The following is a 72,089-nucleotide window of genomic DNA, read 5'->3' as shown; positions in this document are numbered from 1 at the left end:
GATACCACAGAGTCTGACACATCTGTTTCATATTTGGATATTTTACTTGAAAAAGATGTTAATGGTAATCTAACAACCAAGCTTTATGATATACGTGATGACTTTCACTTTTCAATCGTCAACTTCCCTTACTTATGCAGCAATATACCTTCATCACCTGCATACGGGGTTTTTATCTCTCAGTTGATTCGATACGCAAGAGCATGCTCTACGTCTGAACAATTTCTAAAACGAGGTAAGTTATTGACAAACAAGTTGATGAAACAAGAATATCAGCAGTCTCGTTTAAAGTAGTTATTTCGTAAGTTCTATGGTCGATACAATGACCTTGTCAGCAAATACAATTTATCATTAGGTCAAATGCTGACTAACTTTTTTCATACTAATTGTTAGGCCATTATTCACACACTGAATTGTCGACGGATATTTCCGCTATTTCCCGATCAATATATTCCATTAAGTTAATTTTTTTTAAATGTCTTCACAATGCTCTCAGAGTATAAAAAGAATTAATTTACTCACGACTTGGTAGAATACATATAGCACCAGCATCTTCAGAGTGACTGCAGCTGTGTGTTTCTGAATATGAACAGCCAGACAAACCAGTTTCTTTGCCACTACATTGTACATTATTTAAATGAATCGTGCCACTTCCTCCTCTAAATACTGTTTTAGCGACAACTAGTCCTTGTCTAACAAAAAGAGATTCCTTAAAGATAATGGTATTAAATGAAAAATCTTAATTTTGTGAAGAATTGCGTATTAATAATTAATGATGACATAAAATTCTGTTTTAAAAAACGAGAATTTGTACAGCATTCGAAGCCTAGTAAGTAAAATAAGATAGAAGTTTCCGTTTTGCATAGCATAACATATATTGATTTCTTGCATTAAAAAACCCTTAGCACAATTTTGTAAAATTTAAAGCCTAATTTGAATAAGGAAATTAAGAAAGAAGTCCCATACTAGTACCCAAACAAATATTACTCTAGATAATCACCGTTTACTTAAAATAACAACAATTTACAATAGCTAACTAAAGTTTCCTATTCTACATTTTCTAACATAATTGATGATGATGTTTTATAAAATTCAATTAATACTTCGATTTATCATCTTACAAAATGATCTTAGCAAAGCATTTGATACGGTTAATCATAATGTACTTCTCCACAAATTATTGTCTCTTGGAATATGCAAAGACTCTTTTAATTGGTTCAAATCGTATTTATCGAATAGAACACAGTGTGTTGGATGGAATGGTATTCAGTCAGAAAAATTAGATATTACTATAGGCGTTCCTCAAGGATCAATACTTGGGTCATTGTTTTTATTCTGTATGTCAGTGACTACCCAGACTGCTTAAAACTCTCAACAGCTCACATGTATGCTGATGATACAACTCAGGATGTCTTAGATAATTGTATAAATGTTATTGAAAATAAATTACATAGCGATCTTATCAATACGTTAGAATGGATGGAGAAAAACAAGTTAACAATCAATCTTTAAAAAAAAAAACTTAGAGTATGTTGATACAATAAGAAAATGTACGAATCTATCTATTCAAGTGGGCAGTATTGTTATTGAAAATGTATCTTGTGCGAAATTACTTGGTGTTTACATTGACAGGTGTCTTACGTGGTCTGAACATGTTGAAATTTTAACAAAAAATCTTGCAGGCAAAATAGGTGTTTTATCTAGATTAAGATCATTCATGTCCTCGGAGTTATTGCTGAAAATTTACAATACAATTGTTTTTCCTCATTTTAATTACTGCTGTACTGTTTGGGGCAATATGAAGAACAAAGACGGTCTTAACAAACTGTGTAAACTCCAAAAGCGAGCCGCTAGAGTGATTTTAAATAAAACCTTTTATATACCTACATCAGAAATGTTTCTGCAACTCAAATGGATGCCTCTAAATGACTTTTTATATATATATAGAACTGTCATTCTTGTTTTTAAAGTTCTGCATGGATTAGCTCCAAATTATTTAGATGTTTTCAAATATGTATATGAAATAAAACAGCAGATCTACTAGATTAAACCAAAGCAACGCACTGTACATTCCGAGGGCAAAAACAGAATATTATAGAAGATCTTTTACAATTTACGGCTCGCAAATATGGAATGAATTGCCAGAATTTTTAAAGTGTAATCCCTCAATACAAAGTTTTAAATCAGCATATATCAGAAATTATTTTCAGTCTACAAACTAACTTAAATGTACCAAACACCTCAATATGTTCAGTTTTATTGAAATTTCACATTATATCATGTGTAAATATTATTTTTATTATAGACCACGCTTTTTTTTCATATTCTTTAATATTTATTTGTTTCTGTACATACTCTTGCTGTCTGTATAAACGTTTTCAGGACCACAATGTAAACTAGTTTTCTAAACTAATTGTGCTATCCTGTATAAATAAAGGACATTATTATTATATTATTATTACTAACTTTGATATTTCATAACAATTTGATTAGAATTTAATATGAAACATTAACCTTAAATGTCTTGGAGGATAAATATCTCTTAAAGTCCATATATTTGATAATAGCTTATGAAGTACTTGCATATTAAAATGATTTTTGTTGTAATTTTTGAAAAATCCAGATAGTAAATGAAATATATAATAAATATTTGTTTCACAATATAAATATTTTGTTTAGGTATTGCAAAATCTGTCATACTTTGACCTAATTTGATATGACAAAAACCCTACATTTTAAAACAATTAATTTCTAAGGAAGCTATCATGAACTATAACTTATTTTTGTAAATTAAAGCATTTTTGCTAGGTGATTATGGTTTCTTTTCATTTGTGGAGAGAATGTTTGTGGGCAATCACAATTTTTATACGTCTTCATGCAGTGATAAAGTTCTTGTTCATGGAAATCCGTAGGCAAGGGTGACCTACGAACACGAAGATTATTTCACAGTATATCTTATCTGTTGATTCAATCCCTTACCGTACATGTTTGACAAATCTTGACTTACTCTTTGGTGAATACTTCCTTTTTACTTGCCTATTATAGAGGAAAGAGCTTCAGATTGTTATTGTATGTTAGTTGTGCAGAAAATCTAATCTTTTACTTTATATCATAAGAGAGTGAGAGAAAGAAAGAGAAAGAGACTTGTGCATTAGAATTTTCAATAGTTTGTTAGTTTTAATAAGAAAAAAATAGCTATTCTTTGATCAGCAAAAATCAACTTTGATATTTTCTTCCATTGAAAACCAGAGTTTTCCGGTTATCTAGACAAAATTTCCTCCGTTATACTTGATGATCTGCTTTGAAATTGAAATAATTTAAACTTACTCGCTGTATCCCAGAGATCTACAAATGACGCTAGCGTCCTTGTAATCCCAGTTTCTGTCACATATTGTCCCCCATCTATTGTTCTTATAAACTTCCACTCTTCCTTGAAAGTCTTTTTGTTTCGAAAGTCGAACAGGGGGTGCTGCAAATTTGAAATGAACCAAAGGAGTAAATAATTAAAAAAAAAAACATATATGTTAATTTTTTTAAGTCCAACATTGATAATTCTATGTTTGAGGAAATTGGAAATGTTTCCATTTGTTTTACTTGTTCACATTTCCATTTATTGACCCATAAAAAACGTATTCAATTCCCAAATGAAATTTAAATGACCATAATGATGTAATCTGGCCTATACTCACTAGCACAGATGTTAATTTATTTAAGCCGTAGATCCATTATTATAACTAACTTAATCCGAAGAGTCGTATCACGTCTCGTTGACAGGCGCAGATCACCAGATCAAACAAGACGCGAAGCGTCGAGTTTGATCTGATGATCTGCGCCTGTCAACGAGACGTGATACGGCTCTTCGGATCAAGTTACTGTTATAATGGTAAATTTATTATATATCCCCCTACAACTAGCAAAATATAGGTCTTAAAAAACTTTTGAGATCAATTTTATAGGATTTTCCCATTAAACAAAGCATTTTGTCAAGGAACGTTTTGATGTGCATGAAAAATTGCGTCATGTTTCTGTGTACTACGTCATCAATTTCAGAGAGGGGTGATATGGATTCAGAAAACCACAGTGTGGTGATCCGGAAAGTCGGATCACACCGTCACGTGATTATACGAAATCTACAGTAAAATTGAGTGATACACACTTGGGTATATAATAAAAGTAGTTCTTTGAGAGGTCTGCAAGGACACAAAGATGCATGTGTATAGCCATTTATATTAATTTATGTAAATATTTACAAATCAATTATGATTCTTGTAATCAGTAATAGTATACAATAACTTTTACCCTAAACATACGCCAAATTTTGTAAACATTTCTTATACATACCACCTTCATATCACAGGGAGATCCCCCTGCCATTGTTGTGGACTAGTTTGTATATACATGTATATGTTACCTGGTGATCTCCCATCTTATAAATGTGATAATCATGTCTTACTTAGACTTTCGGGAGATCCCTCTGCCTGTGTGATATCAGCTGCTCAATAAGTCCTTTTACGTTTATCTGGGATCTCCCTAGTAGTTAAGGTAGTTTATTTTTAATTAGTTGTTTATCTTCGTCATTAATAAATGACATTATTCATCAAAGCATGTCTTGGTGTTTTATGGAAGTAAAAAATTAACGAAGCTGCGGGACCAAGATGGAACTGGTTTCCACTCATTCTTTACTGTACAGGCATTTGTCTGGCATAAGATAAATGGAGGGCATAAATGATTTTATGACGATACCTTTCATACAAATAACACCTGCATCTTGGCTGTGACCACAGTTCTGATTTAAATTATTTGTATGTCTGCAATCCAGTAGGGAATTCTCTGTTCCGCTACATCTGACATCATCCATCAGTATCAAACCAGTCCCACGTCCAAAGTATGCACTGCTATACGGGATTCTGTTTATAAAACATATTTGTTACTATATGTATTAAAATTATCAAGATTAGTAAATAATAAACAGATTTTTTGGCATGAATTTTATAATTTATCGGCTATAATCTATAAATTTATGTATATACTCTCATATAATTATCCATAGCACATGTATGATAATGTGAAAATTTCTTCCATTACTTATAAACCGGTCGCAGTAGCATATTGATAGAGTTATCATGTTTTAAATTTTGAATTTACTAGGGGGAGGAAAATGCAAAATTTACATCATGTTGTAAATTTTGCATTTACCTCTCCCTAGTAAATTCAATTCAAAATTTACAACATGATAGAGTGCTTACATTGTGATTGGCAGGCCCGCGTTCGATTCTCGTTACCTTGTCTGCATCAAATCTAAGACGTTCCTACGCAAAGTGCACAGTATTAGAAATGAAAATCATATAGGGATACATCGTCGGTAACCCACGGTCGGTCTCGCTTCTCTTACCTCCCGTGGGACACAAGGCCGAAAATTTCGCTAGACTCATTGATATGCGTAACCTAATGTGACCTTTCGAGGGCCAATGAAAATTGACGTTATCAAATTAGGCATACAGTAATGGCGGCGCCCATGAGAATAATGTCGTGTTGCTGTTTGAAAGTGTTTTGTAAACTATGGCAGCCTCGGGACACGTAAAAGAATGCTCTTTTTGCTTATGTGTTATAAAGGACAGGGGATATAGAGCATTAAGCTCTAAAACATCAACTGAACAGTATAATTATGCATTTACAAGGTTAAATTTTTTCCCGACCAGCAATTCATATGCGTGTAATCTATGCACCAATAAACTAAATAGAATATCCAAGATCGAGGAAAATGTGCGAGCAAAGGTGGAACAGTTGAAAACTGAGAGGGAAAAGTTGTTAGGTATGTGATATTTGGATTTAGACAAATGTGGAAACTTTTTGACCTACTTCTCATGAAGAGGTGTCTATAACAGTATAAATATTTATCAAAGAATGAGGGCTTGAAAGTTGATTGTTGATATCAGTTCTGTGTATTGAATATTCTATTTACTAATAACTATTATTAAATAAAAAAGTCCTGCCAGCTATTTTAAAATTTAATCTAGAAATTGTTGCCTTATTTATAAAAGCATTGCATACATAAATTTACACAGGGATTTATAATTTGTTTCAAGATGTTCTAAGACAACATCAACAGACAAGTGGGCATGTTAAGCCCAGTACCCCCAGGGTGAGTGCAGTGAAGAGGTCCCTAGATAAGACACCAACACCAAAAGGAAAAAGTAAAAAAGCTCTCTTTAAAACACCTGACAAACTACTTCTGCATCAGAACCCAAATCATAGTCTCCAGTCAAAGTTACCATGCAGGGAGGATAAATCAACACAAACACATGTGTCAGAAAATTTTGATGTAAAGGTAATTTTTGATAAATTTGTCAATGGGCTAGGGTCATGCAGCCTTTGTCTTTTACTGTCCAACATCTGGTCACTACTGTAAATTCATAAATGACTATCCCATATTTTCTTGATTAAAAGAATGGCAAATGAAATTAAACTACTCACTTTGACACTTTCAATCTTTATGTTGCTAATATTGAAGATATAAGAATCTACATTATTGCAAGAGTTCTAACTGTTACATGTGTATGTGAACTATACATCATTTCATGTCATCTTTGATGATGCTTTTGTTTCATAGAATATGTACATATATACAAAATACATAAACTTTTCAGTGTTCCATTATAGATTGTCACCAAGATTGCTGGAGCTGATGTAAGTAGAGTAGTAAAAGATGAAAATTCTAAAGCAGCCTTAAAATCACTGTTTAACAGAAGATCACCTCATGCTGTACTGAAGAATTTTTGCAAAGATACCAGCTATATGGATGCGTTATTTCAGTTGTGTGTAAAGAAGCTGAAAAAAGAAATTGACTGTGTAGTTAGTAAAAAAAGTGACCTATTAAAATGCAAAAAGAGTGAAAGTATGATGAATCTTGACTGGTCTTTTGTGGAATCAAAACTCAAGGAAGGGATTCCTTATCTGTTTACCATTATGAGCAGTTTGATAGATGTAAAAAAGAAGCAGAACCTTCCAGTGCTAATAATGTCAATAGGTGTACTTCTTTATGGCAGATCAAGATCAGTAAATCAGTTACAGTATATCCTTGGTCTAACACTAGACAAGTGTGGAGTGTCAAAAGAGGTATTTAAAACTAGTTTTAAAAATTATTAAAATTGATTGAAATTTAAAAAAAAAAAAGTCACATTAATCCTGATGTAGTCGAATATCTATTGAAAAAAGGTGTGAATCAAAAATGATACTGTTCATTGGTTTTAGGGTTTGAAAATTCTTCATGATCTTGGAATTTCTGTGGCAAGCAGCACTGTCATCAAAGAAAAGAAACAGCTGATCAAAGAGCAGGAGAAGAAGGTGTCGGCCACAATGACAAGGTATTTACATTCTTATTACCCTTCACCTGAAAATCCAGGACTCTTAGATGTTAAACATGGCATAGAAATCATAGGGGATAATTTAGATGTCACAATTACTCCTGCTAAGATGACAATGATGTCTCAGAGAAAGAGCTTGCATTGGTTTCTGACAATGGTGAAAGAGAAGAGGATCATGTCAGATGATAATCACCCTAGATCAACAGAAGAGAATGAAGAAAGCAGGGATATTTTGAAGTTGCCAACAAGTGCATGGTTACCATCTTCAGGTGACCTGCACACATTGATTGAAAATATGAAATTTCATATTATTAAAGTCCTTATTACCTTTGTCGAATTTCTGAAACCCTTACAAAAGTGTGTGCCAGGTTGCATAACCCATGACTTTATGGACAAAACTCGACAGAAATCAGTCATTCTGAATTGTGACTTAGTAGAGGCTAGTGAAAATTCATCAGAGGGAATGATAACAATTTTGCAAAATGTGAATAAACTAGTTTTCCAAGCTGTTGAAAAAGATCAGAAAATAACGGACAGGGTTGTTTTTGGTGGAGATGTTCTCACCAATGAGCGAGCATTTACAGCTCAAGAAGCCATGCAAAATGCAAAATCAGACTATGATATGCTTGGGGGGCTTGTTCACAGGCCAGAAGGTTTTCACAGGAAGATGAACTTCTTATTGGTAACACACCCTGTTCAGGAATGTTTTAGTTCCAGTTGTTTTTGGCTTTTATGAATTAGAGTAAGTATTTTGCAGAGATAATATAGTACTCATAATTTTACTTATACATGAAGTGCCATCCATATTTTCATCTTTAACTTTGCAATGACAAATAGGTGGAAATATTGTGAAACTCTGCAGACTTGCTCATGTTCTTTGCATCCAGATTATCAATTTGGCTTTGAAATTTTACTAGGTCATAAACTGCATTTTCCATTTTTTCAGCATGAATTTCATTAGTATTATTCATTTATCACTTGTTGCCCTCCAAATATTGGTATATATTATCAATTCCTTAATTTATCTTAGTACATCATGTACATGTAGATAGTATACATATGTTTCAGAAACTGGGAGTTGTAGCCCATCATAGGCCATTCCAATGTTTTCTATGTTTAGCATGACTTGATTTTATTGCTTTATAGTTTTAGTTTTTACTAACAAATAAATCCTTTTGTACATGGTGCAAGTTGCAAATTTATTGATAAATTACATGTAATTACATAATCTGCATAATTATGTAGATTTCAGACAATTCTGAATTTTTCGATTAAGTTTTAATTTTATACCCCTAAAAGATGTCTCAAGTCTAAACCTATTCCATTTCTTCAGTTTTCACAATAATATTTTTTCAGGGAATATTTCAACTATTTTACACTGAGAGCAGTGCATCAGACCAGGGTTCCCTATACAAACTGAGGAATGCTATCAACCGTCGGTCAGTGACTGGGCCTAAGGAAGTAACAAATAACTTCAGGTAAGTTGAACTATCCAAGTCAAGTATTTTGCAATATGAATTTGAAAATAACAACAGATAAAAAAGAATGTTAATAATGTGTGCCTTGTTATATTTTCTTTTAGATCCCATCATCAATTCATCCAGGATGTGACAGATTCCTACATTGTGTCAACATTTTTGGACATCATGGACATGGAGGAAGTTACATCACAACCCTCACATGCTCCTGTTTTTTCATTAATGAACAATGACAACAAAATGGAATGGATTACCAATGTTGCCACAGATGTTCTTAATGCACTTGGCCTAAATTCCTGGAAAAGTTTCTTAGACATAAGGTTAAAAACCCTTTTCTTGTATGAACCAAATATTGTATTTTTATGAGTGCTATTCCTTGGATAGATGCAATTGTAAGCTCACCCAAGCAAAAAGATCATGATCAAATAGAGTCAAGTTTTCACCAGTCTTTAATATTTTTGCCACAAGTCTTCATTTTTCATACTTATGAATCTAAAATTATTAGTACTAAAAAATCATTTATTTTGATATTTTAGATCACACTTGGTAGATCTAAGTACTGATGATGTACAGATAGATGCCATGAAACAAGACCTTTCTTTCTTTTGTGCAATGTGTGGGAAAACATATATTAGGAAGTCTTGGCTAAAGAAACATCTACTGAAAAAGCACAACTGGATCTTTCATGAAATTACAGAGTTATCAGATCCCGATCAACCACTTACATCCTTTCTAAGGATGTCCCTTCTCTACCGTGATACCTGTGATGCATACAAAATGGGTGATGGGGACCGCATCATGCGTAATGCCAAGTTTGAGTGGTTGTATGCCTCTGCTTTAAGTCACTCAAAATATAAGCTCTGGTTGTGGAGAATGCTCACATATGTTAATTCTATTCTTCCACCTGACCAGGCATTTGAGTATATGTGGAATATGACTGTAAATCTGAAGGGCGGCATTTACAACAATATCCCTAATGACAACTGTGTAGAACTGCAAGTGCGCAACATCAAGAGAGAACTCAACACACAAGGAGCAAATAAATCCTTTCAATCAGCAAAAACAATTTGCATGACTACACAAGTCATTGACAGCATTAAAGATCAGCTTTTGAGGACTACCAAAATAGTGAAGTCGTCGAGACACAGGCCGGATGTTGATAAAACAGTTGATATCATTACTATGGTTAAATCTTTGAGAAGCAAAGGACCAGTGTCAGATCTTTGCTGGGAGAGTTTCTCCAAATTTAAAGATCCAATTCACCAAATTGACATTCTTAAATTACATGAATGGATAAATGAACAAAAGAACATTGCTGACTTGTACATGTAAACTTATTAGGGCCAAGCATGAAATGGGAATTACAATGTCCATCTGTTTATCTAACTCTGTCAGTTTTGTTCTGACATAGTAACTCATTGTGTTTTATTTTTTAAAAAAACAAAATCAGATTTAAGTTCAAGCATTTATTGTAAAAATGGCAATAGTATAGCTTGATCAGTACACCATTATAAAAGTAATGGTGTAGATGTTATAAACTGATAACAATTTACCATGTTGAACATATACATGTATGTATAGACCTCATATCTAAAACAAATAAAATATGTACAAGCTTTTAACATGTTTAAGGAGTACAAACTGATTCATAAATTTGAAGTATAAGCAAAAACTTGTTTCAGTGCTTTCAATTAAGGGTTTAAATTAAACTTCATCCTTCCTCTCTCAGAAAAAGTTTGTTTATAATACTAATGAATTTTGACAATAAATCTTTTTTTTAGGTCACCTGAGTCACTCGAGTGACGTATTGCTATCTGCTTTCGTCAGTTGTGCATCGTGTGTTAACATTTGCACATTTTCAGCTTCTTCTCTGAAACCGCTTAACCAATTTCAACCAATTTTGGGTGAAGGGAAACAAAATTTGTGAATTTCATGGTCCCTGCCCCCCTGGGCCAAAACAACTAAAATTAGTGTTGGCATGATTGTAATGAGCAATGAGCACTCTATCAAAATTGTGAAATTCATGGCCCCAGGGTCAGGGGTTCTGGTGCCAAGGCAGGGCTCTGTTGTATATATAGTGAAAATGTATTATTTCTTAAAAAATCTTCTCCTCTGCTCCTGGGTATAATGCCAATGATCTAATTACATAGTTATGATGAGCAATGGTGCTTCGTCAAGAATTTTGAATTTCAAGGCCCCTGGATCAGGGGTTCTGGTGTGAGGTGGGGTTCTAATGATTATATTGTGAAAATGCATTAATTCTTTGAAAATCTCTGCTCCTGGGTATTATGCTGAGGATCTAAGTACATAGTTATAATGAGGAATGGTGTCTCTTCCCAAGTTTCTGTATCCCACTGAAAATGTATCTTATCACAGATTTAAATGAACCCTAACATATTTTTAAAAAGTAGGTCTATCACCAAAGGCTGACAATATATATTTGCAAAATTATACAATACTGACTGATTTATGAAATGCAGCAATGTATGCGTGCATATTTTTTAAGGATACTTTGAATTACATGTATTACATCTTAATGCTTACTCCCAATCTGAATCTGTAAACAAGTCATGATCATCCTGGCTACTTGAATCTGAAGAAAAAGCTGGAAATTGAGTTTTATAATAAGGATGTTGTGCTAAACTACATTTTTCACAATCTTTCACATGACACTTCTTATCACAAATATCACAACACATATGCATGTCCCTATCCATAGCAGGTTTACTCTTATAGGAAGACAATATATTCTCACGGAGACAAATGGTTTCATTTTTAACATATAATTTCATGTCATCATCTATACATTTAATATCATGTTTTGTGTAAATCAATAAAGACATTGCTGAGCCACCGTCTCTACCTGCTCTGCCATACTGCTGAACAAAAGTATCCATATCTCGGGGGCAACCATAATTAATTGTATATTTCACTCCTTTAAAATTTACACCCATACCAGCTGCACTGGTAGCAATAAGAATTCTAATTTTGCCATTTTCTTTAGACATATCCTCTTTAACTAATTGTTTAACATCATCTGTGGTTTTTGAATGATACATTTCAATATGGTCAATCAATTTAACATTTTCTTTAAACATAATTCTAAACATAGTGTACAATTTACTACAAGTTCTGATAGAAGGGCAAAAAATCAGATACCTATCACAGAGCTCTTTTTTCTCTTTCAACATCAGAATTAGAAAGAAGAATGTATTCTCTAATGGAGTGTTGTATTTAACACACTGTAAAAATAATTTAATATTGTTCCTGTCTGGGTTCTCTATAATTTCTAAACAGTCTGTCATACAAAATTTTCTCTGTAAGGCTTTTCTGGCAGCTGAATTTGCTGTGGCAGTCATCATAATTACAGGACATTCCACAAGGCTTTGCAGTTCCCCTAGTCGACCATACCAACGTCTGAAAGGATCTTCCTCGCTCGCAGACTCTCCCCTAAAAAATAAGGGGAATAATTTAAACCCTGTTTGAATTGCTCAAATTTTGATGGTTTGTAACAATGCATCATTTTTCCCCGGGTTTTTCCCCTTCATAAATAAACTTACCAATGTAACACTGTGTGGGCTTCATCTACAGCTATTAATCTAATGGTTGAATTGTTTGTCACCCAATCTCTCCACTTTCCATTTAGCACACATTCAGGTGAGGTGAAAATGAATTGCATTTCATTTCTTAAAATGGAATCGTCGTTTTCACCACCTATATCACGAAGGAATAGTTAAATTAACAATATACTAATACATGTACCTGGGAAAATGTATGTTTTGATATAATTTTTAATAAATAAAAATGTCAGAAAAAAAATCAACATTTACATGTTTCCTGTCGAATAAAAACCAGTATTGAGTGCTACAACGCACACAGATACAGAAACATGAACGTTAGAGAGGTTCTGAATCATCACATAACATAGCAGAGGGGAAAAGGTGAGCGAGATCGACATAGCTAATGCCCATGCATGCCAATACAATTACATTATAGAACAGAACAGGACATTTATTTTCTAATTTAGAGCCCGAAACAGACAAGTATGAAATTATTACAATAATAAGGAAAAAATTATGCCAATGGATAGTATAACAATTTGTAAATGACATTGCTCATTTCAACAATAATATTGTACTATTTCAGTTAAAAGGAATACTATATATAAAAGTGTACGACTACTACAACATTTTATCATTTATGAATTTGCCCACAAAATTAAGAGTGTCTTTGTCTTTAATATTGAGTAACCAAAAAGAGTTTCATCATCTACACTGTATATATAGTTTATGTCGATAAAAAGTGTAAAAGTAATCTGCTTACCAATAAATGCTGAAAGAAATCCTAAACTATTCAATGAATTGCACTGTTCATGCATAATGGAAAGTAGAGGTGAGACGACCAAAACTGAGATCGGATTGTTGTCGTCAAAACTAGCGTTATATGCCGTGTGAAAGCCCTGGTAGCAAATACTTTTCCCACCTCCGGTTTTGATAGACAGAAAAACATCTCTTCTCTTCAAGAGCGCTGCCAAAGACTCTCTTTGAAAGTCTTTTAGCTCGTTTATTTGAAAAACTTCTTTCACTTTCGCCTCGAACGTCTCCATATTGTTTGCAAAATCCTTCCCGACATACGGGTTGCAACGATGATTTTTATTGGATAATTAATAGTTACACATCGCAATACCGTATCGTATTGCGACCAATGAAAATGCGGTATTGAGACACACCTCCAAGCGAAATTTTCGGCCTTGTGTCCCACGGGAGGTAAGAGAAGCGAGACCGACCGTGGGTTTCCGACGATGATAGGGATATAGCCTAAGAAACTTAGGTCCGGGTGCCGGGGTAAGATTGATTGATTGATTGTATGTTGTTTTACGTCCCATTCGAGAATTTTTCACTCATATAGAGACGTCACCTATACCGGTGAAGGGCTTCAAATTTAGACCTATACTCGGCACTCAGAGCCATTGAGCAGTGAGGGATCTTTATCGTACCATCGCCTGCCATGACATGGGGTCTCGGTTTTTAAGGTCTCATCCGAAGGACCCACGAATTTCATTTCAAAGTGCCGAGCGCCTGGCGAAGGAACAGTTGCTACCTATTTTTTATCGACTTAGGTCAGTTGCGGCCGAGATTCGAACTCACGGTCCTCCGATCACGGAGCGAGAGCTCTACCGACTGAACTACCATGACAGCTATGCCGGGGTAAGAGTCAGGGTTTTGTCATCACCCTTATGAATCTATATGATTTTTATCACTATTAAGGACTACATGTACATGTTTATTGAAAAACTGAAACTTCATGCAACTAAGCTTATACATTTCTTTTACATAATCATACGATAAGATGTTATTTTTAGATTCTTTTCAAAAGAATCGTTTGTAGTATCTGTTCTCAGAAATATTTGAAAAATATTGAAATATTTATGCACAATCATCAAATTATAAGTAATTAAAAAATAATAAAACTGCTTACCCCACTAATCCGAATAGTTGTTTACAGACTACATTGGCTTCATTAAAGTCCCAGTTATCATCACACACTGTTCCCCACACTCCATCCTTGTAGACCTCAACCCTTCCTTCTCTTGAAGAATTTCCATTCACAAGTCGAATTTCTATGAATTAATAAATAAATAACTTAGATTTCCAAGCTTCAGAAAGCTTCAGAAATCTGGACGCTTCACAATCCAGACTTGGGGAGGGGGGCAGGATTACAATTGTTTACATCTACCAGTTTCAAAGATACGACGATTTTTTTATTTTTCGGGAACACAAGGCGCGGGATTAACCAGGCAAGACTCTAATATGACAAACGTTAAAAACGACATAGTATTTGCAATTATTCAAATATTACAGTTGGACTTTTGTTCATTCTCTTGTAATATGCGATTAATGAAGAAAAGAAAAAAATGTTAGAATTTGATATATATTTTAATATTGATCATAATCACAAAATTAAACCTCTCCTTGAACACGGATAAGAATTCTTTTGTAAAACTTTGATTCCCTATTGTGGACACACACTACCCATGGGGACATGATACGAAATATGTGGAGATAACGAACAGTATTCGAGCTCAAAAGCCCATTAAACATTACAAAATAGGAGCAGAGCAAACACGGACCTCTAAGACATCAGAGGTGGGATAAGGTGCCATGGAGGAGTGAACATCCCCTGCTGACCGGTCACACCAGCCGTGTGCTCCTTGTCATGATCGGGAAATAAGGAAAAGTCTGTCGACAATTCAGTGTGTAAATAATGGCCTAACAATTAGTATGAAAAAAGTTAGTCATCATTTGACTTAATGAAAGATTGTATTTGTTGACAAGGTCATTGTATCGACCATAGAACTTACCAAAATAATGACTTTAAACGAGACTTCTGATATTCTTGTTTCATCAACTTGTTAGTCAATAACTTACCTCGTTTTAGAAATTGCCCATACGTAGAGCATGCTCTGGCGTATCGAATCAACTGAGAGATACAGACCCCGTATGCAGGTGATAAGGGTATATTGCTGCATAAGTAAGGGAATTTGACGATTGAAAAGTTAAAGTTAACCCCTCCTTCATGACAGTAAATATTTTAGTGAGGAGTAAAGAAAGAGGCTTAGTAGAACATTTACTGGAACCTGCTATGTATCTTTGTTTGTGAGGTTTTTTAATGAAGTTTCGGAATCCAATATAGATATGGTTATTTCAATGGTTCCCCCATATTTTTGCCTTTTCTTGATTGTTAAACTTGGATAGAGAGCAGTTCCTTAGTCTGTATAATTTAGAATTCCCTTTACCCAAGGATGCTTTGTGTCAACTTTAGTTAAAATTGGCCGGATGGTATTTACGAAAAAGTTAAAACTGTTAAAAGTATACTAACGGATGTACAGACATACATTGTATTTAGTTCAACAACATATCACAATCTGAAATACTTTTGTAAACACACATTTGAAAATATGCTTATTGCACATTCTCAGCGAAATTAGTCTACAAGCAAGCTAGGGGATCAAAATCCTTTGACATAATACCAATTACCTTATCTTACTTTATACTAGAGAGAAAAATCCTATAACGCCATGAAATCTTCCAAAACTATAAACACATGAGACCTTAGAGATTCGGCTTGTATAACTGCAACTCATCTATATTTCCTATGCATATTTGGAAGAGGATCTTTTCAATATGTAGAGACATCTAATTTAAAAAAAACCTGTCTGAATCAGAAAGATTTTCCAGCAAAATGGCAGAGTAATGGTTCCCTTCTGTTTTATGGTCATTAGTCTCCTGTTAGATTTCCCTATGTAATCATATAGTTATGTACATCAGGTACATGTAGTTTAATTACTGATTTATTTTTGCGGCTAAAGATGAATTTCTCTAGTACATGTAGTAGCTGTGACTTATTTCATTCCTCATAAGCAGGCAGTTATAGATCAAATTTTAATAACGAAGCATTATATGTGGTTGTGTTTATGTTTCATTAATGCTACTGCTATGATTAATTTAAAAATAACAATTAACAACTAGTAGGATTTAACATGCATTAATTACAGAGCAGAAACTAAACAGAGCAGAAACAGAGCAGAAACTAAATTCCCTTTTAAATACAAACATTCTCAAAATGTTGAAAATCTAGAAACTTTTGTATATCTATAAGTCGATGTATACAGCCTGGCGAAAGCACTTCAGACAAACAAACAGGTAGGTTTTTGGGTCTTTAAGTGTCACTTAAAGAGTCAAATACTTACTCGGTTTTGCACTCCCTGCTTCAACTTGTTTCTGCAAACTCTCAATTAATTGCTGTTGGTTTAGAATTTGTTGTTTCATCAACTTGATTTCTGTATTGTGGGCTCTAACCACCTCACTCAGTTCTCTTACTGAGAGAGTACTTATAGAGATAGTACTCTGATTTTCAACTGCAACAATTGAGAGTGCAAACACCAGTAGTTTACAAATATCCATGATACTGAAAACACAAAGGAAAATTAAGATATTTTTTTTGCTCTCACTGTTGGCGAGGATAAGTACAAAAATTAGATACTGTATACTCTCCAGTGACTTAATTCATGCATTCTCTGTTCCACAGAACTGTAGATATTTAAAAAAAAAAAAAAAAAAAAAGACTGATTCGATAAAAGAACTTCAGATTACATGACTCATTTTTGTCCTGGAAAATCCACTACTTTCTTAACGAGGTTGGATCCTGATATTTAAAGTCTTAAACTTTTTTGGTCAGGTATATTTTTAGTTTCTACACACATAGCTTAATTCAAAACAAAAAATGGGGGTTAATGTGTTTCTTTTGACGCTACAGTACATTTAATATGACCTTTTTGAACTGAAATTTGTGTCTTAATCAAAAATCACATCTTTGACGTTTTCCCTTCAATGTTTTTATCCATATAAATCATGGGACAAAATAAACAATTAGTCTATTTAAAAAAAGACACATTAAAATTGTGACTAAGAAAAAGTTTCAAACTGCTTCGCATAATCAATTATTTGACCTTTCTGCGCTCAAAAATACGATTTTTCTGGCATTAAAAATTTAACAAGCAAGAAAATTATTTAAAAGTCTTAAACTTTTGCTGAATTTAAGCAGATTGATCAAAGTTATCTTATATATTCAGAAAAGAAAATTAAAAGTGGGGGTCTATGATGTAATTTTTTAGATATTTCTAAAAAAAAAGTGTTAATTTTATGTAAAAATTGGCTCAATTTTTTCCAGGAATTTCAGATTATATTTACTATATTTGTCACAATATAATGAAAGAATTCATAAGAAATAATTTAATAGATATTTCAGATCCAGCATTAAACATTTCACTGCAAAAAACAGCTCTTTGTCCAACCAGCCAGCATGGAAAAATAGGAATCTAAACTTAACAGTACTGTATATATTTCAAAAGGGAAAAAATGATTATTTTCTTTTAAAATACCTTCCGCCACAAAATATAGTTCCTGACTTAATCCTATTTGGATGGAATTTAATCGCTGGTTTTTTTTTTTTTTTTTTTTTTTTTTTTTTTTTTTTTTTTTTCATTGGGTATAGTTTAATTTGCATTGTAGAATCCAGATTTAATGTTAGAACTTAAAAATGATGCAGAATTTTAGAAATAAAGGTCCAGACCAAAATCTACTCAAAAGCTCAGGATCGAACCTCCTTAAGAAACTTTTTTGGGTTTCAATGATGTTTGCTTTGTGGTTCTCTCTAATTTTTTTTTTTATCAACTAATCTTGATAATACAGACTCTAAAATTTTTTCTGTGTCTTTTTTGTCATGAACAAAACATTTTAAAAATGTTATTAGACGTATCATATCAATGCCAGACATTCTTATTGTGGATTTGTTTCACAAACATTGAAAGACCATGGAAAGCTCAGATGAGCATGTATCCTATGGACATATCAAAATAATATCTTATATTATTATCAGTCTGAAATTAAAGAATTTATTGAAGTAACATTTCTGTTTAAAAAGATTTTGGAAGGGAGTTTTTGTCAAAAAAATAGTTTTTGAGCAAAAATTGGCCTGAAAAGTAAAATATGTTTTACTACTGCATAAATTGGTGTTCTGGATTATATTTTTGTTATAGAAAAATTCTTTTTAGCCCTCAGATGGTCTTCTTATGAAAATTAAAAGTATATAACTTAAAATTAAGTATAATTTACTGCACACCTACATGACACCATTAATCAAAATAAAATGCCTAAAATAAGAGAAGTTCTGGGGTAAATTTTCACAGATTGGCTCCTAAATGTACGAATTTGAAAGTTTCAAGACCTTATTACACAACTTCAAGACATAACCATTCATATTCCAAAATATGATATATCTCCTACCGGGTATGTCAAATATCAGAAGACTTTGTCAAACACAGTACTTGGTAGAAAAACCATGTTTTTCGACCCCAATTGACCCCTTTGGTGATTATGAAAATTCTGAAATCTTACCACACGTCTTAAGAACAACACTGATTATATATTTCAAAAGGATGATTGGACTACTGTGTAAAATAAAGAAGCATTTCAGGAAACCAGGAATTTATTTTTCAAAAATGTTGTTTTCGACCCTCAAAAGCCCCCTAAGGTGAAACTGAAAATTCCAAATCCTTTAGCTTATTACACATTTTCAGGATCTTTTTTGTTTTAGTTTATAGCAATTATTTTGATACATAAAAAGTAAATTAAGAATATGTCAGAAACACAAAAATGGTCACTAAATTATCGACATTTTAAAGCAAACTTTTCGGTATGATTCAAGATGGTAAAAAAAGAGGCACACTCACTGTTACCCGAGTTTTATGACATCTTAAATTGTCACTGACCGACTCAAAAGGATCCTTCTACTTGAACGAGGAAGTTTTTGTTTTATAATTGCAAAAGAAACCTCGTTAAGATTGGAAAGTCCTATGATTCTATGAAGAGGCCTCTACGAAAGAAGACTCTTGAGGATACTTAACATGCACGTGTTTTTAAGATATCAAACGTATACTTTTATTATACTTTATTAGGATCAGGAAGATGAAAAAATACCGGTTTTTGGTTCATTTATTTGGCTCTAAGCACGATAAGTTTTTAAACCGAGGCTGGCCATGACAGATAAGTTGATATTACTGGGATTTCAACAACCTCGGTTAAAATCAGCATTTTGTAAATTTTTGTGGTCGTCGTAATGACCTTGTTAGCAAATATAACCTTTCATTGCTTCTTTTATTTGGTTGACGTGTTTCATACTAATATATTTTTGCATTGTTAGGCCTTTGTTTTGATACTTTATTTTGGCTACGGAATGTTCTGTCTACCTGATTATTACATAAGGCTCAGGGCGGGTGTGAACTCTTAACAGGGGATGCTTACTCCTCCTAGGCACCTGATCCCACCTCTGGATTTTCCAGGGGTTCGTGTTTTCGTCCTGATCACAAATCTGTATGGTTTGTAGATTTTTTTTTGAGTTCGATCAGTACTCGTTATCTTCATATTCTCATTATATGAGATTTAAACAAGATTATGTTTCATTGAAAGACAAAGGGTAAATTACAAGAGAATATTGGATAATTCTTCATTTTTTCACACTAATCTTTAGTTTCGAGGTTCTCTAAAAGAGTATTTTTTATCCCCCTCTCACCCCCCTTTTTGCATTTCATCTAAAACGTTATGAGACCAGAATTAAAGTGCTTGTATACATATAAATATACTTTATTCTGGAAAGATATAACCAGGAAGGATTATTTAATTACCATAACAAAGAACTGGATAGTTAATTTGATTTGATCTCTACTTCTATAGGGTCAGCTCTAAAGAGACAGGCATTTACTCATTCCTTTCCTTTACATTTTACGTAAACAAATAAAGATAATAAAAGCATAAAAACTTCCAATGAGATTGAAAGAAATGTTCTTATCTAACGGCATTGCTTAAAATAAAGCTAATTTTATATCTTTGAATTCTTTTAGCACAATCGGATATTATTCGGACAATATAGTTCGGACAATATCCATATTTTTGGGATTAATTGGTCCTTTGCTTGCGCTAATTGGATAGTTCAGACATTTAATTAAACGAATTAGATATTCCTTCGGACAAGAAGCATTTTTCTGAAAAATTAGTACTATTTTCAAAATATTGAAAAATAATTTGTTCGGACAAATCTGCAGTTTTAATTTTTCGTTCTATTAAGACATTTGTTTGGATGAATGAGATATTTATTGATACGGATCAATTTGAATTTTATTTTTGAACAAATCAGACATCTTATCGAAGGTATGTAGTAATTTGTTCGAACAAATAAGAGAATAAATTTAAGCAAGAGTTATTATTCTTCTGATAAAGAAATGGGCCAGGACTGATAATCGATAATCAAACGTATGGATTGAGTTTATCTTGGTTACAGGATGGGGATATCTGGGTAATCGGATTTTTAAAGTATGAAAAATAATTGATCTTTTTAAAAAAACTTATTCTATATTTACAATGAATTCTAAATAGCGGAACTGTAGGGAATAGCGAACCTTTGTTCTGGTGGACTATCAACCTGCAAGTGTAAAACATATAGACCCTTCTTTCTTTACTTATGTACATTACCTTACGAATATTTGCAAATATATATATATATATATATATATATATATATATATATATATATATATATATATATATATATATATATATATATATATATATATATATATATATATATATATATATATATATATATATAAAATAAATAAATAAAAGATAAAAGAACCTAAATTTTAAACAAATTTAACACACTCAGTGAAACGTAAACTGTTTTTGTAATCAGGACACGAGTTCTGCTTTTGTTAATGTTTACGTTTCACCGGGTGTCTTCAATTTGTTAAACTCTGCACACATCACTGAGCACGGACTGACAATACTGGTGAGTTGGTTTCGCATTCTCACATTTCTACTCTGGATTTTCTGGATTATAGTTTTAATGTTTTTCATTAATACACAACAACACTTTAACTTTCTTAAGTATTAAGGATAAAGTTTACTTAGTGAAAGTGCAAGGATGTGTCACTCAAACGCGTCCCGAAATTTGTAGTTTCAATAGTTTCCAGATAAAATAAATTTTTATTATATTTCAGTGTGAAATGCCATAGCAACATATAAGTCATGATATTATACAGAAAACTTGAACAAATATTAACTTCAAATCTGTCTTTAGGCTCCTTTATACATTTACCATTAATAGATAAAGGATGAATTCTACATTAATATTGTAATCTTGAATATCTGCAAACATTTCTGAGTGTATTTTGATAACTGTTTATCGTGAACAAAAGCAGACAGCAGATATGCAAATGAATTTTAGCAAAATGTTTACTACATTTTCAATGCCTTTCTCGGCTTTAAAGCTCTCATTCGAAAAATTCCTGACCTTTACTTCTAATCCGGGTGTTTGGGGATGGAACAGTCATTACCTATGTTTACATCTTAGGTTTGACGAGGCGCGGCGTACAAGAATCGAACACGAGGTCTCGAAGTGAACGCCCTACCACTAGACTATGGTGACCGGTGACGCGACTGAGGAAATATTCTACATAGATATACAATGAAATAAAAAGTTCAATGCAAAGATTCGCAAGTGATAACATCCAGAAATCTATTAATATTTCTCGTTAGAGAAAAGAAAGCTTGTTTACCATATGTAATTTATATATTTATACTTAGTCTCTGAAACTTTGAAGTGCTCATGAGTTCATGGTAACTTACCTCTAGACGTTTGTTGAGTATTTCGAAGAATCAAGTTATATCTATAAATGTATACGTAATTGGTTTCTAGTGACAACGTAATCATCCTCGATTTTAAAGTATGCTTAGGGACCTAGGTGAGATTGTTTATAAAATTAGGTCATTATTTCACTGTTTTTTTCCACACAAAATTAAATTCAATGTTTGAATATTAACGTATTTAGAAAAATACAATGTTTCATCTTTTAAAAGGCAAAATTCTTTTGAAGCTTCATTTATTTTGAAATCAGAAATGCTTTTGGAAATAACATACATATAGTGGTTTGGTTCCAGTAAAAATGTAGACATTGCATCGAATTCATGGTGTACAAAATGTCTGCAAGCTATATTCTGTTTAATTATAAAATATTTTTCCATTATAAAAAAAATCATTCGATTTGCCTCTCACTGCACATTAATACACAGATGCATTTTGCATCGATAAGCCCCCGCCTACCTTAGTGACGTCTTAGCTACGCTTCCGGGTCGGACATTCCATAGTAAACATGGCTGGTGAAATCATTCATTTAGATTCCATCCCGTCGGACATTTCTGTTGATTATTTTAGAAATGCTGTTTCGTCAAAACGTGCAAAAGAGAGAGGTTATAATTTCGTCATCAATGGATAGATACATGCATTAAAACTTTTCACGCCCAACGACCAATCAATAGATTTATCCGCAAAATGCTACCGCTCAATGCGTTAAAGTGAACCCCTGCACAAGATAAACATGATGATTACTATGACAACTTCGAAAATAACAGAGAGTTATTGCTCCTGTAAGGCTGGGTATATACATTAAATAATTAATTTAAGTGAGATAAAATTAAGGATAAGAAATAAAAATCAACAATGGACGTTTTATGTATCACAGACACGGGGGCAGGGAAGGCTTTTGCTGTAAATTTTGTATGAATATTTTCATTTATTTCTTCCATAATTTTTCAGGGTATGGTAATCTTTTCATCTTTGAACCCATATTAATTTTATATATTAAAATATGTCCACCTCTTCACAATTAAAGAATTTTTTTTAACTGCCCCAGCCCCATAATTAGTTTAAATTAAGAAACATGAGCATATAGAGTTTGAGATTTATATAAATAACACATGCTTACAAAGTACTATTGTATATATTTTTTCTTACTTCAGAATAAGTGGTATTTGTTCCCATGCAGTTGGTGTGCTGTACACCATTGCACATTACAAAAACATGGGCTTGACAGAAGTGCCATCTGCACTGGCATGCACTAGTATGCCACAGCAATGGCACAAACCTAGAGGTCCCAAGATAGTTCCTGAACCTGTTGCAGCTATGGTATTTGCCAAACCAAAACAAAAATCAGGTAAAAAGAGGCCACTCCATAGCACCATGCCCAAGATGAGGTTCTACAAACTACTTTATCATCATACTTCCTCTTCTTCTCTCTATACACTAGACAAAATTGCTAACGCACCACCAAATAAAATTAATATTTTACTTTTCAAGACTTCTTAATGATGTATTTGATATATAATTATATTACTTAAATAAAAAATGAGGCATTTAAATGTCTTTACTGATAGATAACTACAATGTTTACTGAAGCGTAACCATTTCATAGAAAAAATTAAAATCGTGTCCATACTTTTTTGGAAGAATAAATTTCTATTTTTTTCTTTGTGTTTGTGTTCTTTACATTTGTACTAATTAAAAACTCAGAAAAAAAGTTGCACCGTGTGCGGCTTTTGACCTTAGAAGAGCGTGCTAAAGCAGACAGTATGGTGGCTGCAGGGGGTTTCTAAGAAGAAATTAGTAAAAAATAAAAACAATTAAAAGATTGTGAATTCCTTTAATGAGAAATTGTTTCAAATAGATTAACAAACATAAAAATGTTTAATATAGATAGCCACGGCATTAAGTCAGCAGCACACGATAATTTGAAAATTGTACCACAAAATTGGGTCAACCGGAAGTTGGGTGGATTTGGTATGGAAACCAAGGCACTGAATGACTACTAGGCGATATGATAGTCAATAACTGTATGTTATTTGATTTTTAACTTGGAGACTGCTTCTGTGGTAACCTCACGGACCACCTTTGGTGATCACCAAATTCATATCTGGGCAAAAACGGTGCGCAGTGCACGTCCGAAAATTGGTTTTCGGGCAAGAAGGTCATTTTAGGGTCTTGTCATGATACCAAGACATTTGTCAACCCCACTGTTTTGGAAAAGATGGTGTATTATATATACTATTACCGATCGGGTAAATGTTCGATTCACAAATAAGAATAACAAGTGGTGCGTTAGCAATTTTGTCTAGTGTATATATGTATATCCCTGTGTATACCGGTATGATTAACCCACTTTCTTATATATAAAAAGCACTTTTTCCTGAATTTCAATCATTCCAAGCATTGATTTTGAAGAAATTAAAAAAAAAAAGCTGAAGACTGATCCTGCTGCTGAAGGCACACCCCTGTCTTACCTATTACAGGAGGAACTCCATCTTACAAAGACACCGCTGGGCAATGTACAGGAGGGATCAATGCTCCCATATCAGGTAGTACATGTACTAGATATGAACATCAAGGTTTGAATAAAAAAGAAACAAGAATAAATTTCTTTTTTTAAACTTTTACTAAAGTGTCTTGAAAATTTGTCAGTATTGCTGCAACAAACCAGTGTCCATTGATACATTTAAGCATACTTACAGGAATTTTTCTCTTCAGTAACTTAAAACATTTAATTTGATTTATTGCTCGTTCAGTATGTACACTGTATCCTATGAGATGCAATTTGTCGATAACGATTCACTTCTCCTGCACTGACTTTGCACTTGATGCTAAAGGGGGTATATTTAACCTTAGGTCATTAGATTCAACTCCTTTTCAATAAGGAAACCTTTGTCTGTCATTAATGCATCATTAGACAATGTAAATTCTTTTTTTTTAAGTACCGTAAGGTCAAGATCTAATAAATGAAGAGTGCCTACAGATTTCTCAAATCTAAGAAACAAATTCCTTTAATAATCTATTACAATTGTACCTAAATAAATTGAGGTGCTTCGGGACATAATTTTTTAGAAAAACGGAACAAAAAAACATATTTTAAACTGCACTTTTCAATGAAGAATGAAGAAAATCAGGAATAAAAATGGAAGATTTCTACATCTCAGACAAACAAAATGTATCAATATTGCCTACAGTCTCTCAGTAAACGGTTTTTCATATCTTCTTTATCTGTTCTTTAAAATGATAAAAAATTGAATATAGGTATCGGGGTTCCTTTTGAAATGATACCAAATTGACTTCCATGAAAATGTGTCATTTTCTACTTAATTCTGGTATATGCATAAAATACGGGGAAAAATAAGATTAAATCAATTAGGAAGTCATAATGGATCTAGCACCAAAAGACATCTACTAAACTCATTTACTAGATCTTGACCTTATAAAGTCATAATAACCACATTATTTAATAATATCATTATCAGAAATACTTCCAGAATACAAATCTGACACAAATAGAACTGAACCCTTAGGGTCACATACAACAAGACCTTTCAATATATTTGAGGACTTGTAGTCAGAGTAACACTGACTTTGTTGTTTTAGAGATAATGGCTTCTCTGTCTTCAATTCAGTACAATCTAAAATGGCTAAACAAGTTGGAAATTCTATTTTAAATGATTCTGGCATATTATCTACAATGACATTTTGATGAGGCCAGTAGCATAGTGAGCCTAATCCTAAATACATATATATACGTGGCCACTGCATTTACAACTGTTGACACTGTCTGAACTTTTACATTGAATCTAAATGCCAGATCTTTAACATGCAAACCATTCCTAAGTCGGCACAAATACATGAACAGTTGTTGTGACAAAGGAAATCTGTCCATTTGAGCTTCTTTCCCTTTCTCCTCATAGACAATTGGGTTTGTGTTCTTACATGGAAAGAAAAATGCAAATAGCATTACAAATCTTGAAAATGTTAACCCAGTATAAAATTCAAATACGGTAAGTTCTTGATTTTTGACTTTGATACATCATCAGGCGTAAAAGTGGTATGCCTTTCTGTTTGACAGGAAACATCAGAGACCTCTGCTGCAACATCCTTTACTTTCGAATCGAGTTCCTCCCTTAGTCTTTCATTTTCTTCTTCAAGTTGCTTTATTCTTGATGCAAGGGAAAACATTTCCATGGATGAGAACACTGAAATATGAAATTAAACATATCATGGTTCAGGAATATACAAAGATAATATAACAAAATTATCATTTATTTTAAAATAAAACATTTATTATTGTTGTTTTTTTTTCAGTTGAAAAACTACAAGAACATTCCGTCCATTAAAAATGGAACTTGCGGAAATACTGCTTTCCCATTGGACAGTGAGATACCATTTGAAATTAACACAAAACTAAAGAACTTAATCAACTTTACAACACAATACAAGAGGAGGCTATAAAGATGGAAAGGTCAACTGTTGATCAGTCGTCAAATGAGGTTTGGTTTGCAGAAAGGAATAAGCGTGTGACTGCATCCCAATTCCATAAAATATGCAAGAGAAAAAAAGATATAATAGATAGTTTTGTTTGTAATATATTTAATCAGAAAACTTTCATTTCAGAAGGTACCTCTTATGAAAAATGTCATGAAAATGTTGCCACACAAAAAGTGATGGAGAAGCATCAAAATATTCACATTCACGACTGTGGGTTAGTTATAAATCCTTCGTTTTCATTCCTAGCTGCTTCACCTGCTGGTAAAATTTGTTTGGATGGACAAACTGGAGTTTTAGAGATAAAATGTCCATTTTTTGCTTGAAACCTTATTTCATAAGCTGTACAATTGCCAAATTTTTGCCTACAGGCATCTGGTGATTCTTACCAATTGAAAAAAAAATCATGATTATTATTTCCAAATACAGGGCCAATTAATGGTGACAGGTACATCTTTCTGTATATTTGTTGTCTATACTAAAAAAGATTTATTTATTGACAAAAATACCAAAAGATTGTAGTTTCATGAAAGACATGTTTGACAAACTTGCTAACTTCTTTCTTGTGCATGCTTTGAGTAAATTAGATAGTGCATCAACTAGATAGCTCATCTCATGAAAATACATTCTGATGTATGTGTCCATTAATGATTTGAATTATTAAATTATCTTGATCAGAAATATTCCTTGTTTTCACTATAGATTCAAACCTGAAAAAGAGACTGTAGAGGTCTTGTATATTTCTGGACTTATACAAGGTCTTACATTCTTGGGAAAGGACTTACATTCTTCCTCTGTTTGACAGGCAACATCAAAATCTAAGAGAGAATCTCTGTGTGGAGGAGGTGCAAAACTGTCACTGGTGAAAAAAAATTAAAATTGATCTTAAATCCATTTTTAGGTCACCTGAGTCACTCAGGTGACCTATTGCTATCCGTTTTTGTCCGTCGTCGTGCGTCGTCCGTCGTCCATAGTGCGTCGTGCGTTAACATTTAAACATTTTCAGCTTCTTCTGTAAAACCGCTCAACCAATTTCAACCAATTTTGGCATATAGCATCTGTGGATGAAGGGGGACAAAAATTGTGAATTTCATGGTCCCTGCCCCCCTGGGGCCTGAGGGGTGGGGCTAAAACCACCAAAATTAATGCAATCTTTAAAAATCTTCTTCTTTACTCCTAGACATCAAGCAGTCAAACTGTTGACATGATTGTAATTAGCATTGAGCCCTCTACCTAAATTGTGAAATTCATGGCCCCAGGGTCAGGGGTTCTGGTGCTAGGGCGGGGCTATATAGATCATATAGTGAAAGTGCATTATTTCTTTGAAAATCTTCTTCTCTACTCCTGGGTATTATTGAAACAAATTGAATACATAGTTATGATAAGCAAGAGTGACTCTACCGAAATTGTGAAATTCATGGCCCCAGGGTCAGGGGTTCTGGTGCTAGGGCGGGGCTATATAGATCATATAGTGAAAGTGCATTATTTCTTTGAAAATCTTCTTCTCTACTCTTGGGTTTTATTGAAACAAATTAAATACATAGTTATGATAAGCAAGAGTGACTCTACCAAAATTGTGAAATTCATGGCCCCAGGGTCAGGGGTTCTGGTGCTAGGGCGGGGCTATATAGATCATATAGTGAAAGTGCATTATTTCTTTGAAAATCTTCTTCTCTACTCCTGGGTATTATTGAAACAAATTAAATACATAGTTATGATAAGCAAGGATGCCTCTTCCAAAATTGTGAATTTCATGGCCCCTGGATCAGAGGTTCTGGTGTTAGGGTGGGGCTCTATTTATTATATAGTGAAAATGCATTAATGCTTTAAAAATCTTCTTCTCTGCTTCTTGGTATTATTTAAACAAATTAAGTACATTGTTATGATAAGCAAGGATGCCTCTTCCAAAATTGTGAAATTCATGGCCCCAGGGACAGGGGTTCTGGTGCTAGGGTGGGGCCATATAGATCCTATAGTGAAGGTGAATTATTTCTATAAAACTCTTCTTCTCTGCCCCTGGGTATTATTTTAACAAACTAAGTACATTGTTATGATATGCAATTATGCCTCTTCCAAACTTGTGAATTTCATGGCCCCAGGGTCAAGGGTTCTGGTGAAAAAAGGGGGGGGGGGCTCTATTGAGTATATAGTGAAAAAGCAATTTTTTTCTGAAAACATTCTTTTCTGCTTCTGGTTAAAAAGCAAAGAAGCTAGTGTATAGTTATGATGAGCAAGAGTGCTTCTTCCAGAGTAGTGAATTGCATGACCCCTGGGTCAGATGTGCTGGTGCAAGGGTGGGGCTCTTGATAATATAGTGAAAATGCATTATTTCTATTAAATAATCCTGTCTGCTCCTCAGTGTTAAGCAGATAAACAAAGTGATTACTTATGATGTGCAAACTTCTGGTCCCAGGGTGAGAGGCTCTGATGTTTCTCGATGGAGGGGGGGGGGGGGGGTTCTATTGATAATATAGTGAATCTGTAGTAAAAATGCATTATTTCTTTAAAAATCTTCTCTGCACCTGGGCATATCAGAGGCAAAAAGAGTAAAAGTTTTAATAAGGAAGGGTATTTTTACCAGTTATTTGAACATCTGGACCATTTAGTCAAGTGTTCTGGTCCTAGCTAGGGCACTATTAATTTGTAATCTACTGAGAGGAGTTATTCCCCTTTGCCATTTACTTGTGATAATTAATCACTGTAAATAATGTACTTGAAAGGTTAATAGAATAAGAGAATTATGCAAGAATTTTTATTTTATAATACAAAAAGTTCTTTGAATTCATAGTTTTAATGATCAGGTAGACTTGTAAGTAATAGATAAATAAAAATGAGACAAAAATAACTCGTCTTATTAAATGTTCATCAAAGATCAAGAGAGGCCAATGTAAGGTATTTCAACAAGGAATTAAGATGGTACAGAAGCAGTGATATTTTGTTAATTTAATGTATGGTGAAAGTGTTAAATGAGGAACAGATTAGAACCTAATTTATGAACTGTGAATGAATGCTAGACTAATTATTTTTTTTATCCTGATCACTCTATTTTTCTTGCTTTTGGGCAACAAAGTTTCACCTTTCAGTTCATTTTATACTCTATGGATCCTCTAAATTGTTGTATTATACTCAGGTGACCGTTAAGGCCCTTGGGCCTCTTGTTATTACCTAACAGTATCATGCACTCTTAAATACATTCATTTACTTGAAATATCATTTTTATTTTTTTTTTTTTTTTGGGGGGGGGGGATTATTAAAAATCAAAAATTGTTTAAACATATTTCTATGAATGTATTAAGTTTGGATTCAATGGACTCTGTACATTCAAACCTGATAGACAAAGTCAGTCAATTAATTGGACTGGTGAGACGTGTATACAATTTTTCGTCTTGATCTCCTTAGTTCACCAGCTTGTGCATTACATAGATCTGGATAGTCATCAGATGGGCCATCTATTGAAATAAAATGCTGAAATTGAACAATTAAAATGATTTTAAAAATTATCTCTAAAAAAGTCTCAATGTGACAGGAGACAACTTTCCATGACAGCAGTTCTCTGATACTCTCTCTCTCTCTCTCTCAGATTATTGTATTACTCCAGTACGTATACATATTTAATAATGTTAATTATGATAATTCATTTATTGATTCACCAATATTCTAAACTTGTTATGATAAATAAAAATCCCGTAATTCCGAGACTAAAAACTTAGCATAAGAAGGATTGGTTATCTGACACACAACATGCACTTGAATGCAGTCCTAAATGATCGATCACTGCTCACAGTGCTGCACTACAGTGTGCACATCTGCACATGTCATTGTACACATTTGACGTAATATGTAGCTAATCAATTTATATTATAAATTTCTATGATATTTACTTTTGAACATATATATGTATGTTTCGTAATTCTGTCTACGTTAAGCTGATCGTGAGGTCGTCGACACAAGGAAATCCATCGCAGGCATTTCTGTAAATCAGATTTCGGCTTGGGAAATGGAATGAATTTTGCTCCCATCAGCTTATCTGGGTACCTGCTATCGGATTCACAGGTTCCGAACGAACAGTGCTTCACCATAGTAAAGTAGGTAATAAAGGACTTTTAAAAAACAACGGATTAAAAACACCTTTTTGTGTAACATCTGCGTAAACACCATTGTAAATAGCGCCATTTTGTCCGACTGATGTCCGACCTCAGCGCAGATGCAAATGACGCGATAATGCAGCGATCTGTTTGGTCGTAATTAACACACGCACATAAGATATGGATCGGTGTATTGCGTCACATTTCACCAAGATTACTTCACATTGACCAGTCAGGGATAGGGTAATGGTAATGTATAATTGTAATTAACAATTACATTTGCTGTGTTTTTTACTATACTAACTACGAAAATGATTTGAATGTCATTTTCGTGTATACTCACGCATAGAAATATACACGGAGAACCTCGCGCTAAAGTGACGTCACAATGATGTTACAGAGACGTCAATAAAACTATAACGATATAGGACGGCGAGAAATTAAGAGTCATTCTCTGTAAGCATCAAAATGGGCTGGAAATTGACTGTCACTGATTTTGCTGAAACTTGGTGAAATAATTACTTTGTAAGCCCATTTTACAAAAGTATATTGGAAATGATCAATTGGTCTTTTTTCCATGGCAACAGATCACGTATTTTCGAACACTGGTGGGAAATGTATATTTAATTAATATAAGTGACCACTATGAATTTTTTTCTAAAAATAATTTGTATTTTGTATTTTTTATACAAGAAAGTTGCAAAAAAATCTTGGACTTTCCAATAATTGCCAAATAATATTTAAAAAATGCTTTTAAAAAAGGGGGTGGAACATAACAGTATGCACAAAAAAAGCAGGCACTAGTGGAATATTTTGATGCTATAAAATTTACCCATAACAATTATGAAGAACATAGTAAAAAATTGGAGAGGTATTATTTAACTTAAGAAAATAAATTGATTGTAAAGTTTGTAAAAATCTCTAAATTTATACACATTTTTGTCAAGAGTTATATCCCTTCTCGGAAATCTTTTGCTAAAAATCATAGAAAATGAAAGTGAAAGTAGAGAGTAGAACATGACTCAGAGGAGTATTTTCTATCTTTTTTTGATATTTTCAGTTATCTTTAACCCATTTTGTGTAGTATTTTGTATTACCCGTAGTTTAATGTTTGTTCAGGCCTTACTGTGTCTGAGAAATATACATGTAATGTGTATAAGCATGAAAATGGATTGCAGTCCTATTGAAATTCCTGTGATACGTACTGCATCATTGCAATAAAGGTGTCTAAAAGCAAGCTTACATCAGTTACAATTTCAAAGCTACAAGTTGAGTGGGATAATAAGGCTGTGATAAAGAAAGATACCTGGCAGAAAGATGATCATACAAAAAAGGAGCCAAATGTTGAATCTACAAATTAATCCAAATTCTCCATGGCAACCATTTTTGTTTTTATTTTATCTTAAGGGATAATACCTCTCTAGAAATTTTATATTTTGTTGAGTACAGAATGAACTTTTAAATGATTGTTATTATTTGTTATGGATTGCCCGCGTTTTCTTGCTACTATGTTTATAAAAAGCCCAAAATCTGCATTTTTCCGAATTTTAAAAAATGAACACTTTTCACTGAAAGACCACTCCTTCATGACCTACTACTGAATCATTTCATTATCTGTGGTAGTTACTCCAACAAATAGTCCATCAGAGTAGGCAACAATTAATCCTGTAAAATAAATGTAGAAAATAGAAATTTAAGATGAAGTTGATATAATTAGAGTAGGCCGCTCCGTATTTTTGGCCTTAAGGACATACGCAACGTAGTTCGAACTTTATTGTCTTTTTCACTGGAGTTGAAGAGTTCCAATACTTAAAGGAACTGTGTGTTACATTTTAATGTCTATATATGCTGTTGTACACTTCTTTTAAAAGAAGTTTGGATAAACAAAACATCCAAAATACATGTTAAGTAATTTTTGTATATTTTTCTTTGAATTATACAAGAATTTTCATCAATATATATTTTTTTCAAAACCCCTGGTAATGCATGCTGAATTTTTGTGTATGAACATCTGATGGCACTATAATCTTAAATTAAGAATATATTGAAAAATTATCAGTAGGTAAGATACGTTGCGTGTGTCCTTAAAATGGTGTTTTGGTTACCATGACAACCAGTACTCAATTTTTATAATTGACCCTAAAATATGCTCTATGCATGGTGTTTCTACATTACATGCAAAATATCAGTCAAATCTGTGATGTACCATTTCCAACTTTTTTCTAAATTCTTTGATTCTTACAGAGAATGACTCTTAAGACACTGAGAGTATTTTTGCTGCTTTTCACCATGTAAAATGTAAATATAAGGAATGTTTTTCAGTTGTGTGTGAATTATTGGTGTGTAAATCACACAGACTTGCACGTAGGCCTATTTTTCATGAAGCGCTAACTCGCCTCATGAAATTTGCCTACGTGACATGTCTGTTTTGTTTTCACACCAATAACTTACACAAAACTGAAAAACACTTCTTAAGTAATTAATTACAAATTTTATGTAATTGAAAATATTTACCTTTGCTGTGTTTCTCTAGTAAACCATCTATGAAATTGATTTGAATGCCATTTTCGTGTACATACTCACGCGTAGAAATATACAGGAGAAACTCGGGCTAAAGTGACGTCACAATGAGGCTACACAGACGTTAATAAAAATATAAATATATAGGACAGTTAGAAATTCAAACATTGAGTATATTTTTGGTGCTTTTCAACATGTAAAATAAAAATATAAGGAAGATTTTTAAGCTTAGGAGAATTATTGGTGTGTAAATCACACAGACTTGCACGAAGGCATATTTTTATGCCTACATGACAAGTTTGTGTGATTTACACACCAATAACTCACACAAAACTTTTGAAAAACATTCCAAAAGTAATGTGTAATTGACCAAATTTTCATTGCATGTAATTGTAATTTAATTAATTAACTTTGAGAAAAGATGTAATTTACAATTAGTTTTCAATTACATTCAATTACATCGATGTGTAATGGATGAAATATAGATTTCCCCTCCCTCCCCACCCGACCCCCAATAAATGCTATTTAAGAAAGCTTAACTGATCTTTGGACAATTTATCTTGATGGTTATTTTTTTTAAGGAATTTACACATTTCCCCTTTGTAGTGAATTGCTGTTTCCTCTAATGCATGTTGTTAAAAACTCTTAATCAAAACAATCTCTCTGTATATAATTTGCAAATAAATTTAATTATTTCAAATTGTTTAAGTTGTTCATGAACTGAATACTTAATCCAATGGCTTCTTAGCCTTTGTTTGCCATATCTGTTTACAGTTTGCGTTAGAAGTGATTAATAGGTGCTAATTAGTGTCCTAAGGTGATGTACATATAAACACTGGACTTAAATGAAATTTTACACATACTTTTGACTGCATTCATTATGGAATCCGGATAGGGCCATGCAGTTCACTATCGCATCATCGCACCATCGAGATTTGAGTCGATAGTGCGATGACGCGATAATGCGATGACGATGAAGCGATGTAGCGATAACGATGAAGCGATGGTTAGTAGTTGACATTTGTACCTCATAATAGAAAAAAAAAATAAATTCATTTTTAGAGAAATCGAATTTCCTTTAATCTAGCATTAGATACCAGTGCTTATTAGTATGGTATGAAATTAGACGTGATATGAGATTTCTAGCAATAATAGCACAAGCTTTTTACACTATGTATTATTTAAAAATTGAAGTAAATAGAACTAATATACTCTGTAAGTATAAAAAAAATGCAATTTTCTCGGAATGCCTTGTCAACTATAATTTTTATCCTAAAATATATTGTTGATCAATTTTCAATAAGAAGATGCGTAAGTCGTGCTTTAATTTGCGTTTCCTGAATATATATTTGAGATTTGATGATTTCTTATTTATAATTTGATGAACTATGGTGATGAACCTTAGAGAAATACCATGTGTAAATTCACGTTACTCTGTGAAATCAGACATTTTTGTGAACATTTTCAATAACTTAAAAGTTGATTTTCAGAACCTGAAGATCGGACTACCCTGGGTTATATCTGTACAAAACATTTGAAATGTCTACATGGGGTGAAGGTTTTACATAGAAATATATCGGAACATGAAGAACAAAATCTGTCAAACTGATATATAAACATACAATGTTTATTCAAATTATCGACATCGGGTCAATGGAAGGTCATAATATGGTGATAAATTAGCTCAGAAATATATAATTAAATACTATTAAGAATTACAAGACTAGCAGATCTACAATTATCCAAAATACCATAAGAATCAATCCTTTGTTTTAGTTAACTATGGTTAACTATAGCCTGCTACAATGTATATGAATTTTTGATACTATGATTTATTATGAACTTTACTATGGAACTTTTTTTGAGATTTGGGGCCTTAAAAAATCTTTTAAGACTTAGAGAAAATGAAATATAAAAAAATGAAGCTCGTAGTAATACTTTTTATTTACTATAATAATAAAAACTTTGAATAACTACAGTAAAGACTTTGATACACAATATCAAACTAAATTTAACTAAATTAAACTCTAGGTTACTGTAGAATTTTACAGAATGTTACATAGAGTTCAAATAATTTCAGGTAATACATATTCAGTTTCAAAAAATGTATTTGAAGCTCTTGTAGGTTAACTTTTTACACAAGAATTTATAAACAAAGCTTCCCAATAGCCAAAAGACCATAATTTATAAATTTGAATTTGATGAGTGTACTGTAAGCTAAAATAAAAACTGAAAACAATGCATTAAATGTGGAACAAAATTTGAAATATGCCAATAATTGCGTTATGATTAATATAGTCTTTTTAAATACATTTTTCGTTTTGTTTCATTTCAAACAGCTTAATAAATTCACTGGTTTCTCCGTGTGGTGTTCAATCAGAACAGGCAACTGTTGTTCCGGTAATATGTATAGAAAATAAAATTTTATACCAGAAGTTCGGCTCATAACAGTACATTTTCTGATGTTAAAATTGTGGTCTTTGTTACCATAGCAAAATGTCTTTTTAGGTTAGTAAAATCTTTAGTATGCTATGTATTAAGGAAAAAATATGGAAAAAATGCATAAATGTCCTTTCTTTCCTTTCTCAGTCGTACAAAAATTACATGTAGGCCTAAAATATTTATTTGTTAAATATGTATATTTGGAATTGTACCTAGAAATGTGAGGATACTGCACTTTGCATGAAGTTTTGACAAACTTACTCATTCTCCAATTAATCCATACCCACCTCTACCAAATACGGATACGCCCTTGATGTAAATTTAAAAAATGACATGAAAGAATTTCAAGGTGTAAAGGATGTATTTGTTATGACAAAAGATTTGACCTATAGGAGGAAGCAATTTTCCTGAAAAAGTCACACTTAACAATCAATGTTCTTTAGTTGTTTTCTATCGAATATTTGTTTAATTTTTTTAAATTTGCTTTTTGAATCTACTTTTTTTTATTTGCAACTTTGAAATTAACCTCCAAAGTTGGTCAGATCAGTAATTTGTCCGTTAAAGCACTAATTTTTGCGTGAATTTTGGCATAGAAGTCCTTCAGGGCAGGCCTGCCCCTAAATTAAATTATGAAATTTTGATAGATTTTGATCTAAAGAATGATTTAAAACAAGATTTTTTAGGGGCACCCCTGCCCTAGGGTCGAAATTCGTAAAGAACCTACAAAAATCCCAAAACCTATTCCTATCATTCTGGATTATATTTATGACGTATGTTTTCAAAGTCAGTGCAGATCAGAGAGATAGACCGTAGACTCTCACAATGGACATTTTAGTGTCCTGGTTCGAATCCACCTGTTGGCGCACTTTTATTTTTTTTAAATTTTTCACCTGTATGAACACGAATTTAATTTTTTTTATGCAGACTTTTGCATTTTACTTCTATTTTCTTCCTTAAATGTATGTTGCTGTTGATATAAAAGACATTTATGGAAATGCAGACCATAAATTCTCTTTTTTAACTAAAAGCAATCAATCGGAACTATACCTCAGTGTAAGCAAACTTTGTTCGAGGACACAAATCATTGACTTTGTGTTACTCGATACTGCAGGTGTCACGAAAAAAAAATCATACCGAGCAAAAATTGCTGTGTTTGTCTTTCAAGAACATCACTGGGTAATATACTATTGTGCCATTGGGACAGATACTGCGCTATGCAGAGTAGATGCAGTTCATTCCTCGGGAAAATTGTGTGCAATGGCGACATGTTATGTCAAATATGCAGGAGGAAGGTTTACAGATTAGAAAAGAATGTGGTAAGATCAGTTAAGGTTTTCTGTCCCGTTGCCATTACCCAGGCATCAAGTAAGGACCCTCATACAAAGGATGTATCTGTAAATACTTGCAAACCATGAAGACACTGTTGAGTAGAACTAAAACGATACACGAGAAACAAGAAACTGCACACATGTGGCCTAAAGTCAGCGACCGGAACGGATATCGATAAGCTTTTTTCTAGAGACTGAAACCAATATCGGCCCTATAGGTCAACGTATATATTTACCTAGAAGTGATCCTTTTGGAATTCATCATTTGTATGATTTGACAAATCCTTGTTGACACGATCACTCGTAATTATTGATTATAATGACTGTATAGGTAATTTCAAGTCAACTAAAATTTCAGTCACCTTTACAACTACTCTACTACGTAAATTGTATAATGCTTGAAATAACAGGAGAGGGTAGTATGAACCTCTTTATTCCAATTAGCTAATAATACGGATTTTTTGATGTGTGAATAATACAACATCAGCACAAAAAGTAAACATCAGAATGAATTATGAATACACATTATTGTAAGTCGTTTTCATTCTATGCTGACGAATATGGAGTTAACAAACAGTAATCAAGCTCAAAAGTCCGATGAAACTACAAATCGCGAGCAGAACAAACAGGGACCTCTTAAAACATCAGAGGTGGGATCAGTTGTCATAGAGGAGTAAGCGTTCCCTGTCGACCGGTCAAACCCGCCGTGTGTGCTTCTTGTCATGATCGAGCAAACAGAAAAATCCGTAGACAATTCAGTGTGTAAATAATGACCTTATAATTAAAATGGAAAACGTCAGTCAGCGTTCGTTTTAATGATTTATTGTATTTGCTAATAAGGTCAATGTATCATCCATAGAACTTGCAAAATGCTGACTTTAAACGAGACTGTTGATATCCTTGTTTCATCAACTTGTTTGTCAATAGCTTGTCTCGTTTTAGAAATAGCATGCTCTTGCGTATGGAATCAAATGGGAGACATTAACTCCATATACAGGTGTTAAGGATATATTGCTACATAGATAAGGAAGTTGCCGTTAAAAAAGTTGAAATCATCACGTTTATTATAAAGTTCTGTTTTTAGGATACCATTAACGTTTTTAAGCAAAATATCCAAATATGAAACAGATGTGTCAGAATGTGATATCTTTTATTTCAAGTTCACTGGGATATATCGAGTCAACATATGGATGGAAGTAAGTATGGTTATTTGATAACACGTCTTCGATACATCTAAGTTATCGAGTTGAAGGCCACATCAAGTGTTTCCTTCTTCTCATGTATAACGTTTTGAATAAATTCTGCTTGATTTGAATATAAAAATAGGTCTGCTAATAACAGGGCGAAATTGGTACCCATAGAAATTCCGAAAGACTTGATCTCTAAAAACTACATAAATATTGTAAATCAGAAACCCAAGCATTTTTTGTATGTACAAGTATGTATAATCAGAATATTTTTAACAATATAATTTTGCAAATAACTAATGACAAGGTAAGTAAATTTACGAGTTATATTTTTATTAATAAAAGCAGCTGTTTATGATGTCAAAAAGCCTGGACTTAAATTTATCGTGTGGAATGGTTGTATACATGTAAAGTGTTGAAAAGAACTACTGATTAAATTTCAGGATCTGTTACTAGGGTAACAATTACGCCATTGACTGCCTTGTGAGAGTTACTTTAGTGTGTGATATAACTTTGTTCACAAATTATAATTATTGAAATTTTGTGGTGGGAAAAATCACTATCCACATTATTTCTTAGCGAAAATTTCAGAGCTTTTCATAAAGAAAATTAAAGATAAGAGCTTTAAGAAAATTAATCTAAAGTTCCAGTAAATTAAGCTTGGATAAAACAAAATCATTGACATTTTCTAAAGATACAAATGACATTCTTAGATAAACGAAAAAAATATATGAATGCACTTCCGAATTTTTCAATTGTGTTTAAAGAATGTCAGTCAAAGACTAGTACATAAGAAATGCATTGAAGTAACAAAGCATAATCCAAAAGTTCGGATCATGAAAACCTGATGAAAAGAGGACTGAATAGTAATTATGTTTTTTGAAAGCCAGTGAAAAAATCAAAAGAATAAAATAGCTTGATTGATTAAAAATACAATAGCTGATAAATTAGTGTTTAAAAGCTGCAAGGTGACATTTTCCTATGGAGTGGATAATACATTAATCGTAATTAGAGTATGAGTAAACGTATTTTCATCAGTATGTGAAGATTCACGACAAATGATTCCACTAATAATAATAAATATGTTGATTTCAAAATTCACATTTAATGTTAAGTTACAATCAAAGACAAAAATAACAGAGATACAGAGATTAGAAACTCCTTTATGAACGAGTGTATTTGCTAAAATGTGTACCTGTCCAGCCATTATTCTTAACCTAACCTTTATTTCTTTTATATGTTGACTTAAAGTTTATATATGTTAAATCTTTTGTGCATTGGGTACAGAATTTGTAACGCTTTAACGCAATTGGTTAATAAACAAAAGGAAAATTGAAGATGTCAACAATCAAAAGTTGGCGATATTTTTGAAGCATGGCTACTCGAGATTCACCTGTTTCCTTTTGAAATTCCTCCTTCTTTATTGTATTAATTATAAATCAAAATATAAGAAAACATTCTGAATAATTATTTGATAAGATTTAAAGGCTTCATTTCGTTACTTATAAAATTCCAAAGATATAAGTGATTTCAATTTGTTGTCCTCAAAATGTAATAATTATGAGGATAATGCGAGATTTCGAAGAGTATTAAATCTCTGTGTTTGTAACGCTCTGATGGCTATAATGTATACAAGTAATTTTAAATTTACCTCCTATCGCATTAATATAGTACAGTACTTAGCTATAAAATGAAAAGAATGAATGTGAAATGTTCAGATTTAATTAGTGAAAATTTAGACTCCAACATCTGATCTCTACGTCTACCAGAAGTTATTTTTTGAATCTTCATTTATTATATTAAAAGAATTATAACACTTTTATATAATGTTTATAAAATTGAAATTTAAAGATGAAAAAAGTTTCTCGCTTTGCAGTTGCCAATTTTTTTTCTGAAAAAAATCATTAAAATAATGAATTGAGTGTATATAACTGTCGACAACAACTCCAAAAAATTATAGAAACTATTGGCATGTTACACCAGCATCCTCAGAGTGACCACAGTTATGTTTTCCGTAGAAATTGTGCCTACAATAAAAGATAGACGACTCTGTTCCCTGACAGTCAACGTTATCAAACCAAATAGTTCCCGATCCCTGTTGATAATAGGCATTTCCGTGAGCTGTGGAGTCTCTGTAAATTAAATTATCAAAGCATGAGGATAACTATTTGTAAATTTTTGGTGGCTTAATAGATAAAAAAAGTAAAAATGTGGCAATATTCACCCTGAATAGCCAAGACTTCTGCAAACTACGCGCGCATCCCTATCATCCCAGTCGTCATCACACACAGTGCCCCACACCCCATTGAAAAACACTTCTACTCGCCCTTCGTTGCTTGAAGCTCCATTGACAAGTCTAATATTTCCTGTACATAGACGCGTTATAATTAAACAGGTTCGTGGTAGATATGTATGCTGACCAATATTTTTATACACAATCTGAAGGTAACGTTTTTCAGATTTGAAAATATCTAGATTCAATCAACAACTGCAAAAATATTCAGATGTTTTTTTGTTTAAAACGACTTATTTGTTTTTGTCAAGATTGAATCAGAAATAAATGAGAAACACATTTGCTGTATATGTAATGAATGTTTATAATGGTGACATTAAGACTTTGGCTACTATTTTTATGTTCAACTTGATGATGACTTTGATATTTTTGACATCCTTTTGCAATTAAAAGAACAAATCAAATTTTGAAAAAAAAAAAAAAAAAAAAAAAAAAAAAAAAAAAAAAAAACTTTCATCAAGTAAAAAAAATCAGATTATTGACATTTTTGTATCTCCTTTATATTCATTTTAACATGAATTAACAAGTTATTCAAAAACCTAACTTAAAGTCAGCATTTTGCTTTCACCAATTTTAAAGTCAGTTTTCCTCAAATTTCTTGGTCGTTATAACGACCTTGTTTGCAAATACAGCCTATCGTTGGGTCGTAATTCGTCTGACATATGTAAGGCTATTCTTTTCACATTAAATTTGACGACCAATTACTCCGTCTACCTCAGTACCTGATCAAAACATTGGGTTCAAAGCGGATGAGACCGGTCGACATTGGTTTATTATCGGATCTGTAGTACTTGGTAGAGATTATCAATAGACTAGTGTACAGGAGTCCTAGCATTCCTATAGTGATCCGTAGAGATTAACTAAAGCTTAGGGCACATTTGTAACCACACCAGACATATAGAACTCAGTAGAGCATATCAATTCTTACAACGGAATAAAATTTTTATCTTACCGGAAAAACACTCAATTTCCACACTACCGTTGGTATTACAGTCTCCACCGTTAATCAAGAAAAATGTACAATGTGTTGGCATCCTTTCGAATCCAGAGCACGACATAGAGTTCGCCAAAGGTTCTCCAAATGCACTTGCATTTTCCCAATTTCGCACTGACAGAGCATATCTGCAATATAACTAATGTCATGTTAAACAGTGAATTATGACATTGTGTTTTCAATATCATCCCACTGACTACAGATCAAAAACATCAAAGTAAACCGGCAATGAAATAAGTGTATAAATCTTTGTGTTTGCCATCTGTTAAATGATAACTGTAGCTCAATACTTTCTATCACCCCAATGACTACAGATAAAAATTCATGTTAAAAGATATTGACATAAATATAAAGAGTATATTCAACGTTTTGAGGCTAGATATGGAATTTATTTCACGAGTTGGACAAGATTTTTTTTATATTTCACGAGTGCAAAGCACGAATGAAAATATAAAAAAAAATCCTCTCTCATGAGTGGAATTTTATGTTAATTACATTTCCTTTACTTTCTCTTTGCATCTGTATTTTCGTACCGCAGTATCGTAGGCTGTTACGTCATAGTTGTTACATGTCACAAATATCACATCATTAAATCAAACGGTTTGGAATATAGTAAAATTGCATATGTTAATATATTCAATATGATCTTACATCTTGACCTCGTTGCCACCCATCCATGCAGGCAAGCCTCCCAAACCAGTCGATTCCTTCCAGTCAATCCTTTCATGGTTTTTTTTTTCTCTCTCTCTTTGTGTGTGTGTGGGGGGGGGGGGGTAGGGGGGGTGTGTGTGTGTGTGTTATATACCCTTATTTTATCAAGTAAAATATTGTATGTTTCGTCGTCACCTTATACTAAAGTAGGCGACACTTTAGTAAAATCCCCTACTTTACTTCATTGACGTAGTCGGTAATTCGATGCGGGGATTTTGTATGTTTTAATCATTTTCAATATTTGCAAAAATTCACGTGTAAATTGTCACTCGTGAATAAAAACACGGATTGTAATATTTCGCATTAAGTCAATTTGGAATTTAGGAAACTGTTGTTAACAGAAATATGGAGATAACGAACAGTAATCAACCTAGAAGGTTCATTGAAACAATACAAATCGACAGCAGGGCAAACAGACCTCGAAAAGCATCAGAGGTGTGATCAGGTGCCATGGAGGAGTAAGCATCCCCCGTCGACCGGTTACACCCGCCAAGTGTTCCTTGTCATGATAGGGCAAACAGAAAAATCCGTAGACAATTTAGTCTGTAAATAATGACCTAACAATTAGTATGAAAAACGCCAGTGAGCATTCGACTTAATAATAGATTGTATTTGCTGACAAGGTCATTGTATCGGCAATAGAACTTGCCAAATGTTGACTTTAGACGAGACCGTTGATATCTTTGTTTCATTAACTTGTTTGTCAATAGCGTGTCTCGTTTTAGAAATTGTTCGTACGTAAAGCATGCTCTTGCGTATCGAATCAACTGGGAGACATAAACACTCAATGTGCAGGTGATAAGGGTATATTACTACATAAATAAGGAAAGTTGACGATAGAAAAGATGAAGTCATCGCGTTTCTAAGAAGCAAGGTTTTTTTTTAAAGAAAAACCATCGTTTTTCGGCATCCAGGGTGAAATTGAAAATACCGAAGCCTTACTGCACATCTACAGGACACCATTAATAATCATTCAAAAGATGAATTTGCTACTGCGTAAAATGTAAGAGGAGTTCCGGGAACCAGGTTTTTTGTTTAAAAAAAACACATTTTCGACCCCAAGGGAGAAAATGAAATTCCCAAACCTTATTGCACATCTACATCTACAGACGATTTGGCCACTGTGTAAATTGTGAGAGGAATTTTGGGAACCAGGGGTTTTTTTAAAAGAAAAAAAACATCGTTTTTCGGCCTCCAGGGTAAAATTGAAAATTCCAAAACCTTATTGTACATCTACAGAACACTAGCTACCATACTCCAAAAGATTAAGAAGAAAGTGTCGGACGGACAGACCAGGGTAACAACAATATACCAGAACTTTCTTTAGAAAGTGCGGGTATAAAAAGATTTTTTTAGTAGTACTTATTGCATATGGTATTTGGTAAATGGAGAGAGAAAAGAGAGCGAGAGAATGACTAAGAGCAGAATGAAAGAGAGGCATACCCAGTATAACCAAGACTTCTGCAGATAACCTTTGCATTGTTGTCATCCCAGTTGTTGTTACATAATAATCTCCAAGACCCATTAATATATATTTTAGGTGTAATTACACTCTTTCCTCGGGCGGAATTTTCGTTTACATATTTCATCGTTTCTGAAGAAAATCAGAAGAGATGATATTCAAATTCTGTCATTTCATACAACTATTTAATATAATACTACACTGTATATTAATTCAAATTTAGTAAAAATAAGAAAGAATCGTTCAAAGGTACCATTTTTAATGTGGTAGCAAACGACCCCAGCTTTTCCTCCATTACAGCCGCTGGATCGAATGACTGATTGTGAACACTTTAATATAGAATCTTCATTTCCATTACAATTTATGTCGCCCAACATCATCATGTCTTCCATATCCTCTGAAGATGGCTGCGAGGAAACCGGAAACCCTCTATAAAACAGTCAGCAACAGTTTCGTATCAATGATAAATTGGCATAAACGTACAAGAGGAGCCTGCCTATGGTACTAAACTATAGGAAAAAATGACTTATTCTGTTATTGATTATTAACTTAAATGAATAATACATACTTTTATTTGAAAAGAAAAGAAAAATGTTGGGAATGCGACCGGAATACCTCTAATAAAAAAGACTCTTTATTTAAAGTTCATTGCCAGCAACTTTTCTATGTATATTCAAATTGAAAGAAGAGAAATATAGCAAAAAAATGTCATTTTTAACTTCTAGACCAACTTGTTGTTTAAAAATACAATCTGCTATTACCCTAAATATCCTAAACTTCTACATGTCACATCAGCCTCATTGATGCCCCATCCATTGTAGCATACACTTCGCCATCGGTCATTAACCAAAACTTCAACTAGACCCTCACCAGGAGAGCTGCCATTAGCAGTTCTTGTTACATCTGACATGCATAAATGAATAAATGCAAATAAATTAGGGATGGTAATCGAAAACAGAATAGCTTATCGGTCAACCGCATCCGCAGCCGTTCCGATCGATTAATGGTTTATTAGTATCAATATACACATTTTGGGCATATTGATTTAAGTAAGCTGTGTAAATGTACACATTGAGACTCAAAAAGACGTTGGTATTAATTTGCGTATGTTGATAAGATATTTATATACATTTTATTTCGTGTTCAATAGGTGAGAAAAATTTTATAAGAAAAGATTTCATAGACATCAATTTTCCTCCTAGCAGAGTATTTTTTATATTGCATTACATGTATCACCATAATCAAAACTGAGTTTAAACTATCACTGAAATTACAATGGTTGCTTAATAATATAATTTGTTAGATAAATAAAGAAAGATAGACGGGGTAAAGACAGATTATAATCAGTTCACAATCCTCAATACTGATTTGAATATTATCATTAAAGAAATACAAGATAACCTGGGTAACGACATGGTGTTTAAACAATAATCATCACTTTGCAAACTGATCTACTACTCCCATGTTTGCTAAGATTTTTTTTTCAACTAACCGATTATAGAAGTTTTATCTGATTACCATTGTTACGACCGAGTTACCGGTTAACCGGTTACAAGTTGTCTTCACTAAAATAAATCATTATAAAAAATGAAAAGATATTTTGATTTAAAGCATGAAATATAGGACGCATAAATTCTAAACAACTCACTATTTACTGCTCGGTAACAAATAACTCCCGCTCCTCGACCATCGTAACAACTTGTGGAACCTGATGTTGTACATTCTAACAAAGAATCTTCATATCCGTAACAAGACATTTGGTCGAAGAACCAATTATCATTCTCCGTCCCTCCAAATGTCGGCATTGAGACTGGAAGACCTCTGCAGAAAAGATGCTTTTAAAAATACAGTAATTGAAATAATTTAAATTCTTATCTATACATGTATTTAAATGTAAGAAACAAAAATAAGTATTAAAATTTCAGATCCCCAAACCACCTGATTTCTCGAAAGACAAGGAAAAGAGCATTTAAATCGTTGCCAAGGAAATACAATGTTCATTTATTGAGCACTGCATATGACGTTTTACAATATTTCTACCAGAAATAACCTCAATCGTATAGATAGCTGCAGAAAATGTGAAATTATATTTGAATGAAAACCTGCATTTGCTGTGTGGTGACACTATCTAAAATTACCTTAAATAGCCTAGACTTCTACATGTTACATCAGCGTCATTTTTGTCCCATCCATTGATACATACACTTCGCCATCGATCATTCACAAAAATCTCAACTAGACCCTCATCCGGGTAACTGCCATTAACAATTCTGGTAACATCTGTGAATGCAAACAATGTACAATGTGCAAAATTTTATGCATCTTTGAAAGGTAATTCATTTCGCATTAGCCCGTGTCTGAGATCTTTTGCTCTATTCTTTCATTTTTTCTTTCGTTCACTGTCCTTTTTGCTGCTGATTGGTTGAAACTAAATAACATATACACGACAACAGCAAGCTAGGTATTATGCAGGGGTTTTGACAAACCGCCGCCCTATCAAATTGCATACATTAGGCGAATCATCTTCACGTCGTCTATTTATAGCCATTTACTCGGAAATCTAAGGATAGTTTTCCAATTTTCAAAAGTGCCTACAATACACAAAATTAAATTTCCACTTAACAATCCCACCAAAAATAGTTGATTAAGTCGTTGGTGTTAACATGTGTCTATAATGTCATGGACTATAGATGTGAAGTTTCTAAATAGTACAAATTAAAATCTATTAATAACTACAGTTATATTGTGTTAGGTGCTTCTTTGATTTGACTCAACCAATAAGCTTTGGAATGGTTGACCAATAAGAGAGGGAATTGCTTTACGCAAATGGGAATGTTCAATTCAATGATTAATTGATTGAATATATGTTGTTTTACGTCCTGTTCGAGATTTTTTCACTCATATAGAGACATCAACATTTACCAGTGAAGGGCTTCAAATTTTGATTTTTACTTGGCAATCAGGACCATTCAACAATGAGGAATCTTTGTCGTGCCAACGCCTGCCGTGACAAGCGACCTCGGTTTTTAAGGTCTAATCCCAAAGACCTGCAACTTTTGCTTCAAAGTGCCGAGCGCTTTGCGGAGGAACATTTGCTACTTATTTCTTTATCGACTTAGGTCAGTCGCAGACGGGGTTTGAACCCTTGACTTTTCGATCAAAACCGACTGGGCTACCATGACGGTTTCAATGCAATGAAATGCGAAAAGAAATGAGTCGTAAAAGTATCAAGAACAAAAAATAAAGAAATGAAATTCTGTCTACATCCTGCATCCAAATGCATAATTTTCAATTTTATAGATTCCTCAAAGATGAAATATAAATTGCGTTAATTCTCCACAACCCACCATTTATCGCGTGGTAACAAATAACTCCTAACTTAAGACCATTGCTACAACCGGTGGATCTTGATGCTGCACATTCTAGCAAAGAATCTTCATTTCCATCACAATCCATGCCGTCTAAGAACCAAGTCTCTTTTTTCTCCTCTTCAAATATCTTCAATGACATTGGAATACCTCTACAAATAAGCTGCTATATTTATAAACGTGTACATTGACAGAAAAAAAATCTTCATCTACATTCAGATTTAGGGAATATTAATACATTCTAACACCCTTAACCGAATTTGGAGACAAGGAAAGAACTTAATAGGTTATTCATTACTACATGAATGAAATATGATGTTCGTTTGCTTAAAAAGTACACATGATGTTTTAAAAATATTTCTACTAAAGATGACTGCGATTGTGCGGAATGCTAAAGAAATATGTTGAATATTTAACAAAATGATAACCCGCAACCCCTCCCCCATCCCCAATTTTTTCAATAGTACAATCTAAAATTACCTTGAATATCCAAGACCTCTACATGTCACATCAACCTCATTTTTGTACCACCTTTTGTAGCATACCCTTCGCCATCGGTTATTAACCGAAACTTCAACTAGACCCTCACCAGAAGAGCTACCATCAACAATTCTTACTCTACCTGGAATTAAAATGTAAATGAAATAAGAAGACTCCTCAAAAAATTATGAAACGCGGAGGTTGCAATTGCGCATGCCAAACATTAAGACATCGGTTCTTTTTATCGGCAGCAAAAAGTGAACCAGGAAATAACTGTTGTGAACTGTTCAGAATGGGAGAAGGGGGCTGGGAAAATATTAAACAGCAGCCTTTAGAACTAACAGTTGCGTTCAGTGGGTAACGAAGAAGAGCAATGTTCTTCCTTCAGCTTTAAGGTTGACCCTGCAAAGGGACACAACTCATTTTACTTTTACTTTCGGTAAGGTATAGGTTGAACTACGGGCAATTTTTAAATTCAAATAAATAAAGAATTTATCGCTCAGGCTATAATATGACTAGAGCACAATTAAGGACAGTCTACAAATGATTTAAAGACAAAAATATAAATAAAATAAATTATATGTGCTGTCGATATTCGACATTGGGCAAACCTATTGTGTATTTGTCTTTTATATACAATGTAACGCTGCATTTTCAATCATTAGTCAATACTACACACAAATTATTCTAATCATGTGGTATTGTTTTTCAGTAGGAGTTATCCACCCTTAGATCTCAAAATCCACAGTATAGTACAATACTTGTCATCAATTCAAGCACGCCTGGCATTACTTTATAATCATAAAGTTTTCCCATAAACAACAGAAATTTCTGTTTATCAATGCGTATTTTTCAAACATTTTATGGGGGTCATAAAATGGCTCATACACTATGTTAAAATAAGTTAAATTAATTTTAAAATATGTTTTGTCCGCGGACACTATGACTGGTTCCCTATGTCAGTTATAATTAAAATAATTTATTTTCTCATTTCAATAAAACAAAAAATTAAAAACGAACGGGGGTGGTTTTACATGCAAGGCTTCCTAGTATCCAACAGTTACAATACTACTATGTAGCAGTAGAGGCCAAGTTGGTAAGTGATATGATTTTAATTTCTAGGGAATTTATTTTTAATAAGCCTGGGCCTTTGTAAGCTGGTGTACAATTTCTGTTCTTCACTTAGACATCCCTTAATTTTATCATTACAGTGTACAGTTGCCTGCAAATCATTTCAGTTCTTTTCCCACCGTCATCTGGACAGGTTACCTCGGCAACAAGAGCTGACCATGGTCAAAAGAGTGCAACAGAGTGATCATTCAATTTTTTTGCAATCTTAAATCTTTATAGGTAATTGAAAATTAAGTAGTTTAAACAAGAAATAAAAAAAGAATTGACAGAACCATTCTCCTTTAACCTCTGTTTTGTCTGACGTTAGGCTACAACTAGTTAGGTAAGCATCCAAGCAGGATGAATTCTTTAGGTTACTCTGCTATTAGTGATATCAAGCAGGATTAAGTTAGTGTTAATGATTTCATGCTTTAAGACCTTTCCTTGGTACTTGACGCGTCTTTGACACTCCTTCAGACACGTTAGCCATGTTGAAAAAGGGGATCTATTGACTTGCCTGGATATCAAAAATGCATTTAGATTGTTGCCTATACACCCTGCAGATTTTGCTAGTTTTATTTTAAAATACAGTGTTAAATTTACATGGATATATTTTGACCAGTTGGCTATGCAGTCAGCTGTACTTACATTGACAAGGCTTTTCAACTTTTAAGTGGGCCCTTAGGGAAACATTGAGGGAGTAGCAATGTTGTACACTATTTAGAGGATTTTTCTGATAGCAAGAAAATCAGGTACTTTTTACTGTGCAAACCGTATGTGATGTGTTTGTTCCACTTGCTAAGACTTGAAGGTAACAAGTCCTACAACAATTTTTGACATTTCTTGGCTTAGATACTAACACTCTGCATATAAATACTGAGATTCCACATGCAATTTATGATATCTCCTTATTTCTAATTTAAATAAAAAGCAAGGTAGCTCTAAGATAATTGCAAAACTTTGTTATAAAATCAGGCACTGCATTATTTTTCCATAGAGTATATGATGCTCATATGGCTTAACAAAGCCTAATTTAAAAAAAAAATACTTTTTAAGATCACAAGAGAAATTGAATTATAGGATCTTTACCAACAATTAAGCATACATTTTATTTTTCATGCACACTTCTCATTTGGGGCAAATATCAAGCTTTTAGGTGTAATCTCTAATATTTGTCAAGGGAAGGGGAATATTACTATCAGAGCTGTTAACTATTACGGAAATTCCGTATTTATCCCTCAGTATTGTTTCAAAATACGGATTGACTTTCTGAACTTACGCTTCTGGGCTATGCTCAGAATTTTAATTTTTTTAATGTAGTATTAATACTCTAGCAGTACTAGTGATAGGGATTCACTTATAGACTTTAATTACCCTTTTTTTTGAATGATTCACGTATGATACAGTACGTGCTGACATAATGGATATTAATCTAACGATCAAAATTATTCTTATCTAAAATCAAGCGTACATTAGAAAATGAAAGCAAAAGTATTGTCAACAAATTACAGATTTAAAGCTCAAATTATGAACAGAAAGCATTTAAATTACTGAAAGTTGCATAACAAGGTAAAGACCTCTATACCATGTTAAAAAAGTCAATCCTATAGACAAAGCTGCAGAAAATTGAAGACCGAATCATTTTATCTAATAATACACAGGGAGAATGACGTTGTTCAGGAAGTTAACTTTGTCTTGCTTCACAAAAATGTTGAATAAAGATCTAGTCACACATACATAAATTACATAAGTTGTTGAGAAAGGCTGGCAGAATTCCTAACCAGGTTTTGATGGTGTACAGCTTACAATGAATACATTCTTAAGTATATAGAAACCATGAAATTAGAAATGTTAATCCTGAATTGTTTAGAAATCAAAGTCACTAAAATTCCTTTGGCAATAGCTTTCTTCGGCATAGAGTTTAGCAATCACTGCAATATTTCCTGACTGATCCCATAGTAACAAAACCCCCAAAGATCGATGATCATTGACCATGGTGTTCATTTGTATGTTGTTTCATGGTGTTCACTAATTGGTAACGTGACACCCCAGTCGTGTTGGGTTTCCCAGAGAAAGCAAATTTGTTGCAGGCTCCCAGTTTTGTTTTGTTGCATGATGTTCACCAACTGATGACTTGACACCAGGTTATGGTGGGATGTCCAAATAAAGCATTAAAATTGCTGGATCGCAATCAAATGTTGTGGTATGGTGCACGTGATTGATGACGTAATTGTAATAAAGCAAAATTTTTGGTGGATCCCATAAGTATTTTGTTTCATGGTGTTCACTGATTGATTATATAACACCGAGTTGCGTTGGAATGTCCAAATAAGGCAAAATTTTTGCTGAGTCTAAATTGTTGTGGTTTGATGATCACTGATTGATGACGTGCTTGGTGTCTGCGTTTGGGATGCACGATTAAAGCAAAAATGTTGTTGTCTCTCATTCCCGTGTTGTTGCATGGTGTTTACTGATTGTTGCTGCCTCCTAATTAAATGTTTCGGTTTGGTGGTCACTGATTGATGACATTACTGCTTTGTTTGGGATGCCTCCATAAAGCAAAATTGTTATTGGCTCCCATTTGTGTTGCCGTATTGTGTTCACTGATTGGAGACTTGTTCACTGCGTTTTGTTTAGAAGCGTCGCTCAGTATAAAAAGGCGTCACTCTTTTGAGTCCATAAGGGACACAGACTCAAAGAGTTCATACGGTATCCCTCGGATAATCCTCAGGGATATAAAACATATGTCATTTGCACAGTCTTCGGATTCCCAGTTTTGGTATAAAAACAATAGTTCATACAAAAAAATGAGAGAATTTAAAGTTTCTATTAGAGATATATTTGAAGTTTTATTTTTCCGATCTCATGTATTCTATTTCAAAATGTTCTATGAAAAATTGTAAAACCTGTGACGTTTTGATTACTTAAACTTCTTTTACTAGTAATCTTACTGGACAGAGCTTCTTTTCCAAAACTTGGGGAAATCTGTACTGCAAATCTTCTAATGTTGTCTACGGAATAGAATGTAATCTTTGTGGGCTTATTTATGTTGGTGAAACCAAGGGTTCCCTTAATAAAAGCATATCGGGGCATAGATTTCTAATTAACGATGGGGACAAGCAGCTTCTATTCAAGCACTTTAATTTACCTGATCATTCTATTTTGTCAACGAAAGTTAGAATTCTAGAAAAGATTTACCATCATACTAATAACCCATCATTGAGTACACATTTCCGTAGACAACGAAAATTTGGGTTAGAAAACTAGGCACGGACTTTCCATATGGATGCAATGACAATGTCGATAGTGTTTGGAATCTTTCCAGTCCACAGTTTACATGTAGCAATGTGAATGTGATGGGACTTTTTAACAACGTAGTCATGGACATCGGTCTTACAATAAACCTATTGTACGCGATGTCTCCTTTGATTCACTATTACCTTATGTAAAAAAAAGTTAGATCTTCATCACATTCGCACCAATCTTTACTCTGTCCCTTTGAAACTTATAAATAGGCTATTTGAGAAAGTCAAGGAAAGTCCATATTGGAATCTTCGACACCAGAATACAGACTCGGATCTGTGATTATACATATTGCAAAACATAGGCATTTTAAACCGTCACGTTTTACGGAAGAAAATGCTGCTAAAACAACCCGTTTTTTCCTTCAACTTCAATATACCAATAAAGGAATTGACGCGGTTAATATCGTATAAGCAGAATTTTTAGCGAGGATTTAATTTTGGTATTATTAGCGAGGGTGTTGAGATCGCTAACATTGAATATGTCTAAAAATTAATTACGTTTTCTTTATAATATCTTCTTTAGTGAGCATTTTAAAATCGCTAAAATTACTTCTCGCTAAAAATAAAATGCCGATTTTTAAGGACGAATCGCCAAATTTGCGTCTCGCTAAAATTTCCACATACGGTATAAAGAAATATATTTAATAACAAAAGGGTCCAGTCTTGTATTCCACCATACTTTAAGTTGAAATCAACATTTTATATTTATTACAAATATACATCGACTTTTGCTTCCATTTTTTTAATTACAAGAAAACTCTTCAGGGCCTAGATATCGAACACCTGAAACATAATCCTCCAAAGTGTTCATGTTCTTTTTCACCCTACAACTATAGTCCTGCTGCACTAAATATAGTTAATAATGATGACCTTAAATCACTTATTTTAAAAGGGCCAAAATTTAGGGAACTCGATCTTTCAACCGGCGTCATAATTTCATAAATATTATGAATTCTGTGGAAGAGCGATTGGCCAAACATGAAAAAGACCTTTACACTTTTTCAGAATGGAATAAATGTATCAGATGGATGTTGAAATCTCGCATTAAGCGATTGAGGGGCAATATGAAAACCATCTATCCTTCTGTGTTCAATACTTCAGAAGTGAAAATAGAATTAGATACATTACACGATCAGTTTGTACTGGTCCGAACTGACAAAGCAGGTAACAACATTGTATTTGTTTGTAAGGCTCATTATTTCAATTGTATTTTAGAGGAACTGGGATTTAATTCTTCTAGTGGTAATAAACTTATACCATAGCTCCCTTTCTAAGGAGGAAATTCTTCAAAATCGTATGTCAGTTTTAAATATTTTTAATATTCCTAACAATCAAAATGAATTTGAATTACAATACATATAATGGATTCCTAAACTTCATAAAAATCCTTACAACCAAAGATACATAGCGGGTTCCAGTAAATGTTCTACCAAGCCTCCTTCTTTACTCCTCATTAAAATATTATCAGCAGTGAAGGAGAAACCTCAGGAGTACTGTACAATAATATATTCTAAAAGTGGTGTAAATCAGATGTGCATACTTAAAAATTCCAAAGAACTTAAAGAAATTTAGTTATCACAAAATTTTACCTAAATCAATAAAATCCAAACTTTTTTTTATCACTTTATACAACCATTCCCCATGATAAATTAAAGTCTGGGCTTTTTGAGATCATCAACAGCTGCTTTTTCAATAAAAATGGAACTCGTAAATTTACTTGTCATTGGTCATTTGCAATGTTATTTTGTTAAAAACATTCTGATTGTACACACAACTACTCTGAAGTTGACATTAAAAAGATGCTTGATTTCTGATTGACAATATCTATGTAGTTTTTGGAGACCAGGTCTTCCAACAATCTGTTGGAATTCCCTTGGGCACCAATTGCGCCCCGTCATGAGCATATTCGTATTCATATGAAGCAGAATTTATTCAAAATCTTATACATGAGAATAAGAAAACACTTGCTGTGGCCTTCAACTCGACATTTAGATATATCGACGACGTATTATCAATTAAAAATAGTTACTTCCATTCATATTTCGACTCGATATATCCCAGTGATCTTCAAGGTCAAAAAGATAGCACAGAGATATCACAGAGTCTTACGAGTCTTACACATATGTTTGATATTTGGATATTGTATTAGATAAGACGTTAATGGCAACTTAACAACCAAGTCTTATGATAAACGCATATACCCTTATCACATGCATATGGGCTTTGTGTCTCTCGGTTGATTCGATATGCAAGAGTATTTTTTTTACGTACGAACAATTTCTAAAACGAGGCAAGCTATTGACAAACAAGTTGATGAAACAAGAATATCAACAGTCTTGTTTAAAGTCATCATTTCGCAAATTCTATGGTATATACAATGACCTTGCTGGCAAATACAATCTATCATTAAGTCAAATGCTGACTGACGTTTTTCAATCAATTGTTAGGCCATTATTTACACATTGAATTCTCTACAGATTTTTTCCCGATCATGACAAGGGGCACATGGCGGGTGTAACCGGTAGGCAGGGGATGCTCGCTCCTATATGGCACCTGATCCCACCTCTGATGTTTTAGAGGTCCGTGTTTCCACTGCTCCTGATTTGTATTGTTTGAATAAACTTTTGAGCTTGAATACTGTTCGTTATCTCCATATATCCTTAGTAGGTTCTATATAGCAAATTGAATTCTTTGTTTTTGTTAACTTTAGGGTTCACAATATATACTTTTAAATTTGCAATCCCAGTATTTGGGGGGGGGGGGGATGGGTTAGCTCTACTGGTGGCACAGGGTTTGCACTTGCTGCATATACTATGCAGCTGCTGTATAGTCCAGTGACGGATATTGAGCTTACCAGTAATGATCTACCTGGATATTTTATTCAATAAATTCATATGGCAAAGTCTAAATGGGTCTTAATTTTTTCCCTGGGTAAGCATCTGGACCCAGGATTAATTGTGGAAAACTGTTTTTCCTATTTTTGTATTTGTGTTGACAATACGCAGCCATGGCCATTACCGCCAATAAATCAATAAAACTTGCAATTGTCTCAACTTCCTTCTTACATCTAATAGCCTCAAGTCTAAATCACTGTACTCAATATTTTGTCTTTGATAATACATTAAACTTGAGTGTTGAAGTACATGATCATTATAAATCAGGTCGTATTCCAGTTTAAATTAATATTCATATTTTCTTGTTTTAGTAAAATTGAAATGTAAATTAAAAAAAAAACGAAATTCTTGCCACTAATATAACTGAAAAAGGGTATCATTTTACAGATTTGTTCATGTAACTGTTTCAAAATTCAACTTGAGGTTAAAAAGAAAAGAATTTTGTTGCAATTGGGTTTTTGTAATTATTGGATATTTGATTCATGTTGATCCTTAAAAGTTCTGGGTTGATTCGAAATCTTAATTTCTCATTAGAAACAGCATCTGGGTTAAATTGGAAAGCTCAGATGCATAGCTCGACATTGACGACGTATTATCAATTAACAATAGTTACTTCCATTCATTTGTCAACTCGATATATCCCAATGAACTTACATTAAAAGATACCATAGAGTCTGACACATCTGTTTCATATTTGGATATTTTACTAGGTAACCTTACAAAAAAATTATGATAAACGTGATGACTTCAACTTTTCTATCCTCAACCACCCTCATATACGTAGCAATATACCCTTATCACCTGTATATGGAGTTTATGTCTCCCAGTTGATTTAATACGAGCATGCCCTACTTACGAACAATTTCTAAAACGAGGCATTTGTATTGTTTGAATGGACTTTTGAGCTTGATTACTGTTTGTTGTCTCCATATTTCATTTATGAAGTGCGATTTGTCAAAACTCTACAGCAATTGTGACATATCCTGGCTACTATCGTCGTTATTTCCCGGCGTAAATCTCATTGACAACTTTAATGACCCCTCAATTGGTCCATGAAGTAACGTCACGCTAGTACAGGCTCGTTATCGATCGATTCGATTTTCGCTTAATTGAGTTTTCAAAACAGGTAAAAATAGGCTCTATTAAAGGACAATTACTCCGTTAATCTTATATTTGGAACAGAATCAGATCAAAACCTTTTTTTAGAATATGGAAAATGAAAATGTTATTCCTGGAACTCATAAGCTTACCTGTGATTTTTATGCCCTGCAATGAATATGGCCATGGCATATAGTGTTTGTCATGTCCCGTCTTCCGTCCTTCAGTCCCTCTCTCACACTTTGCGTTTAGCTCAGTTTCAAAGAAACTATTTCACATATTCATATGCTGATATATAGTAGTGAGAGCTATTCAACTTCATCAACATTTTTTACCTTGACCTTTCCTATGACCTTTTACTTAGTTATAAAAATTGTGTAACTCAGTTTCAGAAACTAAAGATATTTTATCAAACCCTATATGCTGATAAACAGTGAGGAGAGCTATTCAATTTCATCAACATTTTTTACCTTGACCTTTTCTTTGACCTAGATTTCACTTTTCTTAGCTGAGAGTTTAGCTAAGTTTCAAAGAAACTTTCAAGATACTTTTTAAATTTTAAATGCTGTTACATATTGGTCAGAGCTATTCAACTTCATCTATATTTTATTACCTTGCTCTTTCCTTTGACCTCACTTTTCTCAATTTTGTGTTAGTCCAGTTTAAAAAAAAACAAATAAAAATGTATATATCAAACTTTATATGCTGATATTTTTTAGTGAGTGCTATTAAAAGCATCAACATTCTTACCTTGTCCCTTTGCTTTGACTTTTTTCCTTTAATTTGCATTTAGCATTGTTTTAAAAAACTATTTGAGATATTTATATTCAAGCTTACGCACGGATACGTTATTTGGTGAGAATTTATCAACTGTGCCCATTTTTTTTTTTACCTTGACCTTCCCATTGACCTTTAACTTTACAATTTCTTGTGTATAAAACTCATTTCAAAGAAACTATTCAATATCTTTTCAACAAACTTCATACACTTATACAAATTTTCATGTTGAAATCACTGATGAACTATGGGCTATTCATTCATGTTCTATGGACATATTTCTAGTTTATCATTCTTTTCAGAAATCCAGATGTCTTCAATACAAGTTCAATAAGCACCTCATATGAGTTAATGCATTTTACAAATTCAAATAAATTAGATATAATAACATAATATTAAGTACTAAAAGCTGGAAAACAAAAGCATTTTTTGAAGAAAAACTTGCGTCTTATTTGTTTTTCAAATGTATTTTCCCCTCCCACGATAGCCCAGTGGTAGGGCGCTCGCTTCGCGATCGGGAGGCCCGGACTCGATTCTCGTTCGCCGCGCCGCGTCAAACCTAAGACGTGAACATAGGTAGTAACTGTTCCTTCGCCAAGCGCCCGGCACTAGAAGTGAAGGTCACGGGTCTTTCGGATGAGACCTTAAAAACAGAGGTCCCGTGTCACGGTAGGCGTTGGTACGATAAAGAACCCTCACTGCTCAATGGTCCGAAGTGCCGAGTATAGGTCTAAATTTGAAGCCCTTTACCGGCTAACGGTGACGTCTCTATATGTGTCAAAAATTCTCGAATGGGACGATAAACAACAATCAATCAATGAATCGATCATTTCATTCTATAAAATAGCCTTCAGGCTTGTTGACAGATTAAAACAGTGTTCAATAAAATAATCACATTAATGGATACCAAACTAGTTTTATTTATGGTAATTCATTGGTGAAAATATTGGACATATTTATTATGAAAAAAACGAATTAAAAGGGATATGGGCCCATTTGCTTTGTAATTTTGTTAACAATTTAAAATTTCTACATTAATTGTTAAAATAATTCCATGTTTTTGCTTAGTACGTACATAAAAAAGCAATATTCAATGAGAACAGTATTCTTTATATCCGTATATCTAACACCTGTGTTTGTAAACATGGGTACAAGCTCTGTTTACTTATTTTTATGGTTTACTGGGTGTATTTGATTTGCTGAAATTGCACATATCACTGAGTACAGGCAGGCAGTGTTAATGTTGGTTTTATTTTCATTTTTATTCTGCCTTTTCTTAATTGTGGTTTTAAAAGCTCTTATTTATATCCGTTAAAGTGCAAGGATGTTTAAAAACCAAACATGTCCGAAATTCGTAGGTTTTGTTAAAGAAATTTTGAAACACGTTTTTATAAAACTAAAAAAAGTTCTGAAACGCTCTCTCAACATGTAAGATATAAAATTCTAAAGAAACTTTTGATAGATATAAACTTCAAAATTCCTTTAGAGAAAGTTTTTGATACTATATCTTGGAAGTTTCTATACCAAATATAAAAGCAATTAAAATTTGGGATCAAATTTTTTTTCCAATTTTGAATACTGTGTCATACTGTTTATTACCTTCATTCTTAAAGGGGATGCAGGTAAGAAACCTTAATTTTCCTCTAATTTTTATTACGTCGTGCAGAAGTTCTTAGGATTTTAATCGGAATAATAAAGACGTAAGGGTAATTGATGGATGAGACTATACTTTCATAATACTAGGTATACTAATGATACTTCAGATGGGTCACCATAGTTCATAGAAGAAATTCTGGGAGAAAACACTACTTAGCTTTTGTATTTGGTCTAAAAATTAATTTCAAAAAACTGAAATGGTATAGATAGGCAGTGTGCTCTGAAACCAAATTTCTCCTAAAACTAATTGAAAGAAATCGATAAATAAAACAATGGCAATTAAAAAAACTCAACAAAGTCGGGAGATGAAGGATGATTAAATCACTTATAAAACTCCTCAAGATGAAAAATTTAATATTTACTGTTCCAAAGTAAACCAAACCCGTTAGGACTTCATGTAATTAGGAATCCTTGACGATTTTTATTATTCTTTGTGAGGTAGTAATTCATAAAGTAAAGAGGAAATGAATAATTCAGGATATCAGGAATGGGGGACTTAAAATGAGTGACGTCATGGAATTTTGATTTGCAATAAAATATGAAACCTACTCGGATGAAAAAAATGAAACATAACCCACCATCTTCTGTGTTGTAACAAATGACCCCGACCTCTCTTCCGCTAGTACAGATGCTGGATTCAATTGCTGATTGTGAACACAGAAGCAAGGAATCTTCATTTCCGTCACAATTAATATCGCTTAACCAAACTTGTCCATTGCCCTTTCCAAACGCAGACGACAGTACTGAAAAACCTCTACAATACAGAAGTGTAAAAATGACGAACACCGCTTAATCTCACAAATCTTAAAACGAATGCAAATTGATATAAGGTCAAAAACATGAACCCATGAAGACACCAGATGTCAGGTGCCTAAGTAGAGTAAGCATCTCCTGTCGACCGGTCACACATGCATTGAGCTCTCTGTATTAATCAGGTTTTAAAAAAAATATAATCTGCAGTCAAAGTAAGTATGAAAATAATGGCCTAAAAATTGGTATGAAACAGGTCAGTCCAATCTCGACCCAACGATAGGTTGTATTTGTAAACATGGTCATTAGTGACCATGGATTTTGCAAATTGCTGACTTTAAATGAGATTGAAACTTCTGTAAAATCAACTTATTTGTCAGTAGCCTGCCTCGATTCAAATATTAAATTTACACCGAATATGCTCTTACCTACCGAATCAGCTATAGGACATATACACCATATGAAGGTAATAATGGGATGTTTTCACGCTGTACATAAATATGGAAAGTTAACGGAAAATGTGTTGTAAATTTACATCTATAACAAGTGGGGTTTTTTTCTTCTAACATAGACAGTTTTTAAAAAAGGCATCAGAAGATAACAAGAACAGGTCAGGTAATAAAGAATCACAAGGTGTGCTTGTAGATATTCTAACAGATAAAAGATTACATAATTATATATTATAAATAAATGACTCTCGCGTCTTGTTTTAATATCAACTTGGAAACTGTTCAATAAAAATGACATCGACTTCAAAAGAACGACAAATTTTAATTTAAAATAAAAATGCCAACAATGCAAGTGGATTTCTTTTTAAAAAAATACCAAGCGTATAAAGTTTATCTAAAATCTATTGAACCATTAGTTAAGGAACGCTTACATCAGCAACATGCATTAGATTCAAAATTCCATATGCTACTATTATAATTTAATACTCTAGTACATTGTAATTATGAAAATGAAATGAGTAAATGATGAATTGAACCAATTTAACGTTAAAACAGGTATGATTTAGTAGAAAAAACATGATTCACCCTGAATATCCAAGACTTCTGCAAGTAACATGAGCATAGTTTGTGTTCCATGATTTCAAACAAACACTTTTCCACTGACCATCTATCAAAACCTGAACCCGGCCTTCATGTGCAGAACTACCATTAAATATTCTAACAACATCTGAAAATCAGAAGAATACGTGAAATAATCAATCCATTAATAAAATATAAAATATATGAAAAAATGTCTTGCATCTTCACCTACCATTTCCTTTATTAAAACAGACAACTGCCGAGTGTTTATTATCATCACAGGTGCTGGTTCCTACTACTGATTGTGTGCACTCTAACAAGGAATCTTCATGTCCTCTACAGTTTATGCCATCCAACCACGTTCGTGTATTGCTCTTTCTAAATACGGATGAACTGATAGGCACACCTCTAAAATGTATTTTATTTTGTTCCACATTTTAAAAAGGAATTGAAAGTTTTAAAAAGTATACATGAAAACTATTTAAGTTATGATTATCTTGTAAAAGTCTAGGTTCACTTTGTTATATGTAATTATTTGTCTTTTTAATGTACTACATATTGATTTTTATTCTCACATTTGTGAAAAGTAAAATTTTGCGTGGTATCTTTTAAATATAAATTGTGCTGAAAATAATATTTTTTATCATATGAAATTATTCGTCGTTTTATATTATTCTTTATACCTAAGATTCTATGCAATCCTCGGTATAAAATCAAATTAATAAGCAATAATAAATTCAGCATTCGCCTGATATGGTCAAAACTTAATACACCGATGATGGCTTTGTTTAACTTATTATGTATAACATTACCCAGAGTATCCCAGAGATCGACAGGCAACTTGAGCCTTATTTTGGTTGCACCCTGTATCACAGACACCTCCCCATTTGCCATTGATTAATACCTCTATGAACCCTTCGTTTGCAGATTTTCCATTACGCAATCTGATGAGGCCTATAGGGTGGAATGAGAAGTATTATAGATATTCTCCACTAATCATTCTAACTACATCTAAATTTCATAACAGTATAATAATGTAGAAATCAATTTAATAATTAATCATACAATATAAAAAAACTCGCATCTTTCCCTACCATTTCCCTTATCATAACAGACAACCGCAGCAATATTACTATTATCACAGGTGCTGGATCCCACAGCTGATTGCGTACACTCTAACAAAGAATCTTCATGTCCTCTACAATTTATGCTGCCCAACCATATTTGTGTATTGCCCTCTCCAAACACAGATGAACTGATAGGCAAACCTCTAAAATGTTACGTATTTTTCTCTTTATTCTATAGTTTCATATCCTGGAATAGATATTTTGAAATCCTGGAAGAACATTATTGTATATAATGATTATGTTAAAGCAAAGCCTTTGGATTAACTGTCCTATATGTACTACTCTGTCGTTTTTACTCGCTTCAAGTTAATTTCTTTCTATTTTAATATTTGCAAAAATATTTTATATTTTTAAAAATAAGTTTTTTTTTCTCTATGGAAAACATTTTAAGGGTTCTTTTATTAACTAAGCCTGTGTTGAAACTAATATATTTTATCATATGTAAATAAAAAACCAAAGATTCTTTATACTTATGATTCCTAGCAGCCATCGTTATCAAATCAAATCAATTAGCATAACTAATTCAATATTTTAATAATCTAGTCATTTATTTTTCATGATAACAGCCATATATCCCTAACAAAAAATTCTATAGTAAACTAGGATTAACTAAAGTTTACTACAGTTAACTATAGTAAATCAAATTTTCAAAGTGATCACTATAGTAAATCAAAGTTTTCAAAGTGATCACTATAGTGTAAATCAAAGTTTTCACCATAGTATATCAAAATTTTCATAGTTATCACTATAGTGTCATACTTATCACTATAGTAAATCAAAGTTTTCAAAGTTATCACGATAGTAAATCAAAGTGTCAAAGTTATCACTATAGTTAACTATAGTTTTCATAGTATCAAAATTATCACTATAGTTAACTATAGTAAACTGTAGTTAACTATAGTATTTTTTGTCAGGGATGTCTGCTTTTACTAAACAGACTGCTTAATATAAAAATAATTACCCAGAGTATCCTAGAGATCGACAGGCAACTTCAGCATTATTTTGGTTCCAGCCTGTATCACAGATACCTCCCCATTTGCCATTAATTGACATTTCTATAAACCCTTCGTTTGCAGACTTTCCATTACGCAATCTTAAGAGGCCTGTAGTATAATTTACAATTATTCTAGATATTCTTATTTGGGTTTAAAAAAACGTCATAATTCAAGTATAGACAGAATTAACGTACGACTTGGCAGAACGCATAAAACACCAGCATCTTCAGCGTGACTGCAGTTATGTATTTCTGAATATGTACAATCAAACAAACTGGTTTCTTTTCCGCTACATTGTACGTCACATAAATGAATCGGCCCAGTCCCTCCTCCGAAAACTGCACTTGAAACAATCAGTCCTTGCCTAAAAAAGAGCCTGGAAAATAAAAAGGTATTAAATGATAATGCTTAGTGTACACTTTCTAATGTAAAATTGACTGCAAATGTGTCCGTATTTTTTATTTTTGAAAAAATAGTAAATACATGACTACATGGTCTAATTTGGGGTGCCCAAATGTCTAAAATATTTGCATTCAACAAGATTTGTCTCATACAATGATTTCTCTTAATTTGTACTGTGACATAGTTTCCGTGACCTTCACTTCAAACAAAGAAAAGGGGGAACGAACGATTATCTGGGATAACATATCGTGAGTAATCATTTACAGAATTATTTTACTGAAAATCATCCCATATATATATATATATATATATATATATATATATATATATATATATATATATATATATATATATATATATATATATACTTGTTCTGTGAAGATTATTTAAAAAATAAATTGTACTTCCTCATTAAATATATCTCTGTAGTTTTTCGAGTCCCGATCTTCCTACAATCTGTTGGTATTTACATGGGTACTAATTCCCTCCCATTGACTATGTTGGTAGGGCTAAACAATTCATGAAGTCATCAATTAAATTTTATCTTTGTTTGTGAGGGTTTTTATGAATGTTATTTAATTTTGCAAGTGGTAATCCAACTTATACCCATACTCCCTTTCTAAGGAGGAAATTCTTCAAAACCATATGTCAGTTTCGAATATTTTTAATATTCCCAACAATCAACATAAATTTAAATTACCATACCTATACTGGATTCCAAAACTCCATAAAAAAAACCTTACAAAGATACATAGGGGGCTCAAGTAAATGTTCTTCCAAGCCTCTTTCTTTACTCCTCACTAAAATATTTACAGCAGTGAAAGAGAAACTTCAGGAGTACTGTACAACAGGATATTCGAGAAGTGGTGTACATTAGATGTGGATACTTAAAAACTCCAAAGAACTTTAAGAAAATTGGAAATTACAAAATTTTATCAAAATCAATAACATCAAAACGTACGACTTTTCAACGCTTTATATAATCATTACACACGGTAAATTAAAATCCAGGCTTTTTGACGTCGTAGACAGCTGTTTTATCAATAAAAATGGAACTCGTAAATATTCTTAACTTGTCATTGGTCACTTGCAAAATTAGGTTGTTAAAAAAAACATTCTGATTGTACACAGAAGTACTCTCAGGTTGATATTAAAATTATGCTTGAGTTTCTGCTAGACAAATCTTCTTTTTTTTTGAGATCGGGTATTCCAACAATCTGGTGGAATTCCCATGGGTACCGATTGCGGCACCCTTAATAGCAGGCCTTTTTTTCATATGAAGAAGAAATTATTAGAAAATTTCTACATGGGAAGATAATACGATAAATCACACAGACCTGGCACGTAGGCATATTTCATGAAGCGCGCTAGCGCTTCATGAGAAATATGCCTACGTGCAAGTCTGTGTGATTTACACACCAATAATTCACACTAAACTTAAAAACGTTCCTTATATTTACATTTTACAAGTTTAAAAGCACCGATGATATACTCAATGAAATTTTTTTTGTTGTCATAAATTTCAATGTGACTTTTCAAGATGAAAAAAAGTCTGTGTTTGTTCCCATAATCTATTTGGATAAAAAGTATTAGAGGAAAAACTTTGAAAAATGATTTATGTGTTAGACGTAATTACAGTGCAAAGAAATCATATTAAATGCTCCGTACCGCCGGCGCCAAAAGAAGCGCATTAAAACCCACCTTTTGTTTAGATTTTTAATTAAACTATGTTTGTAGATTCTATAAAAATATACTTGATAAAATATTCTCAATACTTTAGAGAACAGGATCCAACCTCTTTAAAATTATCAGCTGAAATGTAAATAATTTTTATCAGATAATTTTTTTGTAAATTTGAAGATAAATGTAAACCTTGAAAGAGCTAGTGAAACTAAATTTGGAATCTCTCTCTCTCTCTCTCTCTCTCTCTCTCTCTCTTAAAGTAATTTCAACTTACTCGCTATATCCTAGAGATCTACAAATCACGCTAGCGTCTCTGTAGTCCCAATGACTATCACATATTGTCCCCCATTTATTGTTTTTATAAACTTCCACTCTTCCTTGAAAGTCTTTTTGTTTCGAAAGTCGAACAGGTGGTGCTACGAATGTGAAAGGATTAATAAGGAGCAAAGAAGAAAAGAGTACATTAAAAACAATAACGAAGAAATGCTCTCTTTGAAATTATTGTTGATATCATTTAAATTGATTTAACAATACAGCAATACACAGAACTTTGATAATAAAAAAGTTACATGGTTTGTTTACAGATGCCATAATTAAAGTGCAGTTATTTGAAAGGGTGTTACATGTATCAATTAAAAATACTGTCAGATTATCTCAGGATATTTTAAGAATCTAAAAAAACATATTCCTTATAATTTTTTGATATTTAGTCCTAAAGAACAAGAATTTTGAAAAAAAGTTCAAATACAATTATGTTCCCTTACATAATTACAAATTTTATTGATTTATTTCACAATGGTATAGCACTAAGATGTTCTAAAAACTCATTTGTAGGTAATAATATTTGTCATTATGTACAATGACTTACATTCTATTCTTTATAAATTAATCACCGTTGTAATCCACACATTTTTGCCTACGACATATATATTCACCTATATTTTTCCCTCTATTTCAAATCTTTAATATCAAAAATTAAAATTTCTAATTATCAATATACTGCTCTGCGTGATAACCAATACTGCTCCACAGTCTTATTGTAAATCGCATGTTTTTACGTTCGACTCTCTTCACGGCCGGTAACGTTTTCCTGTCAACATTAATCGCACGATATTTATGGTACATAATGAATTTAAGAACTTTTATGCAACACCGTGAAATGTATCTATGTTGTTTTGAGATCAAGAGGTCCAAGGGCCTTAACGGTCACCTGAGTATATTAGAATACTGTAAAAGATCCATAGAAGAATAAAATAAAACAAACTGAAAGATGTACTATGTTTCCCAAAAGCAAGAAATATAATGATAAGGGATCAACAACATAATTAATTTAGTGTTCCTTAAAGGGGTCTGGACACAGTTGCATTGTTTGCAATTTTAAATGTCTTTTCTTATTCAAAAAAAACTTCAGTTTCAATGACAATGATATTCTTCATAACATCACGTCAAACTACTGTGTTTGTAAACAAGGCACGAGCTCTGTTATTGTTAGTGTTTACATTTTACTATATGTATTCAATTTGTTAAATCTGCACACATCATTGAGCACGGACTGACAATACTGGTGAGTTGGTTTTGCTTTCTCGCATATCTACTCTGAACTTGCTGGATTATAGTTTTCATATTTTTTCATTAATACACACCAAATTTCCTTATTTTCTTAAGTATTATGGATAAAATTTACTTTGTGAAAGTACAAGGATGTATGTCAATCAAACGCGTCCCGAAAATCGTAGTTTTAATGCTTTCCAGAAAAAAAGAAATTTCTTAGCACCCTTTTAATATATTTTGTTGTGAAATGCTCTAGCAACAGATTCAGATTTTGACGTTATTTCATATATTGTTACTACAGTACGAAGGGCGTTACACAGAACTTACTTACCAATTAGAACATTTAGAAATTTTCCTTACATTCACAGAAGATAACTTGAACTGACATTTTATTGTTTTAAATGTTAGAAAAAAAATGATATCTCCGTAATAACCGTCTTTTGATTTTTTTTGTGACCGCCTATAAGTAATAACTCCCTTCAACCAATCGTAAGCCAGGATTTCATCGAAATTTCATCAAAGATGGGGTAGATATGTTTGTCAGTATTAATAATATAAAATATTTTCAAAAGAGATAATCGCAAAAAGGAATCTTTGAGATGAACAAATGAAGTATGTCCTAAAATTATCTATTTCATGACGATACCTTTCATACATAAAACACCTGCATCTTCGTTGTGACCACAGTTATGATGTAAATTATCTTCATGCTTGCAATCCAGTAGTGAACTTTCTGTACCAATGCAGCTGACATCATCCATCAAAATTAAACCAGCTCCATTTCCAAAGTATGAAGCCTTATAAGGAATTCTGTTAAAAATCGTACTTTTATACTCTCTCTCTCTCTCTCTCTCTCTCTCTCTCTCTCTCTCTCGTCGAGAGTATATATATATATATATATATATATATATATATATATATATATATATATATATATATATATATATATATATATATATATATATATATATATATATGCTTTTCCAAAAATTAACTTCATAATCCCTAAATGATATTAAATGTTATACGACTGTAGAAAAAAAATAAATTGCTCAACAGAGTAATCAATAGGTAATGTAAATCGAGTTCAAAACCACTTACCCAACTAATCCGAATAGTTGATTACAGACTACATTGGCTTCCTTAAAGTCCCAGTTATCATCACACACTGTTCCCCACACACCATCCTTGTAGACCTCAACCCTTCCTTCTCTTGGGGAATTGCCGTTTACCAGTCGTAGTTCTTAAAATAAGCATAAAAATATAATATGCCAAATGTTATCAATGTATGATTCAAATGCAGTCAAATACTTCGTTAGAATTTTGATTCTCTGCTTGCAATAAGATAACAATTCTTCGGATGATAAAAAAATCATCGAAAAAAAAAATTGAGTTTGATATGCTTTCGGTTTTGATCTTTGTCACAAGGGAAAACTTTTCGATTATCACAAATAGTAGATGTGTCACTGCTCTGAATGATTGGACACTTTAAAACCAACAAATTTTGTTGTCAGTAGCTAGATGATACAACGTTACATGAACGAGGATTTTTAGAAAACTTCGCGGACGAGTTCTATTGTGAGCGTGCTATTTGCTTGTAATCAGTAAAGCTCTGCAGATAAACACTATACGTATTTTCCAATTAATATGCAAAGATTTGGTGTTTTCTGATGGTCTTTAAAAAATGTACGGCTAAATTATTTAGATAAAACATGCTTCACGGAGCATGTTACTTTTTCGCGCCTTTCCGTTACAGAGACATTTTTTTAAATTAAAAATTGCACTGTTGTAGCGCATAAAGATTTATGATATTTCACCTGTCGCTAAAATAATAATTAAACGTCATTTTGCCAAATTGTGAATTAAACTGGAGGGGTTATGAATGTTTAATTACAGATGAACCTAGGCAAAATATATTAACGTCAATGAACGTCTTGGAGCACCGAGCTATTAAAAAAATTATGTGTGCAGACAAGAAAATGTCCGAAAGAGACTAAAATGTTTTAGATGCTGCTTGGGATTGCCTACAGGTATCTGTTACCAAAGTGTTCAAGTCAACTTTGTAAGAATGGAAGAATTGACATTTTTGATTATCAACTCCTGCGATACCCCAATATCCTGCTTATCGCATTTACGGTGCACCCATGGATTTTGCATTGTTTCTCATACTTGATCGCTGAACTGCATTGTTTCTAAGATCTCGCTAATATCCGATACCCCACAGAAGACATTTAAAAAATATATATAGCATATCTTGATGTAGTTTTTCAATTATTAAGTAAGAAAAAGACATGAAAAGTCTATAGAGATGAAAGATATTTAGAATTGTAAAAAAGCTTAACATTTTTGGAATCAGGTTGTCACTTCACTTTACGTCATAAAACGTCAAGTAATGAATCCTATGGTCACACAGTAATAATCATTGTATATTTTCTAAATTTTAGTAAATGGACCTGATTTGTTACCTTCCGATAAACAAAAGATAAGTATTTAAATTAGACATACGTCATTCTTCAAAGTACACAATATATATCCGTAAATTAATGTGTCCGCGAACTTTTCTAACAACCTTCGTATCAAGAGAACATTGAAAATTGTATGCTACTTTTAGCACGATTTTAAATAATAGTATGCTCAATATTGAAAATGGTCAAAGAACTTAATGTTTTGCTCATAATCCCAGGATATGTTCCATTTTTCAGTGTATATATCATATCAATGTGGTATACCTAAATCCAGTGTCTTGTTCACCAAAATATATCCCAGAAATATTTTGAGTCGTAAATTTTTCAGTTTCTACGAAAACAAACATCTGTACGCAGAGAAGACATTTTAATAAATATTATTAGTGGATACTAAATAAATAAAAAGCACATATATGGATTCTACTTTCCTGAAGTTATACATGTAAATACGAAGCCTAGGGGACATGATTTATATTATAGAAGCAAGAGGCATAGATAAAAATCCCAATATCGAAGTTTTATTTGTCCCAAAATGTATATTCATGATAATTTTAATCTGAGTCAAAGTCTTGCTAGCTTCAGAGAATAACTTTTTAAAGTCAACTTTTCGATTGTTTTATTTTTTTTTTATATACTGAAAGGAAAAAGAAACGGAATGTAAACCTTTGAAGTGATTTAATGCTATTTTTTCGAACGTATTTTCGAGATTCTTGATTTTGTGATTGTTTGCGAGAAAGTCTTGAAAAACACTGACTTCATTGGACAGGGGATTAACATGCTAAAAAATGAGACATAAGACGCACATGTAAACGAGTAAGAAGAACACCAATGTAAAGCTGACGAACTCACAAACCAAAATCGCGCAATTGGTTTCTCTCAGTTTTTAGGTGAATGTAACAATTATAGCGCGGTTTTAGCGGTAATAATGTGAAACTACCCAGGTTGCAGAAAGAATCGCCACATCTTGACATTTCGTTGTTACGCGCCAAGGTCACCGTCATGCTTGGTTGGAAACCCTTCCAGTTCCTCTTTGACAACGTACATGTATAAGACGTTCTTTGGTGGAAAAATTCAGAATAAACTGCACAGTAACATGTGGTTACCTTTTTCTTTACTTAGGCAATGCAAAAGCCAGACCCCATGGAGCATCCGACGGTCATATACCATGTTTGACAGAAATTCAAATTGACTTTTAATATCGAAAAATGGTGTGTATACATAATGTACCTCCAGTTCATCAAGTGGTTTTACAAGATGTGTTGACAAACCTGTCAATATCAATCTGCACATTATTTTTTTTTCTTACTTTTTGCAACTTTCCCCAAGTGACTTCATTCATTTTACGGTTGCGTAAATTTGAACACCAATTTTAGTGCACAGTTACCTAGATGCCCTTCTGACCAGTTTTCATAATTTCGGCCATGCAGTCAAAGAAATTTCACATATGTTACCCTGCGTTTCTTTTCCCCTTCAGCATAATTATAATCTATATCTCGAATTATTGCATTCAACCCCGTTCGAATTAATTATGAAGAAATATGTTTCAATTCTTTTAATTTTTAGAATGTTATATTTAAGCAAATTTCAAATTTATGCATTAACCGCACAACGGATATTAAACGAGTTTTATATTTTAAACAATTTGACTGTTCCTTCTTTAAACACAACTTTTAAATCAAATGCTTACTCAGTTTTGCACCAAATTCTTCAGCTTGTTTCTGCAAAATTTTGACCAAGTGATCTTGTTCTTGAACTTTTTCTTTGAGCAATGTGATTTCTATATTGTGTGTTCTAGCCTTCTCACTCATTTCTTTTCTAATGACATTCACTAAATCTATTGACATGTTTGTCATTTTAACGTTCTCATAATATTCGTTTTTTAGTTCATTCAACTTCATCATGCATTGCTTTGTACTCGAGACATCCTTATACAAAGAAGATATCACTTTTTTCCTGGCGGTGGGGCTGATTAGACGTTCTGACTCCTCCATTCTGATGGTACGGGATATTTCCTCATGACTGGATCCATTTACAAAACTCCGATTTTCAACTGCCTTGATAGACAGTATAAGCACAACTAGTTTAGATACATCCATATTTCTGAAAACACAATGAAAAAGGAGAAATTATTTGTCATATTCTTTGAACAATGCAGATTTATTCTGGGACCTGAAATCAAGTAGTACAGAAATAATATGTGTGTACATCCCTACTTAATTATGCAGACTTTCTGGAAAGAATATTGTCTAGTAGTTGTCAAGGAGCAAAAGACAGACATTCCGAAAACACTTTTCAATATATCAATCATAAACACGTTAAACGGTTTCAATGCACTAGCATTCTACCAGGAATTCAATAACGACTGTATAGAAATGTATAGTGCTTTTAATAATCAAGAACATAATTTGTCTTTATTTCCATCTAAAAACAAAAGGCCAATGTGCCACTACAATCATCTGCGTAAATTTATTCCTACTGTTCTTCAGATGATTTGTAAATGACTTTTCTACTTCATATATTATATTCACTTAAAAATTGTGACCACATATTATGGCCAAAAGTTAACTCCAATAGGATCTCTGAATCCTCACAATATGGAGATGCTTCAATTTTTTATATGACTAACATGGCCTTGTAGTTATGGAAAAGAATTTTTTTTCTGTTTATCTCAAGTTGGGGAGTGGTGATGATTGAACAATTATATTTTTTTTATTTTGAATCTACAGTTTGTTGTAAACCTTTAAAATTAGTTCCATCTCTTCGGGTCCAGCTATTCTTTAAGGAGAATATTTTTTTATTGATTTGTCCTCATATAATCCATTGCGGTCAGAATTTAAACCGCGGCAAACGTGTTCTTTCTAGACTTTACGTGCAATTCCAGAACGCCTCTACATTTTACTAGTTAGAAATCGTCACTTCCATTGCTTTCGGTGTAAGGTATCGAGGACGGTTTTGGCTTACTGCATGTTTTATACGATAAGTTCAGATCGGCAGACGATTTATGGGCGTTATTCAATCATTTTTGAAGCTATATCTCATCCTACACCGGTAGGGAAATTGTAGATATTGATTAAAATCAAGTGTGAACCGAGACATCCCCTGAAATCTAAGATAGCAACTGGTGTACCTCCCTTCTTTTTATATACAGTAATATGATATTTTAAAACGTGCTAATTACAGCGATTTTTTTTTTTTTATTTTGAAGAGTGTATTCAGACACACCTTGAAAAACACATAATACGCAAATCACACCAACCTGAAACCAAGCGCCTATGTATAGCATAGGTTTCATTTCAATTCAATAAGTTAAAGATGAATTTTCACATCAAGCACATTCTTCAATAAAAGGGCACGGTATATGTTAATTACAGTACAAGAAAAGCATTTTTGTAAGAAATATTTAATACCGTTTGTTTTTAAAAGGGGAATGGTGTGTGTAAGAGTGTATGGGTCTCATCTAATAGAACAGACGAACCCCCCACCCCCATTATTACAACTAACTTGTCAAATATTCACGCATTCTGTATGTAAACCTATAGGGTTTGAGACAATTATTTTAATTTAAAAAATACATATTAAACTATTTACAATGTACTTAATATAGAGTGCATTGACCTATAATCCAATCGGGATATGAAAGTGTAAGACTTTTGCGTAATAATAAACAAACCTGGTAATCGGATTAAGGACAATGTAAGCTACCAGGATGTTTATCTATCTTGGGAAGTCGATACAGGAACAGTAACGGAACATTGCTGAAGTTATCTTAACATTATATTAACTTTTGC

The 72,089-nt window shown here is 32.9% G+C and overlaps 4 protein-coding genes and 1 long non-coding RNA gene across 5 annotated transcripts in view; 2 read left to right on the top strand and 3 right to left on the bottom strand.

Moving 5' to 3' along the window:
* Nucleotides 1-16,815, bottom strand: part of LOC133201671 (deleted in malignant brain tumors 1 protein-like) — a 277,206-nt gene extending 260,391 nt beyond the window's left edge. The window contains exons 1-5 of the mRNA XM_061337458.1: nt 16,593-16,815; nt 14,321-14,462; nt 4,744-4,907; nt 3,328-3,469; nt 523-692 (exon numbers count right to left, since the gene is read on the bottom strand). Of these exons, the coding sequence (XP_061193442.1) occupies nt 523-692; nt 3,328-3,469; nt 4,744-4,907; nt 14,321-14,462; nt 16,593-16,806 (832 nt within the window). The 5' untranslated portion in view covers nt 16,807-16,815. The remainder of the gene's footprint in view (nt 1-522; nt 693-3,327; nt 3,470-4,743; nt 4,908-14,320; nt 14,463-16,592) is intronic.
* Nucleotides 8,733-9,436, top strand: LOC133201842 (uncharacterized). The gene is made up of 3 exons (XR_009723156.1): nt 8,733-8,842; nt 8,947-9,162; nt 9,379-9,436. It is a non-coding gene; the product is annotated as an uncharacterized LOC133201842 (long non-coding RNA).
* Nucleotides 12,279-13,617, bottom strand: LOC133201839 (uncharacterized). The gene is made up of 3 exons (XM_061337644.1): nt 13,166-13,617; nt 12,403-12,556; nt 12,279-12,320 (listed from the first exon to the last, which is right to left on the bottom strand). Exons 1-3 carry the CDS (start codon nt 13,446-13,448, stop codon nt 12,314-12,316), a joined length of 444 nt encoding a protein of 147 aa, XP_061193628.1. The 5' UTR covers nt 13,449-13,617; the 3' UTR covers nt 12,279-12,313.
* Nucleotides 16,816-22,832: 6,017 nt separating the features above from the next.
* Nucleotides 22,833-26,999, top strand: LOC133201838 (uncharacterized). The gene is made up of 4 exons (XM_061337641.1): nt 22,833-22,891; nt 23,254-23,487; nt 24,498-24,645; nt 26,411-26,999. Exons 1-4 carry the CDS (start codon nt 22,833-22,835, stop codon nt 26,555-26,557), a joined length of 588 nt encoding a protein of 195 aa, XP_061193625.1. The 3' UTR covers nt 26,558-26,999.
* Nucleotides 27,000-40,022: 13,023 nt separating this feature from the next.
* LOC133201670 (scavenger receptor cysteine-rich type 1 protein M130-like) lies at nt 40,023-70,397 on the bottom strand. The gene is made up of 18 exons (XM_061337457.1): nt 69,989-70,397; nt 66,963-67,079; nt 62,167-62,308; nt 61,173-61,348; nt 60,891-61,032; nt 60,311-60,486; nt 60,164-60,226; nt 47,803-47,862; nt 47,461-47,602; nt 46,960-47,132; nt 45,751-45,892; nt 45,261-45,433; nt 44,374-44,515; nt 43,866-44,041; nt 41,935-41,986; nt 41,398-41,567; nt 40,377-40,518; nt 40,023-40,284 (listed from the first exon to the last, which is right to left on the bottom strand). Exons 1-18 carry the CDS (start codon nt 70,395-70,397, stop codon nt 40,116-40,118), a joined length of 2,766 nt encoding a protein of 921 aa, XP_061193441.1. The 3' UTR covers nt 40,023-40,115.
* Nucleotides 70,398-72,089: the final 1,692 nt, after the last annotated feature.

This window comes from Saccostrea echinata, unplaced genomic scaffold (assembly GCF_033153115.1).
Source record: "Saccostrea echinata isolate AGI-Se365-2 ecotype Australia unplaced genomic scaffold, CSIRO_AGI_Sech_v1 ptg000045l, whole genome shotgun sequence".
Classification (NCBI taxonomy): Eukaryota; Metazoa; Mollusca; class Bivalvia; order Ostreida; family Ostreidae; genus Saccostrea; species Saccostrea echinata.
The sequence above is the reverse complement of the archived record's forward strand: the minus strand, read 5'-3'. Positions and strand labels throughout refer to the sequence as shown.

What these genes read in the sequence shown, in the direction of transcription:
- LOC133201839 (XM_061337644.1), bottom strand. Translation starts at nt 13,448, where the DNA reads ATGGAGACGTTCGAGGCGAAAGTGAAAGAAGTTTTTCAAATAAACGAG. An exon ending in ATTTCTTTCAGCATTTATTG is followed by an intron (nt 12,557 to 13,165) that starts GTAAGCAGATTA and finishes TTCGTGATATAG; the next exon opens with GTGGTGAAAACGACGATTCC.
- LOC133201838 (XM_061337641.1), top strand. Translation starts at nt 22,833, where the DNA reads ATGATGATTACTATGACAACTTCGAAAATAACAGAGAGTTATTGCTCC. An exon ending in AGCACCATGCCCAAGATGAG is followed by an intron (nt 23,488 to 24,497) that starts GTTCTACAAACT and finishes AATCATTCCAAG; the next exon opens with CATTGATTTTGAAGAAATTA. An exon ending in GATCAATGCTCCCATATCAG is followed by an intron (nt 24,646 to 26,410) that starts GTAGTACATGTA and finishes TTTTTTTTTCAG; the next exon opens with TTGAAAAACTACAAGAACAT.
- LOC133201670 (XM_061337457.1), bottom strand. Translation starts at nt 70,397, where the DNA reads ATGGATGTATCTAAACTAGTTGTGCTTATACTGTCTATCAAGGCAGTT. An exon ending in TTGCTACCACATTAAAAATG is followed by an intron (nt 41,987 to 43,865) that starts GTACCTTTGAAC and finishes ATGACGTAACAG; the next exon opens with CCTACGATACTGCGGTACGA. An exon ending in AGAAGTCTTGGCTATTCAGG is followed by an intron (nt 40,285 to 40,376) that starts GTGAATATTGCC and finishes TTTAATTTACAG; the next exon opens with AGACTCCACAGCTCACGGAA.